Genomic DNA, 72,089 nt, shown 5'->3' with positions numbered 1-72,089 from the left:
ATGATTGCAAAGCAACATTCCAGAATCCTTGGACTATGGTTACCGTATAATTCATCCCTTTGACTCCAAATGCTCATGACGACTTCAGAGTTCACTGTCAACCCTGTAATAAGTACATCCTCTATGTGATCAACTTTAGAAATTCTGTGACTCCTCACAAGGATTATCCTGGCCAAGGTTTTGCTAAATTGAATATAAAGCATTATCTCCTGTTTTCAGGAGGGGTCAATTCCATCTTGACTCATGCACTGATTTTGCAAGTACTTGACTGCACCCAGTAACCTTCCGTCCTAGAATTAGAAATTCTGCTAGTCCAGTACCAAAGTACAGTGAGGTGCTTTTTAATCACTATGGTGATCTCAGGTCTGAGGGATACTTATACCCATATCCACTCAAAATATTTTTTGACAGTAGAGCATTCTAAAATTGGTCACGTTCAGTAAAATATACCCCTACACTTCACCTGTGTGGCATACTAGTGTCTCCACACTCCTTGGTTATAAGGACAACCAACGTATATGTCACACATCGAACTAATTTCGATAATGCTGTCGTCCTAGTAACAACATATCATTTGGTCGCGAACAAGTTTAAGGACTCAAAGATAAATCCTCCTTTATCATAACATAATTTCTAAGAACTTCATCATATAAGAGTTCATTTGAAGATGAAATGATGAATAATACTAAATAACACTTTATTAATTTGTCAATTCATTTACAAAATTCAATCATCAATATGCTGACGATTGACAGTTAGCATACAAATCCCAACACAATATTAGTCAAGCAAAGGTTTACAAATGATGGTCCAAATGAAACAGTGTATACAAAAAAAACAAATTTAGAAACATATATTGGATTTCTAGAAAATTTAGGTACATAAAAGATATTTTCTAGGTATAAATTGTGACCAGTTTTCAAGGTTAATTTGAATGTTCCAACAGCTTCAACATGTGAACGCATCTTATTTTTTACAATGGTGATCCGTTCACTTTTTGTTGGAATTCTTTTGTTCAACAATTTCTGCAAAGTTTTACATATATGGATAGTAGCACCGGAGTCAATCCACGATATGTTATGAGGTACATCAACAAAATTTGATTCATAACACACCAAGAAAAGAAAAGCACCTTTTTTCTTCAGCCATGTCTTGTACTTGGTGCAGTCGTTTTTTAAATGTCTCTATTTTCTATAGAAGAAGCACTTTATTTGCCTTTTGTCAGTTACTTTGGCTGAGACTTTCATTTTCTTCTTCTTGACAGAAATATGATAACCGGTACCACCAGCTTTCTTATATCCTTTTTCCTTATGAAAGGTGAGATGAATGCCTTCTTGCCTCTCTTGCTTTATTCTCTATTCCTCATTAGCACACATGACTAGAAGTTGATTCGTAGTCCATTTATCTATATGTGTGTTGAATGAGATCTTAAATGGTGCATTTCCATAGGTTGAGAATTGAGAACAAAGTATATAAGAAAAGTCTCAGACATGTCTACTTCCAATGATTTTTGGGCAGCGATGTCACATAATTTCATAATATGCTCGTGTATGCCACCATTATCATTATACTTTAAGGAAGCAAATCTTGAAATTAGAGTGCTGGCAAGGGCTTTCTTTGAATGCACAAATTGCTCCTCTACTGCTGTTAAGGATTCATTTGTAGTTTTGCAATCAGAAATTGAGCTCCTAATCTTTCTAAAGATAAAATTTTGTATGACTTAAGCGGTTTGACTGCTCCCACCTCTTATACAAATTTTTCTCTTCTAGCATAGCTTCTTCTATAGGGATAGGTGGCATGTCCTCATGAAGTGCCAAATCAATATCCATGCACCGTAAAATAAATGTCAGTTTTTCTTTCCATTCTGAGAAGTTTGAACCACTAAGTATTGGGATACTTGATGTGGATTGAGAAAAAATTGTCGAAAATAAAGCTACAAAATATTTGCTTACGATCAATATGTATGCTACAATCATGCTAAAACCTTATCTAAATTACTAACCCATATTTGTAATTTAGTGAGCAAATCAAAATTAACCTTACATGATTTACCCTTTTATGATAAAACAAATGCATTAAGTATGATAATAAATAGAGAATTCAAGGCCTTTGAGCAATAAGATTTCAACTTAAATATCATACTAATAATATTATTTCATTCCATCATCAACCTTATATAATGACTTTCCTTTGGGGCCGGGTCATCATGTATGATGCAAGTATTTAATTTCATGAGATGGGGATAAAAGACTCCTTATTGACTAAATTAAAGCGTTCTAAAATTTATGGGATGCTTTGGCTCGTCACCATAAATATACAAAAATTCTATCATCTCTATGTCTTTTCCTACACAAGATGCTTTAGCTCGTCTTATGCATGTATCACCCTTTTATTTTGAAAATATGAACAATTTAAGTAATCATGATTCACCATAAGATAGCCTCTAAATTCATCATTTATGTAATAAAATTCATTACAAGGAGCAATACATAATTATCAAAGTACTGTTCCATAAAGAAACTTCAGTGAAGGAACGAAAATAAACTTCCTAGACAATCATTGCTTGATTTGTAAGGCCTTATTCCCCATAAGCTGGAGTCTATCTTTGTATCAGTGTTTGTAAATTCAGTAATTGATGGCTCTTGTGCGGCAAAGTCATGCCTGTTTCTTTCATTCCATTGCGGAAAATGCAATCTTTCATTTGTATTTCTTGTTATCATTCTACATTTACAAGCTCAACCACTAAGTTTAGCATTAACATATGTTGATCACCAACAAAATAATTTATGTAGCAATGGACATCAGAATTTGAAGTGTTAGGATTGTTGCAAGCTTCTACTATCCTTGTTCTCCCTAGATTTAAAACCTTTAGTGCATTGCCAAAATGCAGCAAGTTTTCACTCCAATGATGTATGGTTATCTTATGCTTATAAGAGCCACTTCTTATGATTTGGAAGGCTGCATACACTCAGGCACTCCATAGACAACCTCTCTTGCTACCCTTGTACTAAGATAATCTTGTCACTTGTTTAAAAGAAGGGTAGACATGAGATTAGGGCAATTGTCGTTCAGTCTAACAAGTTTACGCAGAAAATGAAATCGGTGCGTATAAATCTCAAACTAGTGGGCATGAGATTGCAAACAATAATTTCTTTCATTCTATTTGAGAATGATAAAAAGAAGGAATGTAAAATAGATGGTCTCTTATATTCAATCCAAGGCTTGTATCACTATTACTTAAATTAGTGATTGTGTTTGGCAGATGGTTTAGTTTAAGCTTGTATTGCTTAATAAATTTTGATTGCGACGGTGTAATGACCCTTTGAAGTCCACTCTATTAGCATGAGATGTTGTAGGGTAAAGATGGGGTTGAGCCCAATAACTGTTAGGTGAGGGACCCAATGACAGCTTTGCTTCTGTGGTTATACGGTGGATCTGACTTAACTAAGGAATGAGATCAATAACTATTAGGTGAAGCCTTCATGACTTAGAGACTAGATAGCGCTACAACTTGCTTGAGAAGCATTATACAAGAGTTGTACACTCATCGTTTTATGTGTCGCCAATAACTGTTAGGTGAGGTGGCATGTTGTTGATCCCTTACTTGATTTTGATGAGCCCAAAATACTTGAGTATATTTCTTATTATACTAATAAATTTAAGTTAGTGTTTCAGGAGAAATGTTCGTCCGGTTCCTGTCTATCTAAAAATAGGCTAAACAGATCGTTGTTAGAACCGACAAACAAAGTTTAAATTAATTTAACTCTTACCTGTTCTACTCGAAGAATAGCGGTCGTAAGAGGTCGATCCACAGAGAGGCGATTGGAGTTGCATAAAAATTAGAACGTTCACTCCGATTTGAAATCGATTTTTGAATAATGAAAGAAAAATATTACGTTGGAGATGTTGAATATTTTCTAATTGAAATTAACAAAAAGAAAGGTACTTAGATTCAAAAAGCATTTATTTAATTAATCAAAGAAGAATTTTGGCATAAATTAAAATGGATGAAACTAAGAAGATCGAAGCCTGAAACATAGACTGAATGAAAGAAAATTTCATATATTGCAACTAAAACAAAAATTCTAGAATGCATAAAATAAACTGCAGGAATTAAACTAAACCTAAAACATGAATTGCATAAAAGAAAAATTAATGGATTGCATAAAAGAACAATTACAAAAGTAAAATGAAGATTGGAAGCCTAATGCTTCCTCCTTCTACAAAATAAAACATAAAGAAAACAAAGGAAGAAAAACAAATCACTTCTCTTCTCCCTCTCTCTCCCACGGTGGAACTTTAACATAAAACATAATTTTTTTATTTCTTTCTTCTTCCCAAGAATAGAGCAATGCTCTGTTTCTTCTTCTCTTCTCTTTGGGCCAGCCAACTACCACCCAAAACCGAGCTCTCTTCCTCCTCCTCGATGGCCTCTCCACCCCTCCTCTTATAGTCGCGAGGTGCTGAAATTAGGGGAGGAATCACGGGCGGCCGATTGCAGATGCGGAAGAGGGAACGTCCGGGATGCTGTTTGATGGGATTGGGTCTCCGGAATGGAGGCACTGATCCGGATGCGAGGATGTCGTGGCTGGGCGGATCGTGGAGGAGATTGACCACGGACGCGGTGGATGCTGATTCGGGAAGGATGTTGGCTGCGGTTCCTTGATCACAAACGGAAGGAGATGCGGGCTGAGGCGGAGGAGGCTGCTGTGATTCTGAGAAGGAGGCTGATGCCGCGGGATCGACGGGCGGAAGGAAGGAGGCGCAAGCTGAGGCTAGGATTTCGAGAGGACGTGGATCCGTGCGTGTAGAGGCGGGATGGAAGCAACTTGCCGATTTGGGAGGCTTGGAAGAGGGGCTGGCTGGCTGCTGGATCGACGGGATGGAAGAAGAAGGTAGACGCGATCATAGGGGCTTCACGAGCGGCTGGGACGTTGATCATGGGCGCAAGCTTCGTGGACGGCTGCTGGGGTCATGTGCCAGTTTCTGCAATGGAATTGGATTTTGGAAGAAGGTCTGGGACTTTCTTTGCCCTCCTGAGAGGGGAGCTGGGAGACACCAAGTTCCGTCCAATTAGTCATATAGAGAAAAAATAGTGTGATATGAAATTTGGCTTGCAGACGGACAGACTTAGTTCGTCATGGGTCATCTGTTCTGACTGGAGGTCAATTGCAAGTCTTTCAAGTCATGGGTCACCCAGCACCTCATAGTTATGATATGGTCAAATTAGATTTGCCCAAAATTCTTTCCCAAAAGCACAAAGAAATTGGATCCGATTCGGATCCAACCCCGACTCGGACCCGACTCGATCTTCAATCGGGTCGGATCTGGAAAGGGATCCTTCTAAAGTCAAATTTGTACTCAATGTGCATTTTATCTCTAATTTATGATAATCTGTGTCAAACCCAAATATAATATTAATCTAGTGAATTTATTTATTATCGGTTAGCAATAACACTAATTTTAGTGATATGTAGGTCGCACTTTTGTGCTCTCATCACACCCCCCAACTAGCTTATTGCTAGTCTCTAGCAATTAACAAGCAAACGATAAAATGAGGGCACAAAAAGATGTAGTCTAACTTATGATTTTTTTTTTCTCTCTCTCTCTTTTTTTTTAAATTAAATTTAAATACACAAACTAAGATATGTACCCATTTTTGTAGGGAGTCACGATTGCACTTAGCACGTGCAACAAGCCTTTAAACCCCTAGGTTACCGTAGTGGACGAGTGTTGTCTCGTGAGGGTTTGCAGTGAAGTTACCCACAAACTTCATTAGTCAGGGATTTCTAATGTTTAACTCAAAATTTGAACAAGTATTATTATATGAACTTAGAATTGCAAGGATAATAAAGACTTATTGCTATCATATTTAAGCAGACTCTTACCCAAGTTCCATTACTCCCCATCTATCTGCTAACAAGTCAAGGATGTAGTGAGGTGCAAGATAGTATCATATAAATGAGTGGCTTTCACTTACTTCCACATGATCACTCTAATTTTCAAGACTTTCTATAGTTAAATGGTAATGAACATCCCATATTTATTTATTTATTTATTATTTTTTTATCAGACTGAATGCTAAAAAGAATGACTTGTGCAATATCTAGCCTTATTAAGCTTTCTAGCTGACCAATGTAGCGAGTATTAGGCCAATGACTCCCGATCCAGATGGCTCAGGGCACTAGATGTAGAGACACCCTAACAGGCTTAATAACTCAAGTTAACTAGGCTTCAAGGCCAAATTAGTCACTCAGAGTTTAATCTCAATCATTCTCACCTTTTTACGCGAACACTAGCTGCTTGCCAGGCAAGAGACCCGATTACTCAGTGAGAAGACTTAAAATAAACTCATTATTTTTATTTTATTTTATCTTTCTCTTTTTTTTTTCTTTTTTGATTAGGGTGTTCATCACACATATAACTTTAAATTATTCCGAAGATTAAAAGTATTCATATTAGTTGCAAGTATACATACCCCACTATTCATGTACTTACGTGTTGGTGCTAAATCATCTTGTATCATGTTAGCAGAAGATAGGTGGGACGAAAACTCAAGCTAGAACTGCTATCATATTTCTTAACTCAAAGATATTGTCAAAGCAATTCCTAGTTTGTACAGCCAAAAAGATTAGAGTTTGAGTTAAAAATTTGAACTTCTTTTTTTAAAAATTTTAATTTTAATTTTTTTTGGCATAAAAAATCAAAAATATTCTCACCCCCATACCTAAATCTAACATTGTCCTCAATGTTAAAGAAAATTTAAAGCAGTAATAGAACAGAGGAGAAGTTACCTGATATGGGTGAGTAAAGTGATAATTGGGGCCAAAAACCTCCAAACCTGCATGTTAGTAAATTTTTTTTAAAATAATAATTATTATTTTATTATTTTTTTATTATTTTTTATAATATTTATATGTTGGGTTGCCTTCCAGAGCGCTAAGTTTTATGTCTTCAGCCAGACAAAATGTGGATTCATTTTTTTTTTCAATCATTATCTAAGAATGGTTTTGGAAGAGTCCGAGGAAGAATAGTTGGCTGATGACGATCTATGCTCATGAGGGAAACAGAATTAGGGAGCGCATGCTCGACCCCATCGGAATGGGCAAGGTAAGCCTCTAAAGGGTCCTTATTATAAGTTTGTAAGAAAGTCTTCTGAACCAAACTTTCAATCATGTCAACTTTATTGATTTCTTTGTCGTCTGGTGGTTATTTACTTATGTTGAAGACATTAAGCTCGATTTTCATGTTGCCAAAAGATAACTTCAGCATCCCATTTCGATAATTGATCACCGCATTTGCTGTGGCTAAGAAGGGTCTACCTAAAATTATAGGTGTGTGATTGTCTGGATGTATTACAGATTCGGTCTCAAGGATAACGAAGTCCACAGGATAGTAAAACTCATTTACCTTCACTATTACATCCTCTACAATCTCCTTGGGATACTTCACCGTCCTATCTGCTAAGGAAAGGATAATATTTGTGGGCTTTAATTCCTCCGAACCTAACTTTTGGTACACATTGTAGGGAAGTAGGTTCACACTGGCTCCTAAATCTAATAGGGCTCTCTGGATGATCGTCTCTCCTATTTTTATTTCAATGGTGGGGCAACCAGGGTCTTTGAATTTCGAGACAATCTGTTGTTGAATGAGAGATGAGGCTTGTGCAGCTATAACAGCTTGCCTAGGAATGCTGGTTTTTTTTTTGACCGTGGTGAGGTCTTTCAAGAATTTTGTATAGGAGGGAATTTATCGTATGGCATCGAAAAAAGGTACATTTATTTGAACAGTTTTAAAGACTTCCATTATTTCATCAAAGTTAGATTGTTTCTTGGAGTCCTGAAGTCTACTGGGAAAGGAAACCTTAGGTTTGTATGTTTCTATGGGTTCTTCCTTGTTGTCTGATTTATCTTGTTCTTGACCCCTCTTCTGAATAGGGTCCTTATCGGATTCATTTTTATTTTCTTTTTCATGTTCAGGAAGTTGGACTTTATTGTCCACTTGCTTGCCAGATCTTAAAGTGGTAATTGCCTGAACTTCATAGGTCGGATTTTCATTAGAATCGATTTGATACTGACCTCTCTGACCTTGATTTTGCTGTCTACTAGAGTTAGGCACTGGTTGACTAGGTAATTCATATTTCTTTCTATACCCTAGAGAGTTTGCTATTTGGCTTAGACTAATCTCAAGTTTTGCAATCGCTTGCGCATGAAATTGGTTAGTCTGGGCTTGGGCTGTATTGGTCTGTTGTTGTTGCTTGATAAAATCTTGTTGTTGTTTCATCATATTAGCCATCATGGTTTCTAATTGTGAAGGTTGCTGTGGGATTGGGGCATTATAAGGAGGTACAGATGGAACCAATGGTTGGTTCATTTGTGATGGATCTATCCTAGGGAAATTATTCTGAAAACTTGGTGGACCACCTTGATGCTGAATAGGTTCATTCTGTTTGCATGAGAAATTTGGGTGGAACCTATTATCAGGGTGGTAGACTGGGCTGAATGAATTGGGAGTGGGCTTCTTGAAGGCACTATATGAGTTTAGAGCATTTGCCTGCTCAGCCTTAATGTTGGGTAAACTAAGACAACACTCCACTAGATGCTCAGAACTGTTACACAAGATACATAAACTATGTGACTCGTGATCCACTTTTATGATGGGATTTAACTCTTTGTATGAACTCGAGCTAGTGGAAACAGTGAAAGCATCAAATTTTTTGCTTAAGTTGTTCATTCTAGTCACAAGATAGGACATGACATTTTTGAGTTCTGGATCTGCTATCATTTCATAATTACCTGGTTTTCTAGATCCGAACTCATCTCTATTTACTTCTTCACCATAGCTACTCCAATTTTGGGCATTTTCAGCTAAGTCAACAAGAAATTCATAGGCTTGATCTGGGGTTTGGTTCATGAACCTACCCTTGTGCATGGACTCAATCATGTTTCTATGTGCCGGAGTTAGTCCTTTATAAAAGAAATATACTAGATCAGCCTTGTCAAGCTCATGATGCGGGCACTTTACCAAAAGATCATGAAATCTTTTCCAAAGTTGGAAAAATTCCTCCTCAGATTTTTCTCTAAAAGTTCTTATGGCATCCTTAATTTTTTCAGTTTTTACCATGGGATAGAATTTAGCCATGAACTTTCTAGATAGTTGTTCCCATGATGTGATGGAATTAGAAGCAAGAGAATACAGCCATGCAGCGGCACGATCCTCTAAAGTCATGAGAAACAACCTTAATTTAATATCCTCTTCATCTAAGTTTTGATTTCTAAATGTTTGACAAATTGTCAAAAATTTGTTTAGATGAATGTAGGATTGTTCACTCTCGAACCCATGAAACTTGGGTAACATGTTTATTGTCGCAGCCCGAATCTCGAATTGGGCTACATTATTAATTAGTAATACTATGCAAGTAGGGGGACTAGCGGATGCGGGTGCGAACAACTCATTCAAAGTTCTAATATGTTCACCTATTGTAGAGATTGACGGTTGGTTTATAGTTCGCAGGTTGTGATAAAAAGTTCTGTCAATCTCAGGATCAAATGGGGTTAACTTATCCCTTAATGACCTTCTACCATGCATACATTATCAACAATTCATTAGATTTGACTCCTATAATGAACGAAATCCTAAGAGAAGAGAAGGGCTAGACACAGATGACCACAACCAACACCACACAACAATTTGATCCTATTAGTCTTAGAATTAAGTGAGGTTTAGTAGCTTCTTAAATCTAGTTGCGCAGAGATTTATCAGGTTAAAAAAAATTCTGAAGTTCTCTCTAGATTAGACAGCTCCTAATCCTCCTTTCAGATTAAGCTTGAGCTTACCAGTTAAGCAATCCAGTAACCAGTGACCAGAAAAGTCCCGGGGTGTGTGGTGGTGCCAGAAGGGATACACCGATACCACAATACCCGTAACAGTTCTCACTGTTGTAACTTTCCTAGACATCACCAATTACTAAATCCTCACTGGAGTGGCTTTCAGCCGCTTCTTTCCAAGAGCCTAATTGAGCTCGAAAATCCTAAGGCCAACGTCTAATTGATTTTAATTTAATTTGGCTTAGGATATGTATGCAAGGTGGTGATTTTTAGGCTAAGGACAGGTAATGACTTTCCGACCTTATCTTTTTAATGGGTTTTGCCCTTAAAATATTTTATGCAATGCTTGATGCAGCAAATAATCAATAATTTTTTAAAGTTTATGCAATGTCATTAGGTTGTACTGATTAAATGAGCAAGCAATTTTTTTTACTATTTTTTTATTTTTTATTTTAATTATATTTTTTTTAATTTTTATATAACAATAACTTGAATGTAAACTAAACACAATCTTTATGCGTCAGTCAATCTCCGAATGCCCGTTAAATAAGCTCTGGAGATTACTCCGTGAGGAGCCCCAATAGAGGTATGATAACCTCGGAGGATTGCACCCTATCAATTACTAGCAAAAATAATAATTTTTTTTGATTTAATTAATTAATTTTTAATTTAAATTTCAAATTTCGAATCTCAGAATTCAAATTTTGAATTTAAATTTTTTTTGAATTTTTAAATTTTGGAATTGTTTTATTTTTTTCAATTTTATTTTTTTTGAATTTTAAATTTCGAATTTCAAATTTTAGAATTTAATAACTACGAAATTGTTAACTAGAAATTATCAAAATAAAAAAAACTAATAAAAATAAAAATAAAAACTTACTACCGAAGTGCGTTCACTCCGGGCATCCAAAATCTGATTTGATCTTCGTGATCGTTCTTGCTTCTCGATTTGCCTCCCCGGCAACGGCACCAAAATTTTGTTCGTCCGGTTCCTGTCTACCTAAAAATAGGCTAAACAGATCGTTGTTAGAACCGACAGACAAATTTTAAATTAATTTAACTCTTACCTGTTCTACTCGAAGAATAGCGATCGTAAGAGATCGATCCACAGAGAGGCGATTGGAGTTGTATAAAAATTAGAACATTCACTTCGATTTGAAATCAATTTTTGAATAACGAAAGAAAAATATTACGTTGGAGATGTTGAATATTTTCTAATTGAAATTAACAGAAAGAAAGGTACTTAGATTCGAAAAGCATTTATTTAATTAATCAAATAAGAGTTTTGGCATAAATTAAAATGGATGAAACTAAGAAGATCGAAGCCTAGAACATAGACTGAATGAAAGAAAATTTCATATGTTGCAACTAAAACAAGAATTCTAGAATGCATAAAATAAACTGCAGGAATTAAACTTAACCTAAAACATGAATTGCATAAAAGAAAAATTAATGGATTGCATAAAAGAACAATTACAAAAGTAAAATGAAGATTGGAAGCCTAATGCTTCCTCCTTCTACAAAATAAAACATAAAGAAAACAAAGAAAGAAAAACAAATCACTTCTCTTCTCCCTGTCTCTCCCACGGTGGAACTTCAACATAAAACATAATTTTTTTTATTTCTTTCTTCTTCCCAAGAACAGAGCAATGCTCTGTTTCTTCTTCTCTCCTCTTTGGGCCAGCCGACTACCACCCAAAACCGAGCTCTCTTCCTCCTCCTTGATGGCCTCTCCACCCCTCCTCTTATAGTCGCGAGGTGCTGAAATTAGGGGAGGAATCACGGGCGGCCGATTGCAGATGCGGAAGAGGGAACTTCTGGGGTGCTGATTGATGGGATTGGGTCTCCGGAATGGAGGCGCTGATCCGGATGCGAGGATGCCGTGGCTGGGCAGATCGTGGAGGAGATTGACCACGGACACGGTGGATGCTGATTCAGGAAGGACGTTGGCTGCGGTTCCTTGATCACAAACAGAAGGAGATGCGGGCTGAGGCGGAGGAGGCTGCTGTGATTCCGAGAAGGAGGCTGATGCCGCAGGATCGACGGGCGGAAGGAAGGAGGCGCAGGCTGAGGCTGGGATTCCGAGAGGACGTGGATCCGTGCGTGTAGAGGTGGGATGGAAGCAACTTGCCGATTTGGGAGGCTTGGAAGAGGGGCTGGCTGGCTGCTGGATCGACGGGATGGAAGAAGAAGGCAGACGCGATCACAGGGGCTTCACGAGCGGCTGGGACGTTGATCACGGGCACAAGCTTCGTGGACGGCTGCTGAGGTCATGTGCCAGTTTCTGCAATGGAATTGGATTTTGGAAGAAGGTCTGGGACTTTCTTTGCCCTCCTGAGAGGGAAGCTGGGAGACACCAAGTTCCGTCCAATTAGTCATATAGAGAAAAAATAGTGTGATATGAAATTTGGCTTGCAGACGGACGGACTTAGTTCGTCATGGGTCATCTGTTCTGACTGGAGGTCAATTGCAAGTCTTTCAAGTCATGGGTCACCCAGCACCTCATAGTTATGATATGGTCAAATTAGATTTGCCCAAAATTCTTTCCCAAAAGCACAAATAAATTGGACCCGATTCGGACCCGACCCCGACTCGGACCCGACTCGATCTTCAACCGGGTCAGATCTGGGAAGGGATCCTTCTGAAGTCAAATTTGTACTCAATATACATTTCATCTCTAATTTATGATAATCTGTGTCAAACCCAAATATAATATTAATCTAGTGAATTTATTATTATCGGTTAGCAATAACACTAATTTTAGTGATATGTAGGTCGCACTTTTGTGCTCTCATCACAAAATATAATGATAAATTTATTAGAAAAGATTTTAGAGGTTTTGAGTTAAGTAGGGAGAAGTGTTGAACTATATTTTACAAATGGATAGTCCACGAGACGTCTCCCACAAGTCACGAGACGTTTCTAGTACAAAGAGGTTCAATTGGCATGCTCCCGAGTCGACTCCTTGCTGAGACGAGACATCTCCAGCCGAAAGACTGAAATAAGGTTGAAAGTGCCAGAGTGCGAGTCGACTCCTCGAAGCATGAGTCGTCTCCTACAGAAGAAAGGCAGAAAGCAGTTTTCTCTTAGCAGAACGTGAGACGTCTCCACTGATGCGCAACGATGAGTCCGAGCAGCGAGAGGTCGGCCAAGCATTCATGCTTGACATCTGCGACAAGACCAATGATGCTATTGCAATGAAGAATTTTTTTTCCTTCATTTTTTTCCGTCTTCATATTTCACCATGTTTGTTTATAGTTGGATAGGATCACTAGCTCAGTGTTGGCCCTGGTTTAACCAATAATTTTTTCTTCAGCTTCTGTTTTTTTCTTCCTCTTTCTTCTTTGTCCATGATTATGCATCTTGCTTTCTGGTTAGACTGGTCCATCGCTCAGCTGGTGGACATGGTCTAACCGATAATTTCTCATGCAAACAGAGTCTCGAGAAGATTCGTTGGGTCATTAAAAACCATGCATTAAGGTCTTAAATTTGAGGTTCAGGAGATTGAGGCCAAAATTATCATTAAAAGCCATGTTATGCTTGTATTAAAAAAAGGCCATGTGATGCCACCTGTATTTGGCAAGTTTGATGGGTTAACTCGAAACCTTTTTTTCCCTTTGGCTTTCTTTTTCAGAGGGATGGATGTGGATAAGGGGTTGGAGGGAATTTAGGGTAAGGTGCATTAGCAACCTCTTCATTCTTTATTTTGACCATTTTTATGCCATGTTACCATGCTGGTAATATCTGATTGGGAAATGTTTTGGAGGGGAATGCTTCTTGAAGCTTGCATTAGATGATTGTGTTGGAAGAAATTGGATGAATAATTTGTGGTTTTTGGAAAAAGTGCAGGCAGGGAACTGCTTTGGAGAAGTTCCATGTTAGACGAATTGGATTATCTTCTAGGATGAACAGTGTAAATATGTTTCTTTTTCTTTTTTTTTGCTTTTGTCGTATTGCAATTTCATGGACAACGTTACAAAAGTCACATGAGATAGAAGCTGGAATATTAAGAAGGAAAGAGGGAGAAACAAGATAGTGACATGGATGAAAAATTGTTTGATTCAAATCCTTTGGCAGCTAAACATGCATAAAAAAGTTGCCATCCAACCAAATACATCCAAAAAATCTAGTTCCAAGTCAAGTTTCTTCTAACCCGCAAAGTTATTTCCCCAAAATTATTGGGCCAACAACTGATCTCAATGAAGACGGGTTGAGTTTGCCTTCCTACTTGTTCGAGTCTGTGCGGGTGGAGATCTAGTCAGCAAACCAATAATCTACACACAGAGACATAAACATACCCAATTCATCCTGCATTACTTATCTATATATATGTATGTGTCTATATATATATATATATATATATATATAATATATATATATATATATATATATATATATATATATATATATATATATGTGTGTGTGTGTGTGTGTGTGTGTATGTCGCTAATTTTTTTTATTTTTTTGTCCTTTCGACTTCTCATAATCTTTTGATATTGACTCCTTTTTGCAATATCGTATCCACATTATGTGGTTTGCGGTAATTGTCTCAACATGTCCAAGCAAATCATTTTGTTTCCTTTTATGGGATTAACCTTTTGGTACATTCGATGCAAGAGCTTTTGTCTCTATACTACTATAATTTGATACCATGCACCACGTTGCTTCTTATTTGTTCTCTAACTTTAGCTAACTCTTGAAATTTTTTCACTATTATTCGGTTAACATGTAGTACATGGCTAAAGAATGCACACCCTAGTTAACCATTGCCAATGTCTTACATTATCAGTCCTAGGATTCAAATGGTGACCTATATCGGCTGTACTGCCTTGTATCGTACAAGCCAAGAATAAGGTTTGAATTCATGGGTGAAACCTAGATTTTACTCTAGGGAAGGGGGAGGGGAGGCAAGACTGTTCTCAATAAAAATTTTTGATCATATCCATCTACGAAAAGTTGTTATCTTTCTCATAGAAATTACATGTTTAATACCATTTTAAAGGATGAAATGTCTCTACTAGCTGTAATTCAGCGCGTACACGAATTTTGTTGTGATAGAACATTGATAACAACGACTTCTTTACATCCTGATGAACTGAACTTGATCTTACTTGCAGCCAGATTGAGCTACAGGCTCGAAGAGAACCTTGGAGATGTGATGGTTGAGAGCAGCAGATGGGCAGTGGGCAGCATAGTAGAAACTTTTTGCGACGGTAAGGAACGTCTGCTTGGTTTGGCTGCTGAGGCTAGGAGATCTCTGAAGCACGCATTGTGCTAACTCTTGCATTTCTGCTTCTATTGTCTTGTCCTCCTCGGATGTAGCTAAGTTCTTTGGGGTGCCCTGGTCAGATGGGTATAAAATCCTTGTCAACTCACAACTTACTGAAAGAATCATGCAAAACAACGAACAACACTGTTTCCAAATGACACCTCAAACTTAAAGCCCTTGTAAGTATTCCAAATGCATACACTGATTACCAGATACCAAAAGATTGAGGGCTAATCTCCTTCGTAAAAAAGATTTGTGTGGGCTAACCACACCATGGGAGAAACCAAGAATGTTGAGCAACTGAAGTTAATCTAATGAAGGATCAATCATCCCAAAGGGAAATCAAAGGAGTTCAAGTGAAGGCTTAGCCTGTTGACATTGGTCCCACCTCAAACATCTCTAGTTTGAAAGAGTAGGTGGGTAAGGAGTATGAGCTTATTTACGATGGATGATTAAATAGACGTGCACCCACTTGCATTATATGTATCGTCTTGCTTGATCATCTTCATTAAACAGTGCACAGATGATGTACAATTGAACTATAATCCCTCCCTAGTTTGCATCACGAGATAGATAAAGCCCTGTATTGCATTATGTCTCACCTTATTTGGTCATCCATCATCAATTAAAGCATAAACAATTTAAGTTGAACTAAACCTTTTAATTTGTAGCATGAGATGATAAAGAAGGGAGAAAAAAAGCAGACAACATATAGGATGGGCAGCTTACGGAAGGCATAATGATGAAGCCTACCTGCTGAAGTAGCATGCGGTGTTGGAGCCGGCGACAGACGGAGGAGGTGAGCCTGGCCAGCCAGTCGAACTCCGAGCCAGCCATCGCTGGCTCGACCGAACTGGACTGGCTAGCGCAGATCTCCACAGTGCGGACCAACAGCAACCCGGTCTCCTCCCGCACGTGTGTTCCCTCGTTCTTGTGCTTCCACGTCAGCAGCCACTCAGCCCACTGCCAGAAGACAACAGACAGCCAAAAAAAAAAGAGAAGCGATCCGAAGTCAGATCCTCCATTGTTGGCTTTGATGGCACGTATGAAGGTTTTTATTTTAAGAAAGAAAAAGGAATGCTCACGGCTTCTCTCAAGTGGTGAACGACGTGGTTTCCTTGGTTAGCCGATAGCGCGTCAGACGCGATGCGGTCGTGCAACTGCAAGAGTATTGGGCCCACCACCTCTTCTTGGCTTTCTAGTCCGCTCCTCTTCCATCCCAACCTGCATCCATTATAATTGTAATTATACTGGTGTTTGGCATGTGCCATGCACCTAGCTATTAAGAAAAAATAATATACATAGTTTCACTCCCCCATTTTATTTTTCTTGATTTTGTTAGAAACCAAATGTGAAATAGTGCAAGTGAGGGATGTGAGAACATGCCTGTTTTTATCTTGATTGTCACTAGAGAAATCCAAAAAAAATGTCACTTCAAACGGGAAATACAAGGGAAACACAACTTCATACACAAGTCGGCTTTGCATGAATTGACTATTAAAGTCCCATTTGGCATAGCTTTTGGAGGGCCAGAAAGCACTTTTAGATGGAATAAGGGTGTTTGGTAAAATAATCGGAAAGCTGTTTTAGCTTTGTGAGAAAGCTAAAATAGATTTTTGGAGAAACTTTAATAATAAAATATAATAATTATAGAAAATAGTAATATTAATATATAATAATAATAATTATAGTATTTTGTATCTTTATTATTGTATTATACTATAAATATAATATTATATTACATTATATCATAATACATTAATATATTATGTTATATAATATTAAATTATGTTATATTATCATGGTATAGTATACAATATTATATTACTATATTATAATAATATTATATTATATTATAATAATATTATACTATATTATATATTTATGTATTAATATATATATATATATATATTATATTATATTATATATATATTATCGCCGGTAGCTTGCCAAACGGGGCTAGGTATTTTTTTTCATCTCCAGTGACGCATGTAAATTATAAGTAGAGCTCCCAAGAGTGCCAAAGACGATTTGTACCGAATGGATCTTTGTTCTCTCTCTCTCAAAGCAACGCTGCTCTTTTTCCCACGGCACTATGGTACTGCATCATACCTGGTAGTGCTTTGGTCGTTGCGTCCTCCATCGAGGAAGTCGTGGATGAAGGCCTGCCTCATTTCAACTGAACACGACTCGTTGCGGAAGTACGAAGAGATGGCGTCGGCGACGATGGCGGTCCGAGCCCATGCCAGCCTCTCCGCCGCCCGGTCCGGTTCGAATATGCACGCTGCTGCCAGAAAATAGGCCGTGAGCGCGCCGCCCGCTCGCACCCCATGCTTCGCCAGGCCGCTCTCCTCGCACCACCTGAACCCATTCATACATTATCTCCCCGCATGAGACATGACTAATAGTATTCTCGTCCTGTAATTAAAAGGAAAATAAAATTTTACTCACTTCTGAAGGCCTTCCCACTCCACCTGATGGAGTGCCTGGCATCGGTTGAAGTCGGACTTGGCAAGCTCCAGATACACATCGTTGTTCACGCGTGGCATCCTGCAACCACCATCACCCGTATGAGCCATCAGGTTTCAAGCAGTGATAAGTAGCCAATTCTGTAAGTCGCTTTTTTTTCCTTACCTGTAGAGGGTCTTGCCAATCCAAACGACATCTGCACCTCCGTAATGCTCGATGTACAACCTCGTCTCTATGCGTGGTAGGCTGGCGTACCAGGGAAAGTCCAGTGCATACCCCACCTGCGCGAGTTAATGGATTCTGACACCAGTAAGCAACTACACCCATCTCTTAATTAATGACACAAATATGGAGTAGTCAACTATTCTCCTGAAAGATCCGGTCCCAATCTAGGAATTTCCAAGGATAAAATGGGGAGACTGGCCGACTATTCTACTGAAAGACCGGCTCCTATGATCCGGTACTTCTAAAAAGAAAAAAAAAAAAAAAAAAAAAAAAAAAAAAAAGGATAAAATCACTACAGCAAAGAACCGAGAAAAGAATTTTTCAACTCTGCAAACGAAAAAAAGAGGTCACCCACTTTTTACAGCGGAATAAAAAAAAAAATTACATCAGCTAATAGAGATTAGGTTAGAACAGGACAATGTAACAAAAATAAAAATAGTTATAAAAATAGAAATGTGGAGACAAACTCTGTTAGAATTATTATAGGACCATTGATTGATTTGTGATTGATCGTGCCAAACTTAATCGGTCTTACCAAACTTCATCTTAATTGATTTGCGATTGATTGTGCCAAACTTAATAAATCTTACTAAACTTCGTCTGCCTTCTAGTATTATATAAAGGTTCCTCTTGTACATTGTAATATATATATAAAAATATAACTTTTTTTCTTTTTTTTTTTTTTCAGCATGGTATCAGAGTTTAAAGCCTCAAATCGGCTATCTTTAAAAATTTTGTGGTCAAGCGAAGTCTCCGTCTCCGAGCGCCTGCGCTCCCGCACGTCAGCCCCACATGTGTGTCGTGGCCGTCAACTTCTCCTAACACTTCACATGCGTCGAGGGGTTTTATTTGGGTGTGTTTTCTCTCTCAAGCCGAGGAAAAAAAAAAGAAAAAAAAAGAAAAATCAGTGAGAGGCTTTTGCGCGGAGAAATTAGGGGTTTGGGTTGTGTGTCCTCTCTTCTAAGGCACTATTCCTAAGCCGAAAACAAAAGAAAAAAAAAAAAAGGTGGTGTCCTGTTCTTCCCGCGGTTGCTCACGTGGTTGTCTTCTCTTCCCGCGGCCCTCCTGTTCCCATGGGGGTTTTCTCTGTTTCCGGTGGCTCCCGAGACGAGGGAAAAGCCCGGTCTCGCAACGCCTCGTGCCCCTCTGTCTTCCGTTTGCGGTCCGCCTCTGCGAGCAGCTCTCATACCATGAGTCTTCCCCATCTGGATCGGAAGGCTTGCGCTCTCTTCTTCCTCTCTGCGCTTCGGCTACAGGCGGCGGAGGCTTCAGGAGCACAGCCAGGGGCGGCCCAATACATTTGGAGGCCTAAGGCGAATCCAATGAATGAGGTCTCTTTTTTTTTAATAATAAATTTTTTTAATAAGTATAAAATATTTAAAAAAATGATATTATTTTTGAATGGAAGTACAGAAAAGTAATTATCCTAAAAGAAAGGCCATGAAACTGATTAAATAACTGAGATAATGCTTGGCAATATTGTTTATCATGCCAAGCAAGAGCACAAAAGGTCATCCCATGGCACTTCATGGTCAAGGTAAAGAAAAGAATTTGTCCAGGAAGGAACCTCTCTATAAGAGAAAGTAGAGGCATTATGGGAAATTGACTCCATCTAATTAATAAAAGTCCCATCCCACCATCTCCCCTTCAAGTGAGTACCCAAGCAGCAACCGCAACATCACAGCACAGCAGCGATTCAACCCCCTCCCTCCCTCTCTCTCTACCACCCAAGAGGGGAGAAGAAACCGAGAGGAGAAAATTAAAAGAATCTCCACCCTCCAAGAAGTCCATTTCCAATCCCTCTTTCTTCCTGATGGCCCAGCTGGATCAGGAGTAATGTGAGGGAAGGAAAACCAAGACCAAAACCAAAAAAGAGAAGGGATGAAAGATAAGAGAGGCTTCAGGCGTGTATCAAGCCAACCAAATCCCTCCTCTCTCTCTCTCTCTCTCTCTCCATCCAAAACAAAACTACCATCCCCAACTTCCTAAATTTCCCCTCTGCAGGCCAGGAAACTCTCCACCTCCCTTCCATCAAGGGGGAAGACTCGTAGCCAGCTCCTATTCTTGTTTTATATGGGGCCTTTGCCTCCTTTTGGTCAGACCCAAGAAACTTCCCTTCCTCCCTCCCTCCCTCCCTCTCTCTCTCTCTCTCTCTTCACCTCCCGGGGCCTTCTATTGGCCCGGGGCCTTCCACGCCAAGCATGGAGTGGACGTCATGTCATTATTGGCATGTTTTTTTCGACATAAGTAACCACCTTTTTCAGCGATCTTTTCGACGTTAACTTTTCCAAATCATGATCCAAAATCTTTCCAACACCAAAGAAGTGACTCAACCCATCTCTCTCATTCTTGATAGCTCGAACTACAATGCATGGTTCAATGCTATGCACATGTAGCTTCGCGGATATCGTCTTTGAGGATTTGTTACTAGCGCCGCGCACAAACCCGAGAAAGAAGAGAAAGAGCTACAAGATATTTTTGACAACCATCTCGCTAACTGGAAAAGCGCACACTTTAGAATCATTTCCTGGTTTTCTAACACAAGTGTTGTCTCCATTAGCAATACTCTTAACAAGATTGAGAATGCCAAAGATGCATGGGATCTACTGGCACATTAGTATAACAAAGCCGACCTCTCTCAACCGTATCAACATTTCACCAAACTTCATCGCATGTGACAGGAGCCAGGTAAGTCTATTACTGATTTCTATTTTTAGATGAATTATGTTTGGGATCAACTCTTTTTGTGTGAGCCCGAACTGACTGATCCTGAAGATGTCAAGAAGTTTATGGCATATCGAGAAGGTATGCGTTTGGTTCAGTTTTTGATTGCTATCAGGAATGACTTTGAAAGCACTCGTGCTGCTTTATTGCATCGTTCTCCCTTGTCGACTCTAGAGAGTGTGCTGAGTGAGCTCATTTTTGAAGAGACCAGGTTTTCCACTATGAGGTTGCCTATCTCAGAGCCAGTTCTGGCCACTCCTTCTGCACCTCCTACTCGGCCCACATCTTCTACCCTTACTATTCAATGCAACTACTGTAAGAAGTGGTGTCATAAGATCAACGAGTGTAGGAAACGTCCGAAATATTCTGGCTAGAGAGTTTCTTTTCCAAAGACTATTGTTGCTGCTCCTTCAGAATCTTTGGATGATTCATCTGTAGACCGTTCTACCTGAACTATATCTTTCTCTACTGTAGAGGTTGAAATCCTTATCCATCAGGTTCTATTTAAGGCCAATCTCTCTTCAGCTCTAACTACCACCTTAGGTAACCAATTTTGGTATCTTGACTCTATTTGTTGTAACCATGTGACCTCTGATTCCTCTCTTCTTACTTCCACAACTAAATTATCGCACCCAGGCCAAGTATGCCTTTGATCTCCTTTCTTGTGCTGGTCTTACTGATTGCAAGATAGCTGACAGTCCCTTAGAGTCCAACATGAAGCCCCGTGCTATAGATGGGAAGCTCCTTTCAGACGCTACCCTTTACCAACAACTTGTTGGGAGCCTCATTTATCTTACTGTTACTAGACCAGATATTACCTATGTTGTACATCTTGTTAGCCAATTTATGATGGCTCCACGTTCTGTTCACTATGCAACTGTTCTTCGCATCTTACGTTATGTAAAGGGTACCTTGTTTCATGGACTTCATTTTTCTTCTCGCTTGTCCCTGATATTACAGGTTTATTTTGACACTAATTGGGCCGGTGACCCTATTGATCGCTACTCTACCATTGGTTTTCTTTTTCTATTAGGTGATTCTCTCATCTCTTGGTGAAGCAAGAAGCAGATGGTTGTTGTTTGCTCTAGCACTGAGGCTGAGCATCGAGCCCTTATTGATACTACTTCCGAACTTCTTTGGCTTCGTTGGCTTCTATAGGATATGGGTGTACCTCAGTAGTCGAGCACTCATATTTATTGCAACAGTCATAGTGCCATTCAGATTGCTCACAATGATGTCTTCCATGAGCGCACCAAACATATTGAGATTGATTGTCATTTTGTGCGTCATCATTTACAAGAGGGCACTCTTCGTCTTTGTCCTGTTGCTTCGACTAATCAGCTTGTAGATGTCTTCACCAAAGCTCATCCTCCTAGCATCTTTCGATCTTTCGTTTCCAAACTCAAGTTGGTGTCCACTTTATCACCTTGAGTTTGAGGGGAGATGTTAGAATAATTATAAGACCATTGATTGATTTGTTATTGATTGTGTCAAACTTAGTCGACCTTACCAAACTTCGTTAGCCTCCTAATACAATATATTATATCAATATTATATATAATACTATATTAACATATTATATTTATGATATATATTATATTATAATATATTATTAATCTATTAATCATATTATTATTGAATAACAATTTTAAGTTATTGTAGAAACATATTATTGTGCTTTATATTTATACAATGGAACTATTTAATATCTTACTTCTATTTATCTTATTTTCCTAATCAAAATATTTATTACTATTAAAAATAATATATTATAAGTATAAATAAAAACATTAATTATATAATAATAATTAATATATCTTTATAGGATTATAGGACTAATAAATATATTTTATAGAATATATTAATAATTAATATATTAGTAAATATAGTGATTGTTGGGTGAATCTAGGTGAATTGGATGACCAATTCACACTAAAAGAGGTCAATACTCCAGTCTTTTCATTTAATGGGTTGAAAGCCCCTAGGCTAGATGGATTCTCTTTCTCATTCTTTCAGAAATGCTAGGATCTTATAAAAAATAACATTATGGTATTAATAGTGGGGTTTCATAGAGGTGCAGTTGACAAGACCAGACTGAACTTTGTTGTCATTTCACTCATATCAAAAAAGGAAGGTGCACTCGCTGCACGTGATCTCAAACCAATCAGCCTCCTCAATGGTCTTTACAAAATTATTTCTAAGATGCTTGCAGGGCTCTTGGCAAAGTTTCGCCCCTCTTTAATTGATCAATGCCAATATGCTTTGTTAAAGGCCAATACATTTTAGAGAATTTTCTTAGCGTCCATGAAATGATCTTCTATTGTAAGAAAAAGAAGCAAAAATGTGTTCTATGTAAATTGGACTTCTAGAAGGCATTTGATAAGATAAATTGGAGTTTTATTTTTGTAGATCTCCAAGCTGGACGTTTTCCTAGCAAGTGGATTACTTGGGTGCGCAGTATTTTATCTTCAGCTTCAGTTGCTCTTCTTATAAACGGTAGACCTAGAAGATGGATCAAGTATAGGTAGGGGCTACGGGCAAGGTGACCCGCTCTCTCCTGCTCTTTTCATTATTGTTGTGGATGTGTTAGCTACACTTCTCAAGCAAGCTGGTGCACTCAGTCTAATTGGAGGAATGGAAAATAAGCAAAAATTTAGTGGAAGCAAAAGTTTGCAATTTGTTGATGATATACTGCCATTTTGTGCTCGGAAGAAGGAGAGTGTAGTGGCTGCTAAAGCAATCCTCTTATCTTTTTAAGAAGTATTTGGTCTAAAAATCAACTTTTATAAGAGCTCTATTCTATGTATAAATATCGAAGATAGGGTGGCTTTGATGTATGCGTATTGGATGAATTGTAAACAAAAAGTTATTTTTTTTTCTAACTTGGGTCTGCCCCTCTGTGACAAAAAGTTGCCTAAGCAGTGGTGGTTGCCACTCATTGACAAGATCAATTCGAGATTGGCTTCTTAGAAAGGTAGACTCTTATCTTGGGGTGGCAGACTAATATTAATTAATTCTATTTTGATTGCATTACCTTTATACTACATGTCTATTTTCAAGTTGCCTAAATGAGGCATCAATAGAATTGATAAAATAAGAAGGGCCTTTCCATGGAGAGGAGAAGAAAGCGTTAGTGGCTTTCTGTAAGAACCAGTAAATTGGGCCCACTCCACTTGACCGGCCCAATTAGTTTGGCCCAATGAAGGAAAAAAATTGACATGTGTTGCGCACGTAACTAGAAAAAAGAAGACTCCCGATGGGAGTCTTCTTCCTCCTAGGATGGTCGGACGGAATCCGACTCTAAGATGGATTCTAGTTACGACCATGCCTATTTAGAGGCCCTCCATGGCTCCTCTCTTACCCTCATTGAAGAACCGACCTCTATCAAAGTTCATCACCGGCTTTTTTTTTTTGATTTTTCTCTTTGAGCATCGATCACCCTCGCACCGTGGCTATGGCCAATCGTCGCCAAAAAATTGCTAAGAATCCTGCCACCTTTAAGCTACTCCTCTCCTCTTTCTTCCGAACCCCTTAGAGGCTTGTTTTCGGCCAAAGATCGCTGGATTTTTGGCAAAAAAAGGGCGATGCCCTATTTCCTCTATTTTCGGAAACCAACCCCTTTTTTTCCAATTTCAGCAGGTTCTGCCACCGGTTCTCATCGTTGAGGCCTCCTTCTGTTCCTACGCAGTGGCCTGCAGCCTTGCTCAGAGTTCGTACCACCACGATATCTTGATTTCTTGAGATAAAGGAGCGGAATCCCTATTTTAGGAGGATTTTTCCTTGCCACCAGTCGTCGGTTACCATCGGCTGCCGTCCATAGTGGATGACCGTGGGTCCTTGACCTCGGGCACCACCCACAGCCACCCTCTTTCTTGGTTAGAGAGAGAGAAGCTTCCTTTCTCTTTTATTTTTCTTCTTTTTTTTTCATTTTTCTCTTATTTCTCTCTACTCATCTTTTACTTTGTACTCTCTCTCTAGAGATGTTGGATCCAGTATGGTACCTCTCTCCATAATTTTTGAACAATCTTATGAAGGGCCCTGATCCATGGTCGGCGGGCGGCACGCCAACTCCACCTTAGCCCTTTCTAGATACTGTTAGAATTGGTCAATCGACCTCTACTAAACGACCTTTATCCTAATTTGAGCATGGTCAGATGAATTCCATTTTGATCAGACTGACTGGAGTGTCAGGCACTTCCCCTTAGTCAATCCTGTGGGGGTATCAGGATTTGAATTTTTTATTCTTAAATTAATCGTGATTAAATTTTAATAAAATAATAATATAATTTTGGATATTAGGTTCTAAAGGAGAATTTTAGAATTAGCTAAATTGTCTGCTCGTTATTCGTATAAGGTAAGTAATGATTCGCCTTTCCTAGGTTTTTTATTTTTACATCCAATAAATTGTTAATCGATTTATATTTGATTTATGAATGTTATGATATGGGGTTTTAAATTAAAAAATAGATATGTAATTCAGAATAATATTATCTACTATTGTTTACTGATCTTACATTGTATATGCATATTTTGATTGAATTATAATATATATGTTATTTTATAAAAATAACCTTGATATGTATCAGATTTGAACTCTCAGCTTGACTATATTTTGAACCTTGCTAATTGGAAGTTAGACATTGGCACTCTAACTATTATTGAGCTCATTGATTCTGCTTGTGCCCCCACTATAGAATATAAATGCGGTATTCTGGCCTACTCGGCAAGGTATAAGTGCGATATTTTGGCCTACTCCATAGGATTTAAGTATAGTTTTTTAGCCCACTATGCAGGGTATAAGTACATTTCTATTTTTAGCCTAGCTACAGGCTATAAGTGTGGCCATAGTTTAATACTGTTGAGTTGAATATGATTTGTTTCAAATCGGATTCATGATTACGTATACAAATATTTGAATGATATGGATTTTAATGAATTTGTGTTTTAAAATAAAATTGATTATGTCTTTATACGAATTTATTGTAATTTATATTTTTTTGTTATTACACGAATTATCTAGTTAAGGTATTCATTACTTACTGGGGTGTCTAGCTCATTATATGATTTTTTTACCATTTTTTCAGATCCAAAAAATTAGCTTGACTTGGAGATTTATCATGGAAGAGCGATTAGAGACAAAATGCATCGGTAGGAGAGCGTTCCACCTTAGAGGGAAGCACCCCGCACAAGCAGGTGTGGATGAAGCGGAAGCGAGAATGTCGGCTTGAGTAATGCAAACATTGGTGAGAATCCAATACCCCAAAAACCTAAGGGTTCCTCCGCAAGGTTCGTCCATGGATGGTGAGTCAGGACTTAAGATCATGCCAAAAGGCGTAGTCGATGGACAACAGGTGAATATTCTTGTACTACCCCTTGTTGGTCCCGAGGGACGGAGGAGGCTAGGTTAGCCAAAAGATGGTTATCGGTTCAAGGATGCAAGGTGACCCTGCTTTTTCAGGGTAAGAAGGGGTAGAGAAAATGCCTTGAGCCAATGCCTGAATACCAGGCGCTACGGTACTAAAGTAACCCATGCCATACTCCCAGAAAAAGCTCGAACGATCTTCAACAAAAGGGTACTTGTACCCAAAATAGACACAGGTGGGTAGGTAGAGAACACCTAAGGGTGTGAGACAACTCTCTCTAGGAACTTGGCAAAATAGCCCCATAACTTTGGAAGAAGGGGTACCTCCTCACAAAGGGGGTCGCAGTGACCAGGCCCGGGCGATTGTTTACCAAAAACATAGATCTCCGCAATGTCGTAAGACCATGTATGGGGGTTGATGCCTGCACAATGCTAAAATGTCAAGAAAGTTGGTGACCTGATAATAGGGGAGCTGGCGACCGAAGCCCCGTTGAACGGCGGCTGTAACTATAACAGTCCTAAGATAGGAAAATTTCTTGTCAGGTAAGTTCCGATCCACACGAAAAGCGTAACGATCTGGGCATGACACCCCTGTTGGGAATTGTATATCCTAAATGTCAATCGCCAGCATGTTGATTGAATTTTGTAAATAAATTGACAAATTAATAAAGTGTTATTTGGCATTATTCATCATTTCATCTTTAAATGAACTCTTATATGATGAAGTCCTTAGAAATTATGTTATGATAAAGGAGGATATATCTATAAGTCCTTAAAAACTATTCGCGATCAAATGATATGCTGTTACTAGGACGACAACATTATCGTGATTAGGTCGTTGTGTGATATATACGTTGGTTGTCCTCTTAACCAAGGAGTGTGGAGACACTGATATGTCACATAGGTGAAGTGTAGGAGTACATTTCACTGAACGTGACCAATTCTAGAATGCTCTACTGTCAAGAGATGTTCCGAGTGAATATGGGTATAAGTTTGGCCCTCTGACTTGAGACCGCAACCTGTGACTAGCAAGCAACTCATTGTACTTTGGTACCGGACTACCTGAATTTTTAATTCAGTGACGGAAGGTCACTGGGTGCAGTCAAGTACTTGCATAGTCAGTTGTGAGTCGAGATAGAATTGATCCCTTCTAGAAATAGGAGATAATGTCTTGTGATTAATTTAGCAAAATTTTGGCCAGGATAATCCTAGTGAGGAGTCATAGGATTGAAAGTGAATCCTAGGTTCTTCGGTGTTAAGCATGCTGTTTTTTTTAAAAAAAAACCATGGCTGAACCTGATCGGGTTGCCTACGTACCCCTTCATAAGGGGGATCAAGCCATACGTAGTACTTTTTAAATTTTAAAATGCAGCGGAAAAAATCGAATCAAACAATTTAATTCATGCATGCTTACAAGATCAAATCTAGAAATCAGCACCTTAAGAACACATAGGATTATGCCGGAATCGTTTAAACAATTATGCTAAAACTTTCATGCATGATTAACTATCAGATCTGAAACTTAAAAACTCTATTCCGATTAATCTCCGAATATCCATCGAATGGATTCTGGAGATAACTCCGTGAGGAGCCCCAAAGGAGGGTAAAACCTCAGGAAATCAGACCTAGACCCTGACTCCAAAATAAAATATTGATGTGGGATTAATACCTTTTATGATGGAAGAAACTTATGGATCTGATCCTTGACTTCGCAGCCACGCACACGAATGGCCTCTATGAGAAGTACACGCAAAGCCCTAGGTAGATCGTCTTCCGCAGGAGTGCTAGCTCGCGCAGGAACGCAGCAATGGCTGAAGCTTTCTCCTTCTAAACACTCAACCTTTGATTTTTCTTCAAGGAGATGGAGGATGGACGTGAGGAAGAAGGAGAAGAAGGGATGGAGGCCCTCAGAGAATTTTTTCAGAATTTTTTGAAACCTCTAAATATGGTATATCTTGAACCCAAGGCATGGGGGTCTTTTATAGCCAAAAGACCACCCCACGCCTCACACCTAATTTAGCTAACTAATTTGGCTGATAAAATTCCCAAAAAATTCTGGTGATTTGGACGCTAAGAGGAGATAAATATATCCAAATTTCGTGCATTTTGAATCCCTAAAAGATAAGAATTCATGCGTCCAAAGTTCAGCCGCAGACCACCCTATTTCATGCACCATGCAATCCCTACAAATTAGGAAATTCATCTAAATCTTTCTAGAAATATTCAAGGCGCCATTTTTATAGAAAATATAGCCCCACACCTCCTCTCTTATCACACCAATTTTTGGCTGAAAATAAAGAGGATAGACGTAGAAAATATTGGGGATAAATTAAGGTGTCATTCTTCTCCAAGAAGATAAGGATGTGTTCCTAAAATTTAGGGATTCTTCTCCTTATCCAATTCTGATTATTTGGACTCATAATCCTCATCAAATAAGGTCTTCTAATTGATTTGGATCAAGCCCAATCCAATTGGGTCAAGTCCCATTAATTGGGTCAAGCTCAATCTACTTGGGTTGAACCCAATCCAATTAGGTCAAACCCTGATGCAGCCCAAATTGAATCCTATTCAATTTGGCTCAACCTAAGCCCAATTACTCAATCAAATTGAGTTCATTAGCAATCTAATTGCTAATTAATCCTCCAATAATTCAATAATTATTTTAATGCAACTTTTGCTTAGGATAATTTGTCAATCGAATTGACCAAATTACCCCTGAATGATTCTTAATCATCAATCAGCCATTTGATCAACCTAGAAACTTCTATGCGTGTGACCTCATAGGTTCGAACCTAAGCCGGTAGTATAGGAACGTCTTCCTATACTAATCGATGTAACCATCTAGCAATAGTATCCGACGTTCGGATAGGCCGAATATATGCGAAGCAAATATTCTGGAATCCTGGACTATGGTTACTGTATAATTCAATCCCTTTGACTCCTAATACCAGGATGACTTAGAGCTCACTGTCAACCCTATAATTAGTACATCCATTATGTGATTAACTTTAGATATTTCGTGACTCCTCACTGGGATTACCCTGGTCAAGGTTTTGCTAAATTAATCACAAGACATTATCTTCTATTTCCAGGAGGCGTCAATTCCATCTCGACTCACAACTGACTACGCAGTACTTGACTGCACCCAGTGACCTTCCGTCACTGAATTAGAAATTCAGGTAGTTCGGTACCAAAGTACAGTGAGTTGCTTGCTAGTCACAGGTTGCGATCTCAGGTCAGAGGGCCAAACTTATACCCATATCCACTCGGAACATCTCTCGACAGTAGAGCATTCCGGAATTGGTCACGTTCAATGAAATGTACTCCTACACTTCACCTGTATGGCATACCAGTGTCTCCACACTCCTTGGTTAAGAGGACAACCAACGTATATGTCACAGAACGACTTAATCTTGATAATGTTGTCGTCCTAGTAACAACATATCATTTGGTCGCGAACAAGTTTAAGGACTCAAAGATAAATCCTCCTTTATCATAACATAAATCCTAAGGACTTCATCATATAAGAGTTCATTTGAAGATGAAATGATGAATAATGCCAAATAATACTTTATTAATTTGTCAATTCATTTAATCATCAACATGCTGACGATTGACATTTAGGATACAATTCCCAACAACTCCCACTTAGCCTAAAGCCAATCGGCACAGTATCTAATACCCATCTTCGACTTGTGTTCGTTGAACTCTTTAATGCCGAGGACTTTGGTAAATGGGTCAGCCAGATTTTCTTTTGTGTCAATCTTCTGAAGATCAATATCACCTCGTTCTATAATCTCTCGAACCAGGTGATAGCGTCACAGAATATGCTTGGTCCGCTGATGTGCTTTAGGTTCCTTTGCCTAAGCTATGGCTCCAGTGTTATCACAAAATATAGGAACTGGACCATCAATGGAAGGTGCCACTCCCAGCTCGGTGATGAACCTGCGCAACCATACGGCTTCCTTGGCTGTATCAGATGCTGCGATGTATTCTGCTTTACATGTAGAATCTGCCACTGTATACTGCTTGGAACTCTTCCAGCAGATGGCCCCACCCTTAAGAGTGAAGATATATCCCGACACGCTCTTGCTATCATCTTGATCTGACTGAAAACTTGAATCGGTATATCCCTCAAGTTTTAAGTCAGAATCACCATAGACAAGCCACTGATCTTTAGTATTTCTCAAATACTTAAGGATGGTTTTTACAACCTTCCAGTAGTTGCTACCTAGATCAGACTGGTATCTGCTCACTACTCCTAGTGAGTATGCCACGTCTGGTCTAGTACATGTCATGGCATACATTACAGATCCCACTGCCGAAGCATATGGAATTCTATCCATACTCTCTCTTTCTTGAGAGGTTGTCGGACAATCCCTTTTAGAGAGGTTAATTCCATGGCCCATTGGAAGATAGCCTTTCTTGGAATTAATCATACTGAACCTCTTCAGTATAGTATCAATGTATATGGATTGGGATAATTCAAGCAATCTTTTAGATCTATCTCTATAGATCTTCATCCCTAGGATGTAAGATGCTTCTCCCAAATCCTTTATGGCAAATTGAGATGATAGCCAAACCTTTATTCCTTGTAATGCAGGAATGTCATTCCCGATTAAAAGAATGTCATCCACATACAAAATAAGAAATATGATAACTGAACCATTTGCCCATTTATAAATGCAAGGTTCCTCTTCATTCTTAATGAAGCCATATGATTTGATCACCTTATCAAATCGTATGTTCCAACTCCGTGAAGCTTGCTTTAATCCATAAATGGACCTTTGTAGCTTGCACACCTTAGACTCATCTGTAGATGTAAAACTTTCAGGTTGTATCATATATACCTCCTCTTCTAAATCTCCATTTAGAAATGCGGTCTTTACATCCATTTGCCAGATTTCATAATCTAAATATGCTGCTATCGCAAGCACAATCCGAATGGACTTGAGCATTGCCACAGGAGAAAATATCTCGTCATAGTCAATACCATAACGTTGACGATATCCCTTGGCAACCAGACGGACTTTATAGGTCTCTACCTTTCCGTCTGCACCCCGTTTTCTTTTGAATATCCACTTACATCCTATGGGTTTAATCCCTTCGGGTGGGTCAACTAATGTCCATACATCATTGACCTTCATGGATTCCATTTTGGATTGCATGGCTCCAAGCCATTTATCAGAGTCATACCTCTGCATTGCATCCATATATGTGATCGGATCCTCATCGTTTTCATCAAGTTCGATAGGATCCCTGTCCCGAACCAAGAAACCGTAGTATTTGTCCGGCTGACGTGGTACTCTACCCGATCGCCTTAATGGTGCATCTAATATGGGTTCTGGATCTGATCTAATCAAATCCGACTCAACTAGTTCAGTAGATGGTGTCGAATCTTCTACATGTTGAACTTCCTTAAGCTCAACATTAGAGCTTTTAGTTCCTTCACTAAGAAATTTTTTCTCTAAGAAAACAGCTCTATTACTTACGAACAACTTTTGTTCTTTAGCAAAGTAGAAGTAATATCCTTTAGTTTCTTTAGGATAACCAACAAAGAAACATTTGTCAGACTTAGGTTCAAGTTTGTCTGTCTTCAAACGTTTGACGTACGCTGGACACCCCCAAACCCTAAGGTGAGAGAGCATCGGCTTACGTCCAGTCCACATCTCATGTGGTGTTTTATTTACAGACTTACTTGGAACCTTATTTAGAATGTAGCAGGCTGACTCAAGAGCATATCCCCAAAAGGATATGGGCAGATCAGCAAACTCCATCATGGATCGAACCATGTCTAACAGAGTTCGATTTCTCCTTTCTGATACACCGTTATACTATGGTGTACCAGGAGGAGTCCATTGAGAGAGAATCTCATTTTCTCCTACATATATCAAAAACTCACTGGTAAGGTATTCACCTCCTCGATCTGATCGAAGAGTTTTAATACTCTTTCTAGTTTGTTTTTCTACTTCATTACGATATAATTTGAACATTTCAAATGATTCAGATTTATGTCTCATTAAATAGACATAACCATACCTAGAAAGGTCGTTTGTAAACGTAATGAAATATGAATACCCACCTCTAGCATTTGTGCTCATTGGCCCACATACATCAGAATGTACAAGGGTCAATAAGTCACTGGCTCGTTCACCTTTTTCGGTAAAAGGTGATTTGGTCATTTTACCAAGAAGGCATGATTCACAGGTTGTCAATGATTCATAATCATTAACATCGAGGATTCCCTCTTTACTTAACCTATTCATCCTGTTCTTGTTAATATGTCCTAGCCTATGATGCCAAAGGTAGACATCCGTGACATTATCTATTCTAGGACGCTTATTGGACTTGTACATTACATGAACAGGCTGTGACAAAATGTAAATGCCATTACTCAGAGTTTCATTCATTACAGCAGCACCATTCCAAATGATATTGCAATAATCCTTTTTATTGATATTTCATAATCATTTTTGGCCAAAAGGCTTACAGAAATGACATTCAATAAAAAACTTGGATAATAGTGACAATCACTAAGGACATTTACATGAGAGCTAAATTCAAGTTTAAGAATTCCTAAAGCTAGAACTGGAACTGATCTTCCATCTCCAACATTCAGGAACCTTTCTCCTTCTTCAAACCTCTCACTGACTTGTAGCCTCTGCAACGAATTGCAAATATTAAAGGGACTATCGGTATCCAATACCCAGGTCGAATTATCACAAATAGAAAAATTGCAAGGTGTTATCATATAAGTACCTTGATTGGCAACTAATTGCCCACTTTTCTTAAGCCGGTTCGGATCAAGAGATGCAATGTAAAGAGGACAGTTCCTCTTCCAATGTCCTTGCTTCTTGCAGAAGAAGCACTCCGCCTTTCTCTGATCAGCCTTTTTATTCTTTTTCTGACTAGGCTGAGCATGGTGCACTTGTTTCTTTTGGATTTTATTTTTCTTTTTTCCTTTCTTAAATGGGCGACCCTTGGATGAACCTCCCACAAAGTTCACCATCTTCTTAAGAAGTTGGTGATCATTCTCAAACGTCTGTAGTAACCCCAACAATTGGTGATAATTCACTACAGGTTTCGTCATACGAAAATGAGTGAGAAAATGACGGTATGATCCAGGCAATGAGTTTAGTATGGCATCCTTCCCCAATTGATCATGAAGGGGAAAACCAAGAGAGCTTAGACGCTCGATCAACTCAATCATGTACAGTACATGATCAGTTACCGAGGTCCCATCTTTCATTCGGGCGCTGAAGATGGCACAACTAGTTTTGTGCCTCTCAACGTCATCAGGAACACCGAATGATTCATTCAACACTTGAATAATATCTTCCGGCTGCGTATTCTCAAAACGCCTACTAAACTCATCACTCATTGCTGCCAACATGATGCATCGAACAGTGATCCGGTCACTAAGCCACTTCTGATAAGTGTCTCTGGCCGATCTTGATGCATTAGCAGCGGGCTGCTCAGGTGCTGGATCCGTTATCACATAAAGGATCCTTTCATGCTCTAGCACTATTTTCAGTTTTCTATGCCAATTATTAAAATTTGGACCAGTCAACTTGTCATTGTCCAACAGTGAGCGAAGTGACAAATTAGTGGCCATTTCTGCATAAATTTTTTTTTTGGCTATTAGTATATGAATTGACTAAACTCAATAGACTTGGACTTTAGTCTAAAAGTACTCTCACTATTTTATACAAATTGGTAGCCTCTACCTTCAATTCGAAAAATTACTCTTAATTCTTTAGTGAGCACTAGAACCCAATAGATCGCATATAGGCCCGAGTGTGGCTCGGCTAACCCATATGCACCTATTGGTAGGTTCTTAACCAATTGCTTCACCAAGCAACTTCTAGTGATAATTTTGCCCTAGGTTCTTCGGCAGGCGTGTGGCGCCTCCACCGAATACCCTAGTCAGGTCCAACCATTAAATGATAGGGTTAAGTCTAATCAACTAATAGACGACCAAGCCCGAGTGTGGCTCGGCTCACCTGACCGCCTATTGAAGGTATACTTAACTCATCATATATTGAATGACAATTTCAATGCTTGATAAGTACCAGGTGTGTCGTGCCTCCAATAATTATCAAAACATTGGACCCATTATCACCCAACTTAATGGGAGGCTATGACCTAGTTATCCCCATAACCATTTCATTTTAAGGACCTAATAATTTTAGAGGATTTCTTAATTAGGATAGATAAGAAGATCCGGTTAGTCTAATTTCTCCCACTAACTTTACCAAATCAGATTAGACTCAAACCGGTTAAGGAGGCACCTAAATCAGTCAAACTGATTTTCCTTATAGGCATGGGCTAACTCGAATCATTAAGTGATCCAATCAAAATGTGATTGACCATGTCGGCCAGGTAAGTGAGATCGGTGGAAGGGATATGCCATTAACTCGACAAAGACGAATCAGTGCGAGTAGCTCCCAATTAAAAACCACCGGTCAAAACTGCCAAACTTACCTTAGACACCGACTTGTTAATCAATTTCAATTTGATTACTCAAATGACTCGGGCTACACCTCTGAGCCTAAATCAAGTTCCATCTTGGTCTAATCAAAGATATGGACTTGATCCATCTACAACTATTGTAAATTGACCTAGAATTTTCTTGACCTAATCTAGTTACTACTTAATTAGATTTGATCAATTAATTCTATTTGTCCATGTATGATTCTAACCTTAGGTCTAACCCAATCCTAGGAACTTGATTCAAGCTAACCCATATGCCCAAATAATTATGCAATATCAATTAATTGAGTTACAATTCTATTTCATAACACTTAATTCTCAATTAAGTTTAGACTTATGAAAGTTTTGATCATTGTATATTTCTTTTTAATTACATATTAATTACAATCTTTCAGTTCTTAAAACATATTTTCAGATCTGAGTTTTTGTAATTAATCACATGTAATCAGATTTAATTCATATTTAAGTCATATGTTTTATGTTCATGCATCACATATACACAACAACATGAATTAATTCAAACAACATACATCTTATGTATTTATTTTTTCACTTTTTTTTCAGATCTGATTTGTTCATTAAAATCAGAGATCATATAAATCATAAACTTTATTTAGATCTAATCTAAATAATATTATAATTTCAGATTTATTCATGTTACTAATCCTAACACAAACATGCATCATATGCATCCAAAATTTCAGATCTACTTAATCATGCATAATCAGCAATTAAATCAATCATAAAAAATATTTTAGATCTAATCTAAATATGTTAATGATTTCAGATTTAATTATAAGAATTAAAACATAAAAGTTTAAACATGAACCTGGCTGTGATACCATTGAAAGTGAATCCTAGGTTCTTCGGTGTTAAACATGCTGTTTTTTTTTTTTTTAAAACCATGGCTGAACCTGATCGGGTTGCCTACGTACCCCTTCATAAGGGAGATCAAGCCATACGTAGTTCTTTTTAAGTTTTAAAATACAGCGAAAAAATCGAATCAAACAATTTAATTCATGCATGCTTACAAGATCAAATCTAGAAATCAGCACCTTAAGAACATATAGGATTATGCCGGAATCGTTTAAACAATTATGCTAAAACTTTCATGCATGATTAACTATTAGATCTGAAACTTAAGAACTCTATTCCGATTAATCTCCGAATATTCATCGAATGGATTCTGGAGATAACTCCGTGAGGAGCCCCAAAGGAGGGTAAAACCTCGGGGAATCAGACCTAGACCCTGACTCCAAAATAAAATATTGATGTGGGATTAATACCTTTTATGATGGAAGAAACTTATGGATCTGATCCTTGACTTCGCAGCCACGCACACGAATGGCCTCTATGAGAAGTACACGCAAAGCCCTAGGTAGATCGTCTTCCGCGGGAGTGCTAGCTCGCGCAGGAACGCAGCAATGGCTGAAGCTTTCTCCTTCTAAGCACTCAACCTTTGATTGTTCTTCAAGGAGATGGAGGATGGACATGAGTAAGAAGGAGAAGAAGGGATGGAGGCCCTCAGAGAATTTTTTCAGAATTTTTTGAAACCTCTAAATATGGTATATCTTGAACCCAAGGCATGGGGGTCTTTTATAGCCAAAAGACCACCCCACGCCTCACACCTAATTTAGCCAACTAATTTGGCTGATAAAATTCCCAAAAAATTCTGGTGGTTTGGCAGCTAAGAGGAGATAAACATATCCAAATTTCGTGCATTTTGAATCCCTAAAAGATAGGAATTCATGCATCCAAAGTTCAGCCGCAGACCACCCTATTTCATGGACCATGCAATCCCTACAAATTAGGAAATTCATCTAAATCTTTCTAGAAAGATTCAAGGCGCCATTTTTATAGAAAATATAGCCCCACACCTCCTCTCTTCTCATGCCAATTGTTGGCCGAAAATAAAGAGGATAGGCGTAGAAAATATTGGGGATAAATTAAGGTGTCATTCTTCTCCAAGAAGATAAGGATGTGTTCCTAAAATTTAGGGATTCTTCTCCTTATCCAATTCTGATTATTTGGACTCATAATCCTCATCAAATAAGGTCTTCTAATTGATTTGGATCAAGCCCAATCCAATTGGGTCAAGTCCCATCAATTGGGTCAAGCTCAATCTACTTGGGTTGAACCCAATCCAATTAGGTCAAACCCTGATGCAGCCCAAATTGAATCCTATTCAATTTGGCTCAACCTAAGCCCAATTACTCAATCAAATTGAGTTCATTAGCAATCTAATTGCTAATTAATCCTTCAGTAATTCAATAATTATTTTAATACAACTTTTGCTTAGGATAATTTGTCAATCGAATTGACCAAATTACCCCTGAATGATTCTTAATCATCAATCAGCCATTTGATCAACCTAGAAACTTCTATGCGTGTGACCTCATAGGTTCGAATCTAAGCCGGTAGTATTGGAACGTCTTCCTATACTAATCGATATGACCATCTAGCAATGGTACCCGACGTCCGGATAGGCCGAATATATGCGAAGCAAATATTCTGGAACCCTGGACTATGGTTACTGTATAATTCAATCCCTTTGACTCCTAATGCCAGGATGACTTAGAGCTCACTGTCAACCCTATAATTAGTACATCCATTATGTGATTAACTTTAGATATCCCGTGACTCCTCACTGGGATTACCCTGGCCAAGGTTTTGCTAAATTAATCACAAGACATTATCTTCTGTTTTCAGGAGGCGTCAATTCCATCTCGACTCACAACTGACTATGCAAGAACTTGACTGCACCCAGTGACCTTCCGTCACTGAATTAGAAATTCAGGGAGTTCGATACCAAAGTACAGTGAGTTGCCTGCTAGTCACAGGTTGCGATCTCAGGTCAGAGGGCCAAACTTATACCCATATCCATTCGGAACATCTCTCGACAGTAGAGCATTCTGGAATTGATCACGTTCAGTGAAATGTACTCCTACACTTCACCTGTATGGCATACCAGTGTCTCCACACTCCTTGGTTAAGAGGACAACCAACGTATATGTCACACAACGACCTAATCTCGATAATGTTGTCATCCTAGTAACAACATATCATTTGGTCGCGAACAAGTTTAAGGACTCAAAGATAAATCCTCCTTTATCATAACATAAGTCCTAAGGACTTCATCATATAAGAGTTCATTTGAAGATGAAATGATGAATAATGCCAAATAATACTTTATTAATTTATCAATTCATTTAATCATCAACATGCTGACGATTGACATTTAGGATACAATTTCCAACAAGGATATCTAAAGTTAATCACATAATGGATGTACTAATTATAGGATTGACAGTAAGCTCTAAGTCATCCGGGCATTAGGAGTCAATGTTGGGAATTATATCCTAAAAGTCAATCGTCAGTGCGCTGATGATTAAATTTTGTAAATGAATTGACAAATTAATAAAATATTATTTGGCATTGTTCATCATTTCATTGTACATCTTCAAATGAACTCTTATATGATGAAGTCCATAGGACTTGTTTTATGATAAAGGAGGATTTATCTTCAAGTCCTTAAAACTGTTCGCGATCAAATGATATGCTGTTACTAGGACGACAGCATTATCGAGATTAGGTCGTTGTGCGACATGTACGTTGGTTGTCCTCTTAACAAAGGAGTGTGTAGACACTGATATGTCATACAGATGAAGTGTAGAAGTATATTTTACTGAACGTGACCAATTCCGAAACGCTCTACTGTCAAAAGATGTTCCGAGTGGATATGGGTATAAGTTTGGCCCTCTGACCTGAAACTGCAACCTGTGACTAGCAAGCAACTCACTGTACTTTAGTACCAGACTACTTGAATTTCTAATTCAGTGACGGAAGGTCACTGGGTATAGTCAAGTACTTGCGTAGTCAGGTGTGGTCAAGATGGAATTGACCCTCCTAAAAATAGGAGATAATGCCTTGTGTTCAATTTAGCAAAATCATGGCCAGAATAATCCTTGTGAGAAGTCACAGGATTTCTAAAGTTGAATCACATCATGGATGCACTTATTACAGAGTTGACAGAACTCTGAAGTCATCCTGGCATTTAGGAGTCATAGGGATAAATTATATGGTACCTGTTGGGGGAATAAGATTTTTCCCCCCAAGTGACACGAATGCCCTCAAGAAGCCGCACAATCGCCGACCCTGAACAGCCAAAGTCGGCGTCCGACCTCGGAACGCCCGACCTCAAGACATCCGACCTCGAGACCTCCGACCTAGAAAAATCCTGATGCTCAAGGTCTACCCTTGTCAGTCACCTACTACGACCGTACTCCTCCGAGGTCCAACTGAGGACCATATCCTGCCGCTGCTTCAGCATTTATTGCGCATGGCTACCGTAAACCTCCAGTTCACTCAACAATCAATGCGGGTCTCCGACTTACTCCACAATTAATGCGGATCTCCGGCTTACTCCACATTTAATGCGTATGGCTCCTGTCATCTACGGACTCTCAGCTCTCCACGGCAAGTTGGCCCAGCAGAGTCTGGTCAACCATGATAAGTCTCTGATCTTGGCCATACCTCCGACACCAATGCAATGATTCGCCTGGTAGCGTACTGGTTCGGGTCGTACGACGCCCTCACCGCCGACATCAGCACAATGATTCGCCTGACCGTGCGCCGACCTGAGCCACATGTCGAGCCGTACTATGGCCTCGCCCTGTTACATCACAGGTAAACCGACCCCCACCTATAAAAGGGAGCCTTGGCTTCTCAGGTTGGGGTTGGGAAATTCCGTGCCCTACAAACACTGTTTATCTCCTCTCTACACACTTTGCCCCCTCCCTAACTTGAGCGTCGGAGGGCCGGCGCCGGAAAACCCGGCCACCGGCTTGCCTGCAGGCACCCCAGACGGTGGACGCCGCCCGCTGACGGATCGCCTCCCCGCCGTGAGGACCCCCTGCTCCCTCTCTCCGGCCACCCCAAACGGAGGACGCCGCCCGCCGACTGGTCGCCGCCCCGCCGTGGTGACCCGCAGCTCCCTCTCCCTCGACTGAAGATTGCCCCCGGGTCCAATTTCCAGCAACAGTTGGCGCTAGAACGAGGGCCCGAGTAGCAGTCATGAAGTTGAGAAGTAAGGGAGCCTCCAACGTCTCCCGGCGTCCCCCGCAAAGTCCTGGACGCTCCGTCCAGAATTTTCCAACTCCGGCTGACCCAGTTCCTCAGGTCCAGCCGGAACAGTTTAATGCCTTGGTACAGCAAGTCCAGGCCCTGGCCGCCGCCGTTCAGGGCCTACGACGCGAGGAAGCTTTACCAACGCTCCCCCCGCGGACTCACGTCCCGCCGGAGTGTCCCCCCAACGGCCCGGTCTTCTCAAGCCAAAATCTGCGTGGCTCCTCCAGAGCCAACAACGAAGAACGGACTTCTCCCCGGAGGGAGCCACTGGGGGAAGATTTCGATAGGAGACCCCAACTTTCTGAGGCTGAGTCAGCCCCAGACCACCGCGAACCAGCGCGGATCACGGCAACGATACCGCGGGCGGGGGAGCTCGACCGAAAAGTGGAGCATCTCGAGCGCCAGATTGCGGCGCTCCACAGCAAGAATGCGAGGCAAGAGGGAGACTTTGAGTTCACTACCAAGTCCCCCTTCTCCTGTCAGATCGAGGACGAGCCGGTTCCCGCGAGGTTCAAAATGCCTCAGGTGGAGCCCTACAGCGGAATCACCGACCCTCTCGACCACTTGGAGAGCTATCGGGCCCTCATGGTCCTACAAGGGTCCTCGGAGGCTGTACTTTGCAAGGCCTTCCCAGCAACCCTCCGAGGGACCGCTCGGCTTTGGTTCTCTGGACTGAAGCCGAACACGGTATCCTCTTTTGAGCAACTCGGCAGGCAGTTCGCCACTAATTTTGCTGCCAGCCGACGCCAACGACGGACGTCAGATTCCCTCTTGGACATCAAACAGAAGGAGGGGGAATCCCTTAAGGAGTACCTGGGCCGCTTTACCGCCGCCACCTGGGAAGTTCGCGAGCTAGACCAGTCAGTAGCCATGTCGGCTTTGAAGACTGGGGTTCGCTCCTACCGATTCCTCTTCTCCATCGAGAAGAGCTTCCCGGCCGACTTCACCGAGATGCTGGCCCGAGCCCGGAAGTACGCCAAGGCCGAGGAGGCGGTCGCCTCCAGGCGGGGAGCAATTGAGCCCGCCTCAAAGAAGCAGAAGAAACACCGCGAGGAACGAGGCCGACAAAGGAGTCGATCTCCCCGTCGAGAGAAGAATCTCCCCCGGCTGAGGAGCCCGCCCCGGCAGCAGGGACGACCTCAGCAGAGGACCCCTCCTCGACCGAGGTCTCCACCACGGCCTCGGACGTACACGGGGAGGTACGAGAACTACACGCCTGTCAATGCTCCCCGGGCCGAGATCCTGATGGAAATCGAGGGTCGGGACTTCTTCCGACCCCCGCCTCCTATGCGAGACACGGGAGTTCCCCGTAATCCCAGGAAGTACTGTCGCTTCCATCGAGACCGTGGGCACGACACGGAGGACTGCTTCCAGCTCCGGGATGAGATAGAAGCACTCATCCGTCGGGGAGTACTCAACCGGTTCGTGAGGAACCGACATGAGGAAAGGAGGCCGGCAGAGAATACCATACCGTCCGAGAATCCGGACGACAACAGGCCCATTGCCGGCACTATCAACATGATTGGGAGGGGACTCTGATCCCGCGAAGCTGAAATTCTGAGAATCTACGAGTGTACTACCAATGAAACCCCATGGGGTTTAAGACGATCGGGACCATAGATTCAATCTCTTTTCTGCGAATGAATCGCCTATTTCAATGATTACAATTCTCTTCTAATGTAGGGTCGTTTTGTGATCCTCAGATTCCTCGACTAAGATCGGGATGCCCCGAGGCTCGACCGTAGAGTCCCAAACTCCCTCGACCTCGGAAATATCGCAGGACGATGAGACATCGGCTTGGCGCAAGATTCCCTCGACTAAGGTCGGGATGCCCCGAGGGTCGACCGTAGAGAACCAGACTCCCTCGACCTCGGAAAGCGTCGCAGGTCGGTAGAGCGTGCCCAGACCCGCCGACCTGACGAACGATCCCTCGACTAAGGTCGGGATGCCCCGAGGGTCGACCGTAGAGAACCAGACTCCCTCGACCTCGGGAAGCGTCGCAGGTCGGTAGAGCGTGCCCAGACCCGCCGACCTGACGAACGATCCCTCGACTAAGGTCGGGATGCCCCGAGGGTCGACCGTAGAGAACCAGACTCCCTCGACCTCGGGAAGCGTCGCAGGTCGGTAGAGCGTGCCCAGACCCGCCGGCCTGACGAACGATCCCTCGACTAAGGTCGGGATGCCCCGAGGGTCGACCGTAGAGAACCAGACTCTCTCGACCTCGGGAAGCGTCGCAGGTCGGTAGAGCGTGCCCAGACCCGCCGGCCTGACGAACGATCCCTCGACTAAGGTCGGGATGCCCCGAGGGTCGACCGTAGAGAACCAGACTCCCTCGACCTCGGGAGGCGTCGCAGGTCGGTAGAGCGTGCCCAGACCCGCCGACCTGACGAACGATCCCTCGACTAAGGTCGGGATGCCCCGAGGGTCGACCGTAGAGAACCAGACTCCCTCGACCTCGGGAAGCGTCGCAGGTCGGTAGAGCGTGCTCAGACCCGCCGGCCTGACGAACGATCCCTCGACTAAGGTCGGGATGCCCCGAGGGTCGACCGTAGAGAACCAGACTCCCTCGACCTCGGGAAGCGTCGCAGGTCGGTAGAGCGTGCCCAGACCCGCCGACCTGACGAACGATCCCTCGACTAAGGTCGGAATGCCCCGAGGGTCGACCGTAGAGAACCAGACTCCCTCGACCTCGGGAAGCGTCGCAGGTCGGTAGAGCGTGCACAGACCCGCCGACCTGACGAACGATCCCTCGACTAAGGTCGGGATGCCTCGAGGGTCGACCGTAGAGAACCAGACTCCCTCGACCTCGGGAAGCGTCGCAGGTCGGTAGAGCGTGCCCAGACCCGCCGGCCTGACGAACGATCCCTCGACTAAGGTCGGGATGCCCCGAGGGTCGACCGTAGAGAACCAGACTCCCTCGACCTCGGGAAACGTCGCAGGTCGGTAGAGCGTGCCCATACCCGCCGACCTGACGAACGATCCCTCGACTAAGGTCGGGATGCCCCGAGGGTCGACCGTAGAGAACCAGACTCCCTCGACCTCGGGAAGCGTCACAGGACGGTAGAGCGTGCCCAGACCCGCCAACCTGACGAACGATCCCTCGACTAAGGTCGGGATGCCCCGAGGGTCGACCGTAGAGTCCCAAACTCCCTCGACCTCGGGAGGCACCACAGGTCAGCAAAGCGTCCACAGACCCGCCGACCTGACGCGAGATCCCTCGACCAAGGTTGGGGCGCCCCGAGGTCCGACCATAGGGTCTCAATCTCCCTCGACCTCGCAAAAAGCTACAAATCAATAAAGTCTCCCCAAATCCTCTCAACCTCGGCGGGTGCCGTCGGGTCCGTGAGAAGCCCGAGCCCCCTTAAAGTCAAAAATGACTCCGGAGGTCGACGAGGAAGGGAGGCAACCTACTCCGCCATGTGAAGCACAACTCTGAGAAGGCAAGAGGTACATCTAACTCGACGCCCTCCTTGTCAAATTTTATCTACATACTGCTAAGCGGAATCTCATCCGACGTTGGAGTCTTATCCCGCCCCAAAGCCGGGCTTCTCCAATGGGTCGGCTTAAGACCGATCTCCTAACCACATTATACATGCTCCGCTCATCAAGTCTCCACAATTTGTACAAAGTCTTCATAAATTAGGGCCCAACACGGCCCCCATGCGTAAACTCCGATGTTTAGCTGAGAAAGTGGTCCCGGCCGCGAGTGTACCAGCCAAACACAGATACCAAGGCAATCTTTGAAAATCCCAGCCTTGCTCACCGAAATCTCGGCAGAGTCCGAGAACGATAACTATGAAATCCTTCGGCAATAACTTGATTATTAGCCCACATTTCCCGCGAAGGATCCGGGGTTGAGTTCGGGAACCCGACTAGGCCCCCCGAATAACGGCACGCACAGACCTAGCCCGGTCTTACTTGAAGGGCTAAGGCCCGACTCTGATGCCTTAGCAGCCTAAAGGCCAGGCATGGCAGATTCTGCGATTCTAAGATTCGAGTTATAGGACTTAGAGAAATTTTCTAGAAACCTAAGCCCGGAGCTCCCTTTGGTCAGAATAACTAAAATCCGAGAAGGCCAAGATATAACTCAGGAAAAAGGGCAACTTCGTTAAGCAGCCCGAAAACTAAAATACAAAGTTAGAGGTCGTCGAGGCGGTTAGCTAAGGCTCTAGCCTCATTCACGACAAGAAAGGGAAAGACGAGCACAGAATGACAAAAGTATTTTTTCATTGACAAAGGGCCGGAAGGCCAATTACAAAATTGGAGGTCGGCCATCCAAGAGCCGACCTCGGATACAATGAAAAAGAAAAAATACGCCAAGTCTTAAGCGGCGGCAGCAACATCCGCGGGGTCGTCCACGGTGATGACCTCGGGACCTTCAGCCAGCACAGGCTCGGGGTCTTCTCCAACTGGCTTAGCACTTCCCAGATCATGCCATCCCCCATCCCGTTTCAAGTCAGCACCTTTCTTTCTCCCTAACTTGTCTTGCCCACGCTTCTTTAGCATCTCTATCAGGGAGAGGAACCCGATGATGGTTCTCCACGAGTTCGGAGCGAGCTGTGCTGGGACGAGTTGGTACTCGACCAGCAAGTTGCTCACGAACTCGTGAACAAGGAACCGTAGGCCGGCCCAAAGCGTCTCGCGGTAAACCGCGATTCGACCTGGGGGCGGCTGCGTCACCCTGTCTTCCGGCCCCGCAGTTTCGAGACGAAACCCAGGCTGGAAGAAAAACCGGGAGCGGATTAACTCCAACTCCTCCCCTGATAGACTTGACCCTACCTCCTCCGGACCAAGACCCATTTCACAGGAGAGCGAAATAAAATTAAAAGCAGAGGATGAAAACTGGGAGGAAAAGAGAAGAGGAACCCTAGCAATCACAGGGTAGGGACCTACTGGACATCGCCGAAAATCGCTCCGGGCACCGATGGCGAGGTTCGGTTGAGGAAGGAAGCGAGGGAGAAAGACAACAAAAATAAGAGGCAGCCAAATAAAACCTTTAGGGCAAACTCGAGGGGCTTATATAGACCCCCTTGACGGCCCAAATCGGCAGGGTCGGTTCCCATCCCCCGACCGGATTGCGCCACGTGTCGACCTCGGAGGCCGAGGCACCGTATTCACTCCGGATCAATAAATCGGGTACGAAATCGAAGCCCTGTCCCATCAGACCTCGAGGCCTCATTATGGGTCCGCAGAATCGAATCGCCTTGAAGAATGAGCGGACGGCACCTCCGCTCCCCTCATTTAATAAGGCCCTGGGGCACGTGGAGCCCCGATGTAGCCTCCACTTCGCCGGATCCATGATCCAGTAATACGAGATCGGAAGCGTCCGACCCTAGGTCATGCCGCGTGTCCGTTTTGAACCCCGTAACGGCACACTCATTGATAAGCGGGGAGTCTCGATTACGGGATCGAGGCGCCGCCTCGTTGAGCCCGAGGACCCTCATCATGGGTCCGCCGCACGAAGCGATCTTGGCGATCCAAGAGACGCCACCCCCGTTACATCCGCTCCGAGAAACGTAAGGATACGAGCTCCACCATAAGTTCGCTGAATAAAACAACCTCGAAACGCCCAAGGGCACAGGTCTCGCCATAAAAACTCCAAGAAACACGAGGGCGCGGACGAGATTCGCCCCCCAACTTTAATGATAGACTTTACTTCCCACGTCCGAGCCCGCAAGTCGCTCGAACTCGGAAGTCGGGGGGTAGTGTTGGGGGAATAAGATTTTTCCCCCCAAGTGACACGAATGCCCCCAAGAAGCCGCACAATCGCCGAACCTGAACAGCCAAAGTCGGCGTCCGACCTCGGAACGCCCGACCTCAAGACATCCGACCTCGAGACCTCCGACCTAGGAAAATTCTGATGCTCAAGGTCTACCCTTGTCAGCCACCTACTACGACCGTACTCCTCCGAGGTCCAACTGAGGACCATATCCTGCCGCTGCTTCAGCATTTATTGCGCATGGCTACTGTAAACCTCCAGTTCACTCAACAATCAATGCGGGTCTCCGGCTTACTCCACAATTAATGCGGATCTCCGGCCTACTCTGAAATTAATGCGGATCTCCGGCTTACTCCACATTTAATGCGTATGGCTCCTGTCATCTACGGACTCTCAGCTCTCCACGGCAAGTTGGCCCAGCAGAGTCTGGTCAACCATGATAAGTCTCTGATCTTGGCCATACCTCCGACACCAATGCAATGATTCGCCTGGTAGCGTACTGGTTCGGGTCGTACGACGCCCTCACCGCCGACATCAGCACAATGATTCGCCTGACCGTGCGCCGACCTGAGCCATATGTCGAGCCGTACTATGGCCTCGCCCTGTTACATCACAGGTAAACCGACCCCTACCTATAAAAGGGAGCCTTGGCTTCTCAGGAGGGGGTTGGGAAATTCCGTGCCCTACAAACACTGTTTATCTCCTCTCTACACACTTTGCCCCCTCCCTGACTTGAGCGTCGGAGGGCCGGCGCCGGAAAACCCGGCCACCGGCTTGCCTGCAGGCACCCCAGACGGTGGACGCCGCCCGCTGACGGATCGCCGCCCCGCCGTGAGGACCCCCTGCTCCCTCTCTCCGGCCACCCCAAACGGAGGACGCCGCCCGCCGACTGGTCGCCGCCCCGCCGTGGTGACCCGCAGCTCCCTCTCCCTCGACCGAAGATTGCCCCCGGGTCCAATTTCCAGCAACAGTACCCATAGTCCAAGGGTTTTTGAATGTTGCTTTGCGATCATTCGGCCTATCTGGACGTCGAGTACCATTGCTAGATGGTCATTTCGATTAGTACATGAAGTTGTTCTTGTACTACTGGCTTAGGTTCGAACCTATGGGGTCACACACATAGAAGTTTCTAAGTTGATCAAATGGCTGATTAATGATTAAGAACCATTGAGGGATAATTTGGTCAATTCGATTGACAAATTATCCTAAGCAAAATTTGTATTAAAATAATTATTGAATTATTGGAGGGTTAATTAGTAATTGGATTACTAATAAATTCAATTTGATTGAATTATTGGACTTTAATTAAGCCAAATTGAATTAGATTCAATTTGGGCTAAATTAGGGTTTGACTTAATTCGATCGGGTTCAACCCAAGCCGATTGGGCATAACCTAATTGATCGGACTTGACCCAATTGGATTGGGATTGGCTCTAGTCAATTAAGAGTCATTATTATGAAGAATTAAGTGGAATTAATTGCAATTGGATTGCAATTGGGCTGATTTAATGAGCCAAATCAAATTGGGTTCGATCCAAATTAATTTGGGTTCATGATTGGGTCAATTTGATTAAACTAAGGTTTGTGCGGATTTTAAAGACCACATGTCGTCGTAGGATGAATATGACTTAAGTCATGTTCACACTATGCGGATACATGCACTCAAATCAATTAATTCTCCTAATGAGATTAGGAATCCTAATATGATTAGGAAATTAATCAATTGATTAAGTGGAGACATGTCATGCATCTATGCGCACAAGGATTGGACACTTGGCATTAATCCAAGGATGGGTTATAGTCCCATACTCCTAATAAGATTAGGAGAAGCTCTAAACCCAATCTATAAAAGGGTAGCAAAAGAGACATTATGAATGAATTATCTCCTCTTCCTCTCCACGCCAAGGGTTTAGTGATTATGATTTTTTTAAAGAACTTAGAGTTCTGAAAAATTCAGAAAAGGGTCACTTCATTACTTCTCCTCTTCTCCTTCTTCATCTTCTTCCTTCATCTCATAAGATCAATCAAAGGTTGATTGATTTTAGGAAGAACAAAATCAGCCACAGCAGGGTTCCGCGCAAGCTAGCACTTCCGCGGGATCAGATCAACCCGGAGCTTCGCATGGATCATCCGTAGAGGCCAGACACGTGTGTGGCTATGAGGTTTGACTTTTAGATCTTCAAATCCGACCTCTTCATCATAACGTATTAGATTTATTTTATCTTAGTTAGGTTTAGAACTTAACAAGGATTGCTGATTTTCTAATTCTATGATTAATCATCCTTATAGTTATTTTTACATAAATAGTTTAAATATTCCTGCAATTTATTTTTGAGATATGATCTCCCTTGCATGCTTGGAATTAAAGAGTTTAATTCTATCTTTTCGCTGCATTTTTCTGAAAATTTTTAAAATTACATGCATGCAAAAATCGGCTTTTTCCTTCAGTCAAAGGGATTGAATTATACAGTTACCATAGTCCAGGGTTCCAGAATATTTGCTTCGCATATATTCGGCCTATCTGGACATCAGGTACCATTGCTAGATGGTCACATCGATTAGTATAGGAAGACGTTCCTATACTACCGGCTTAGGTTCGAACCTATGAGGTCACACGCATGAAGTTTCTACATTGATCAAATGGCTGATTGATGATTAAAAATCATTCAGGGATAATTTGGTCAATTCGATTGACAAATTATTCTAAGCAAAAGTTGTATTAAAATAATTATTGAATTATTGAAGGATTAATTAGCAATTAGATTGCGAATGAACTCAATTTGATTGAGTAATTGGACTTAGGTTGAGCCAAATTGAATAGGATTCAATTTGGGCTGCATCAGGGTTTGATCTAATTGGATTGGGTTCAACCCAAGTAGATTGAGCTTGACCCAATTGATGGAACTTGACCCAATTGGATTGAGCTTGATCCAAATCAATTAGAAGACCTTATTTGATGAGTATTATGAGTCCAAATAATCAGAATTGGATAAGGAGAAGAATCCCTAAATTTTAGGAACCCATCCTTATCTTCTTGGAGGAGAATGATACCTTAATTTATCCCCAATATTTTTCATGCCTATCCTCTTTATTTTTGGCCAAAAATTAGTGTGAGAAGAGAGAAGGCGTGGGGCTATATTTTCTATAAAAATGACGCCTCAAATCTTCCTAAAAAGATTTAGATGAATTTCGATTGCATGGTGCATGAAATAGGGTGGTCTGCGGCTGAACTTTGGATGCATGAATTTCTATCTTTTAGAAATCCAAAATGCACAAAATTTGGATATGTTTATCTCCTCTTAGCTGCCAAACCACCAAAATTTTTTGGGAATTTTATCAGCCAAATTAATTGGCTAAAGTAGGTGTGAGGCGTGGGGGGATCTTTTGGCTATAAAAGACCCCCATGCCTTGGGTTCAACATATTCAATATTTAGAGATTTCAAAAAATTCTGAAAAATTCCCTGAGGGCCTCCATCCCTTCTTCTCCTTCTTCCTCACATCCATCCTCCATATCCTTGAAGAACAATCAAAGGTTGAGTGTTTAGAAGGAGAAAGCTTCAGCCATTGCAACGTTCCTGCACGAGCTAGCACTCCCGCGGAAGACGATCTACCTAGGGCTTCGCGTGTACTTCTTATAGAGGCCATTCGTGTGCGTGGCTGCGAAGTCAAGGATCAGATCCACAAGTTTCTTATATCATAAAAGGTATTAATCCAACATCAATATTTTATTTTGAAGTCGGGGTCTAGGTCTGATTTTCCGAGGTTTTACCCTCCTTTGGGGCTCCTCACGGAGTTATCTCCAGAATCCATTCGATGGATATTCGGAGATTAATCGGAGTAGAGTGTTTACCTTTCAAATCTGATAGTTAATCATGCATGAAAGTTTTAGCATAATTGTTTAAACGATTCCGGCATAATCCTATGTGTTCTTAAGGTGCTGATTTCTAGATTTGATCTTGTAAGCATGCATGAATTAAATTATTTGATTTGATTTTTTCGCTGCATTTTAAAACTTAAAAAAAACTACGTATGGCTTGATGCCCCTTATGAAGGGGTACGTAGCCAACCCGATCAGGTTCAACTATGGTTTTCAAAAAAAAAAAAAATTCAGCATGCTTAACATGAAGAACCTAGGATTCACTTTCAACCCCAGCCCGAGCTCGGGGTGCCCTGCAGTGTCGACCGCGAGCTGAAGAGGCTCCCTCGATTGCAGGAACATGCAATGACACCCTAGCCCGAGCTCGGGGCGCGCTGCTGCGTCGACAAATTAGTAATGGTAACCTTGTCATTAGGTCAGTGACGGGATTAATGACAAATTTAATGACAAAATTTATGACCATGTCTGTGACGATTAAATCTGTCACTGAAGGTTGTAACCAATTATCTTCGTCACTAACTCAGGGACTGGTTAGTAACGGAAAATACGTAATTTCTTAAATATTTAATTTTTGGATTTGTAACGGCTTAGTGACGGCGGTTCTGTCATGGAGTTTAGTGACGGAAATCACTGCCGTCACTGAGAATTTAGTGACGCGTGTTTTTGTAACCAATTTAGTGACGGAAGCTCCGGTCACAAATTTCGTATTAGTAACCGGAAACACGGTATAGTGATGGGAATCTCCGTTACTATACGCGTGTTTTCTAGTAGTGATATCTCTCGAATCCTCTGCCCGTGGGATTGATCTCCGTGATTCACGCCGTCTCCAGTTAATGGCCAACTGATCACAACTCGGTCCGAGATTTCAGGCAATGGCCGAGACCCTCACCCTATAAAAAGGAGGTAAGGAAATGCCCTAAAGGAGGCCATAAAAAGCAATACAAAGCAATTCAAAACACTGAGAAACCTCTCTAAAAACTCTGCTAATTTAACCATTGGAGGGCCCTCGTCAGAATCCTCGGCCAAGGCTTTGTGCAGGTATGTCGGAGCATAGGATGTGGCTCCCTTTCTCCGTCCCAACCGATGACTTCTCGAATTTCTCCGGCGTGGCCACCCTCAGGCCAAATTTCAACCACAACAATAACAATCTTCCAAATAATTACATCCTTGGCAGATGTTAAAAAATAATAGCCATCCGAACCATTTCGCCCCTCAATAATAATTTTAAGGTGGGCTTATAATGAGATCATGATATTATCAAAACCCTCATACGTACCAAGAATGTCTAATTAGAAGTCCCTTCAATCCATTTCATGAGGGCTGAAATGAATATTAGAAGGCACAAATAAATGCAGGAATAGAAATTTCTAGCAAAAAATTCAGCAAGCGAGATTTGTCGGCTACTTACCTCACCGGGCAAGTCCTTTGTTATGATCCACTTGTCCCGGAGCTGGTTGGCGGCTTGCTTTTCTCGGAGAAATTTATATGAGAAATCCTTGGCTTGCTCCAATATTCTGTCCCCAGGGAAGGCCACCTGAGATGCCCTGTTGAGGCTGTACATCCCAGTGACTGCTTGGCTCGACTGCCCAGCGCAGCAAAAGAAGCCACCTTCCTTCTCAAAATGCTTGAAAACATCTTCAACGATGACAAGTAGGAAAGAGTAGTCTTAGATAATTAATAATTATAATCATAGTTCATATCCATTAATTAACATCTTCAACGATGGCCTCAACAATTTTAATTTGCTACTCACCAGGAGACACATGGTATCCATGTAAACGGAGGAGACGGAATCCCATGGCCGTGCAATCCACATCAGGTACTGTAGAATTCCTCGTCCAACCAATCCCTTCCTCGGTCCAGTATCTGCAATTTAATCAAATGTTTAAAACTCGAAAGATAAGTAAATTCTAATGCTGATCATAACTCGTGCACAAAAAACTTTTACCTATAGACAAAATCCAGGCATTGTTTGATCTCGGGTTCGAAATACCGGGAGATCCCAAGGCGCTCCAACCGATCGACAGCCCACATACGGTCGAAAAGATCCACAGGGTATACATTGGGTACTGCAGAGCATAATATCACAAGAATTAATTTAGACAAAAACAAAATCAAAAACTGTATACATCATTTATGAATCAAATAGTTTTACCTCCTCCGTCAAATCTTTCAACGATCTTCTGAAGGTATTTGAGGCACTTCTCGTCCTTCGTCTGCATGAGAGCATAGGCCGTCGAAGCAGGAGAAGTTAGGAAGGACCCATCAACACATTGGAGCCCAAAAAGCTTCTCCCAGTCCAGACCAGGCATTCCTTCTAGGGAATAGAGCAGTGATGTTGGTAATTTGTGCAACACATCGTTTGGGATCCTGCGGTAAAATGTTGGTTTTTTTTATTTATTTTGAGAATATAATGTAGGAATGGCAAGTGCACAAGATATACAAGTGGAGTGAGAGAACTTTCTATTCCACTACCTCTTCAGCTTTAGGTTTCTGCTGGCATATATATCCTGCAACGCAGGATCATCATAAGGGAGTTCCAACCCCAAGGCCTTGGCTATCTCTAGGAGAGAAGGGAAGGCGATCTCAAAGCCAATGGGCATCAGCTCTGCTTCTTCCTGAGCCAACCTCCACATATTGTCGCGAAGAAAAGAAATTCCTATCAAAACAATTTCTTTCATCAACACTTTACTCATTCAAAGACAGACTAGAATGCAGTGGACTAGTTCTAGAAAGGGATATTGGTATCTGAACCTCTCTCACAGATATCAGCGTGAATACTCCAAGATTTTAGCGTGACTACGCAAGCCAAAGTATTGATTATTCGATCGTGAGCCAAGAAAATTGAGTACTCCCCCCATGAGCCATCAGGCAGCTGGTTTTGGACAATCCATTGCAGGCTAGATGGGAATTGAGGGTCTCCACTTCCATTTTGGTGCTTCACCAAGGCCACCCATGCTGTGTCATATGCGGAAATGCTTATTTCTCCATCATCATCCGTCGAGCTAAGCATCGACTTCACTCCATTAATCATCCCCCGCATGTCCTACAGGCAAGAGACCAAACACCATCTGATCATGAATAAACTCAAATAATCTCAGTCCTATAACACATTTGACAACTAGATATGCTATTAGTTTCATTTCTCCTGCATTGGTGGGAGCTGTTGAGTAGAGCAAGGAAAGGAAGAGAGTAGTGCGAGGAATCAATGGCACATCCACCATAAAAGATGGATGGATTATAATGGATAGAAAATATTGAAGTCGTTCGTAGCAATCAACAGATCCTGCCCACAATTCCTCGCACTTGATTCCCCTTCGAAATATTTTCTGCTTTGTTTAACTGCTCAAAAATGGTCCGTCTGTTCAAGCCACCCTATATGCATGGGATATCATGTCACAGGGATGAGTTAATTGGGCAAGGAAACAGGCCCTTAATTTTTTCTCTAATGCCTGTGCTTTAGGTTTATAGGCATTTACCTCCGGCACTTGGTCCTCATCATTCGATTCAGGAACTTTCTCTCGCCGTCTGATGACAGGAACCCCATCTTGGACTAAATTTGCACCATTTTCTGTAAACAGATTTCATCGAAATGAGGAATACCTTTCCATAAAAAAAAATCAAAATGTGTTGTCAAATTTTCTTTGGTGTTATACTAGCTAGTAGCTAAAGGGCTATTCGGATGTCCGGGAATTTGATCATGATGCAAGGCCCTCCGGTGTCGGTTTCTCATTTGCAGATAATGCAATAAAAAAAAGGAGTTGGAGAGTTGGGGAAAACCACCCGATTATAGTTCATTTATGATGTTTAAGAACAAGATAGATCACCTCAACAATAGTTTATATTATCTTTGAAAAATGGAATTAATTATAATTAGCTCCTTTTGATTCATCATTCTGCTGTAAGGAATCCAGCATATATCAAAATAAAATCTCCTTTCCGAAGAGCTCAATGGCTGATAAGTTCTCCCATCATCCTAACTTGTCTTTATATTCAGGACTCATTTGGTTTACACGAAATATTTTTCCTCACTGGAATGTTGTTTCTAGAAAGATGATTCCTGAAAATATAATGCCTGCAAAAATAATTTTGGCATATTTTATTGATAATGAAAAAGTGGCACATTTTAAAGTGGCTTATGTTTGATTGAACATTTATATTTATGAAAAAAGTAGTATGAAATACTTATTATACCCTTAATAAAGAAAAAGATCTTATCCATAGATTTTGATGACTTGAGGATACTTTTGGAAAAAAAGACTTTAATTCTCAACCGGTGGAAAAGTAGCTTTTCCATGTCCTCCATAGTTTTTTTTTCCTATGAAATAAGAAATTTTTTTCTCATGTGAATGGTACTTTTTTATCTCTCTCCTTTGAAAACTTGAACCAAATAAGAGGCATTTCTTTGTTTTCCCACTGACCATACTTTCCTCCTTCTTTTTCCGCAAACTAAATGAGTCTTTAAATATTACATTTTCACTCGTAAAAATTAAAAATTACAGTTTTTTTTATTTTAGATAAATATTGCATTTTATCCTCGGGAACTTATAAATGAGATTACTATTCAAAATTTTAGGAGAATATATTAAGATAGCATATCTTTACCATGGTTTTAAATGACATATTGTAATCTTCATAACGATCATAATAGTTATGGCCACCTCGCATTCAATTATTATGATAAATAATATAAAAAAATTATATTTATTATTCTTCACTATTTTATGTTATAATAAACCACTATAAATATAAATAATGGCTATCATTTTCACTTTACCATCACCTGAATAAAAATAATTATTTTTTTATAAAATCAATGTTTTTCCTAATATAGTGATTATAAGGTCCAAAAATAAATATTATTTATCTATTAAAAAAATAAAAAAAGATATGACACCATTATTGTTTTTTTGTCCTAACAGAGTTATAATAACTATTATTTTAATAATTTTTTAATATTATAAAATTTTAAAAGTCGTGTTTTTAACTGCTATAGCGATTTTTTTGGGCCGTTACGCTTTACACACCGAAGCGTACAACTAACTTTGTATGGATGCTGTTGCCTGACGAATAGTCAACGTGCCAATCAACCTTGTGGGCCCTCCTTCACATCACTGGAGGCCGCACCGGCGGATCGGGTAAAGCTTGGCTGTTCGCTCTCCCGAACGGAACAGCAAATCTCGTTCTTTGTTCAACTTGGAAATAAAACAAAACAAAATAAAATATAACTTTTTGTTTCTTGGAATAAGGAACCAGAGATATTTTTTCTTTTCAGTTTTTTCTTTTTTTATTTTTTTTTCGATGGAAGAGGTTCGGAGGAGCTTTAAAGAGCATCAATACCTTGAGCGCTTCGTTTGGATATTGCATGGCATCTCCAGCGGGCAAGACCTAGGTTACCATCTGGCCTCCGTACGACAGCTAGGTTAGGCGGACCTGGTACACGAGCACAAACAGCAAATCATCATTCCATCCATTCCTCTTTGACTAGGACCGCCAATGTCCCATGTAGAAAGAAGACAACGAGAAAAGGCTGCACGAGGCCCGGGTACCGCCTCGTAGAACTATTTCCTCCAAAAATAATAAAGATAAATTATGGAGTAGCAGGATGGATGGCCCTGATCTTATCTGATTAAAACCTTAATATTATGTGTATAAATAAATATTATTTATAATATTTTTTCTGTTACACTTCTTTTGTTTCAGCAGAGAAAGGACTAACCTTCTAATAAAGGCTAGGTGGCTTTGCCTCCTGCTTCCTCAAAAAAATAGAGAGAAAGGACTGACCAAAGTTTACAACAACAGGCTTATATATGAGGGCAGAAAGAAGATAAAGAGCTAAAGTTCCCTTGATCAAATTTTCCTTACTAAATAACTGCGTTATTTATAATATTTTCTCTGTTACACTTATTTCGTTTCCATAGAGCGGGGTGGTTTTGCCTCCCTCTTCATTTAAAAATCACAGAGAAAGGACTGACCAAAGTTTACAACAACAGCTTATGTACAAGAGCAGGAAGAAGATAAATAGCTAAAGTTTCTTTGATCAAATTTCCCTCACTAAATAACTGCATTATTTAGGGAGGATATCAATTACCCTTGCTTGGCACATGATCAGAATATGAAACAACTTGCATCATTTGCCAGAATCTCAAAGCCTACTTTCTTTTGAAAGGAAAAAGAAAATAATAATAATAATAATAATAATAATAATAATAATAATAATAATAATAATAATATTTATTATTATTATTATTATTATTATTATTATTATTATTATTATTATTATTATTATTATTATTATAGAAAAGAGAGAAAAAAAATCCATCTAAAACCACTTATTGTTACACCACTGCCGTTGTTCATTAGAAGGGATATAAAAATCTAAAACACTGATAGAAATAGGCGGAGGAAAATCTCAAGCACAGTTTGCATGGAGCAAAGCGAGAGATTTAGATCATTTGGATGAAATGATGCACCATTGCTTCATGGGTCATTGCTATCCTCTAGACCCAAACCTAGCTAATTGAGGGGTCAAAGAGCATTCCGGCGGTCTCGTAGTCCTCCTGCACTGCTCTTCGAACATCAAAAAATTGAACAAAAAGCGGACGAAACCGAACCAAACTCTAGTTTGATACCTCGACGGACGAATGAAGAAAGAACAGGAAACCAGGAACAAATAAATCGAGATCCTTTAAGTGCCTGATGGATGGAAGGAAAGGGGGCGCACCGGGAAGAGAAACGGGTAGACGAGGCCGCAGCAGCGCCGACGAGGAGGGTGGTATCAGGGCAGCGGCCGAGAAGAGCATGGCTACGTGGGTGGCGGAGAGGTGGCGTTGAGGGAGTGACGGTTAGCAATAACTTTATGAGGATGGATAGGAGGGGGATCGATACGCTTCTCGGTATAAGATGGATGGGATTTAAAGGGATAGATGGAAGGCGAAAGAAGTAACGGGAGAAAACTGTTCAACAGTGACCAAATGCTGTGCATATTTAATGCGTTTGAAGGGAATGTTGTCTTTAGAGGAGGAGTGTTCTGATTTTCTCGTCGAACAGGTGGCTCAGGACACAAACGTTAGCATGTATGGCATAGTACAAAGTTCTTCAGTGACACACCTTCGATCCGGTCATTCTTCAGCACTGCCGGAATCCTCCGTTTTTGGACCTGGAAATTTTCTTGGTTCACTGCGTCACGCATCCTCTGGGATTGCTTTACCGTCCAAGGGCAGTGTTGACTCTGAAATGATGAGACTTTTCTTTTACTATTTTTAGCGTGCACGGGGAGTGCTGACTCTGAATGATGAGACATTGAAACCTATTTTTTTTACATCTTTTGGTTTACAAAATTTGTACGTTCACTGCGCTATGCATCCTTGGTATTGACACCGAATGATGTAGGCTTTTCTTAATACTAAGATATCTGCAATTCCGTGATTTCGCTCGCATTATTATTATTATTTTTTTTTTATTGGGGGGGGGGGGGGGGGGGGGGGTGATGGAACCCCAAATTTGACTTCACTTACCCAAATAACCATATTTTTTGTTATTTGAATCAGACATCTTACTAACTTCATGAATTTAATCTAGGTATTCATGCCGCTCACGATATTTTCGATTGTCAGATTTCCCTCTTTTCTAAGATATCTACAATTCCCTGAATTGTTTTGAACCTTTCTTTTCAATTGATGTATTAAAAAGGTTGATGTAATATTTGGACCCAAACCCTGTTTGTGATATTGCTGAGATTGCTGCTTGTGCCATCACTTGTGCATGGATTCTTTTTTTTTTCTTTTTCTTTTTATTTATTTATTTACTTTGATTGAGTGTATGGACTCTGTTGACCAACACCAACTGCTCAATTAAAGTGACAATGCGCAATGTTCTATCATACCAAACGCTTAATTTGTCTTCATCTTCAATTAGCTAGAATATGATAGAAATATAAATTTTACTAAAAATAGATCTAAGATCATACCTTGAGTCATGGAATCCATGATGAGCTTTAAGATCTGTGAAGTCTGATCTGCAACAGCAATTATCTCTAATAATTAGAGATTAGTAGATGATCTATCTGGAGAGAGCTCTATATGCGTGTATTTAGAGAAGGGATCCCCAAAGGCTTTTACAGACTTTCTCCAGAGACCAACTGCCACGGGTGGTTACACCCGTGAAAAGTCACCCCCCATCAAGGTGATTCTTCATCACTGTGAAATTTCCTTAATACCCTCATGATAATCATAATTTATAAAATTCAAGAGACTTGTCAATGTGGGTTTTAAGTAAACGGGATCCAACAATCTTCCACTTGGACCATATTGACGCCATTTGTCAATGTGGGCCACAACTTGACAGGATTCCAATATTTTTCCACTTGGATCATATTGACAAGTGAAACATTTTTAGCACTTGAATTTTATAAATTCTTATGCATAATTTTTATATTATGATATCAATTTGGGCAAACTTTATGTTTGACTATTTTGAGAATAATAATACGAACCATGGCGGAAACAATACTTACTTGATTGGCGTATAACCTTCCATGATTACTATATCACTAAACTCACCCTTATGAGTGAACTTCTTATGAAATCCTTTATCTGGTCAACAATTTTTGCTATCATAGTATGCATACGCCATATGAATTCATTAAAGCAGAAAATACAATAAATGTGATTTACAGCCATCCGAAATGTGAACAATGGTACATCAATCAATGTATATAGATAGACCAATTTGACAGACATGCTCCTTATGCAATCCTAGGGTATTGCTTTGGTCAAAGAATCTGCCAACATAAGCACAATATTGATATATTGAACTAAAATTTTATGGTCATCATATTTGTTCTCTATAACAAGATATTTCACCTCCATGTACTTATTTCTATTAGATATCTTGTTATTCTTTATTGAGAAAACTGCTGCTAAATTATCAGAAAATAAACTTATAGGCCCTGAAATAGTATCCACGACCTGTAGGCCCGTGATAAAGTTTCTCAGCCAAATAGCCTGTGTAACAGCATCATAACATGCCAATAACTCAGCCTCCATTGTTGAAGCAGCTGTCATACTTTATTTTGAACTTTTTTACGAGACTGCACCACCAGCTAATAGAAAGATTAGGGTTGGAAGTGGGCCGGGCCGGGCCACACCCCGACCCAAGCCTGGCCTGAAATGATTTTCCGGGCTTCGGGCCGGGCCTAGGCCTGAACAGTTTTACAGAAACTCGGCCCGAGCCCGATTGGATCACGAGCCCGGCTCGATCACGAGCCCGGCCCGAGCCCATTTTGTTTCATTTAGTGAGATATGCTTAGTTTGTTGCTACCTTTATTGTTTCAATACTAAAGTCAAAATAAACCATGCAGCTAATTGGTGTCTGGATAAAACCTTTATGGGTTTAATATAGAGGGAATGCCAAGATAGACCATTCAATCAATTTGAAGAAATAAGAGGCATCTTGAGAAAGGTGAACAAATATACATAAATGGGTAATAAGGTCAACTGGGAAAGCAAAAATGTCACTTTTCAGCTCAGGTATGGCTTGAGCTATATTACTGATGGTCTTTCTAAAGAAGAAAATGGAAAGGAAGGCACTGACAATTAAAAAAGTATCTATCCAATTTGAACAACATAATCTGAAAGACCATCAAATATCACGTGGAGCGGTCTTTAAAACACAATAAATTAATTCATTTAAATTCATCTAAACATGAGAGGTTTTAGTTTTCGAAGCAAAAGCTATTCACAATCAGCTATTTTTTTGGTAATTAAGAGCAAAGATACGTCACTCTTGGAATTGAATGCCCACTTCTGTCAGCAAAGACAATCTCACCTGATTCCCTTGGTCGGCTGCTATTTATATGATATTTAAATATGTTTAGCCAATGTCTTTGATAACTCAGCTGCAGAAATGTGATGGGTTATGCCTGTGTTCTTTATCAGGGGAAAAAACTCAGCTGCAGGCCTGCAGTTCAAAAATATACAAGTCTCATAAATTTTGCAACAAATAACCATAATCCACATGAAAATACTCCATCAACAAACATACTTGATACTTGCACAACTATTAAATTTTTCATTATAGGCTAACAACAGCATTAAGCTATTATACTTGCATTACACTCTCATTAAATTTTTCTTTATAGGCTAACAACTTGCATTATACTTGATACTTGATACTCCATCAACTTGCATAACATACTTGATACTTGCATAACTATGAAAATACTCCATCAACAAACATACTTGTTGCCCAAGAAGACAACCCAAGAGGGAGGGTGAATTGGGTTTGGATTAATTCTCGACCAATTAAAAACTATGATTAGTAATTAACTAAATCTATTGCAAGTAAATTAGTTAAGTTACTAGATGAAGTGAATGAAGAGAGAGAGAGAGGACAGCAGCCAATACAAACACAAACCAGTTTATAGTGGTTCGGAGCTAACCGTTGCTCCTACGTCCACTTCCCAAGCTTTACTTGGGAGTTCACTATAATCCCTTGGATTACAGCCGGTTGTTTTACAAGTTCACAACCCAACTTGTTGTTTTCGCGAGATCACAACGAACTCGGTCGGTTTTCACAGGCTCACCGACTAGAACCATCCAATTGATAAAATTAATTAATTAATGTTTTATTTGTGTTTAAGTGCAAGTAATTCAAAAGACCCAATGACGCTGGGTTTGAGCCCAAAGCCTGGCGTTCCGAGCTCAACAAATCCTTAGCGTCTCATCTGAGCTTCACGTCGCCCGTCATTCGCATGCAATCCATATCACTGTAACCACATGTTTCAGCTAGCACAAATGCCCGCATCATGGAGCTTCCTAGCATCATCAAAACCGTCCATGTGGCTCTCCAAGCATCATGGCATCTCCTCCATGGGACCTAAATCAAACCCAAGGGACCTAAGCCAAACCGGCTCTTCAATTCAAGCCACATTTCATTCATGGTTTCGGATTCCCCTGTTTCAAGAACATTCAGCTGCTATACTCAAACATCAAAACAAATTCCCAACGGTAGCAAAGGGAAGAAGCCAAACCGTTTGCATCCCATTTCAGCAACCCCCCATCCGCTCGAGCACGCATCCGTGACCGACCGTGGACCTCCATGCACATGCAACCGGATTGAGAAGATCTTCCAGCGCCCTTTCCGTCTCCCCTGTTTCAAGAACAAAATCCAACGGTTTCGGTAACATTTCAAGCAACCGAGACGTCTCCCAACCGGATCATTCCAAGCTGCATTCAAATCCATGCGTTTCAGCTGCGTTCCACGCTTCCCATCCAAGCATCGTGGCATCTCATCCGCCAAGGAACGAAACCAAACCGTCCGCAAGCCATCTGCCTGTGTCGCTTCCATGTTCAACGCTCCCCATCCATTCGGGTGGTCCCAGCAGCGTTCCAGCTTCTCCAATCCGGTGAAGGTGTCTATAAAAGGGGATTGAGCTTGCATCAGCGAGGAGGAGCCATCCGGTGGAGGTAGAACCAGCCGACGGGAGAAGAAGAGGAGGATCTATCGGCATTTTTCCCAGCCGGACGGAATAAAACAGTAAGGGAGAAGGCCGGATCCATCCAAGTTCGGGCGATAGAGGGAGAGAGGAAGAGGCCAAGGGAACCAGGAAGCTCCCTCTTCCGATCTATCTTCTTAGCTGAACAAGAGAAGGAGGAGAAGCAACGGGAGGAGAAAAGCCAAAGAAAGAAAACAGAGCACCCTGTTTTCTTAAGAGGAGAAAGAAAAAAAGGGGATTTATGTTTATTTTATTTACTCTATGCTAATCCCTTTTATAAAATTGCTTGCATCTCATATGGATAGCTAAATATCTTTTAGCTAAGGCTAAGGAAAAGCCTAGCATTTTCTTCATGTATTTCATTTAATCATCAATGGGATTTTAATGTTTTTGATTTAATTTATGGTGCAGTAAATTTATAGAAATTATTTCAAACTTAAATATTTTCTTTGATTTGTTATTTCCTCCGGGTATAACAGATGCTTAGAAATCCCTATAGTTTAAAATAGAATTATTGTAATGCTGCCCATAAAACTAAATCTATTTTATTATGATTAATAGATGATTTTAAGAAAAGCATGATTAAGTGCTAGGCTGAATCCTAATGCCTTAGTTATATTTTTAAATCTGAATATTATTTAGCCTTAAGTTTTTTTGTTCACTGTCAAATTCCTGTAGATTCGATCTCGGACTCATCGAGAATATTACTTTGCTACACCCTATACTTGGGGTATTCTACATTTAATTTTTCTTTTTAAAAGAGCAAGATTAAAATTGTAGCAAGTTTTTGGCGCCGTTGCCGGAGATTTGCAACGTGTGAACGAGAACAAGGCTGAAAATTTCAATTCTTTATTTCTAGTTCTTCAATTTTTCTTTATTTTTAACACAGCTGAAATTTCAAATCTTTTCAGATTCAAGGACGATACAAGCAGGACCAATAACGAGGAAGATCATGATCACATTTTTGGATTCCCGGAGTGAATGAACTCCGGCCGTGAGTATTTAAATTAATTTTCCTGTTTTGTTCATAATAGTCCTATTTTTCCTAGATTAGAATTTTATTTTTGTTTAAAAAAAATTTAGCTAGTTTGCTTGATCAACTATTCAAATGCAATTTAATGTCATGACATAAAATGTTAAAAATCTTCTTGATTGTTGCATATAGTATAAAGCATTTGCATAAAATAATCTAAGGGCTGAACCCATTAAAAAGATAAGGTCGGGATTTCATCACTCGTCCTTAGTCCAAAAATCATCCAAGTGCATAAATATCCTAAGCCTAATTAAAATCAACTAGACGTTGGCCCCTAAGGATATTCGAGCTCAATAGGACGAAGACCACCGAAAGTTGCACCAATTTCGCTCTGTTATCTAGTCGATGTCTAGGCAAGCTTTGTCCCTTTAAGTGATTAAAGGAAGATAGTTTCTGTTCGAGGAAAGTGGGTTTTAAGTGGGACCTTTGCTACATGCATCGTGACCCCTCCACTTACCTGGGAGCTTACCTGGTCGACTAAGGTTAATAGACCGGATTGGAGGCTTAGGTGTCCTCTTCAACCCAGTTAGGAGCTGTTTAGAATTTTTAGGAAAACCTTAGAAATTGTTGGGTGATGTTTTAATGCATGTTCTAATTAAACTTTTGTTTTACTGTATTAGGGTGTTTGTGTTAAAAAAAAATAAAAAATAAAAAATAAAAAATAAAAAATAAAAAAATAAAAATAATAATAATAATAAAATAAAAAAAACTTAGTATATGCTGTTGTGGGAGAGAGATAAAACGAATAGATTATTTCGAGTTGAATCAAAAGATAAAAATTTAATTGTTCAAAATTCAAATAATCAAATGGAAGATAATGGTAGTAATCAGGGAGATAATGAATTTCAAGATGACTTACCTATTAGAATGCTTCGTGATTATTTACAACCCACTAGGACCAGTACCCCATCCTGTATGGTTATTCCTACTGCTGCGGGAGCTTTTGACATGAAACCAGGAATAATCCAATTACTCCCAAAGTTTCACGGACTTGATTCTGAAAGTCCCTATTTGCATCTGAAAGAATTTGATAAAGTATGTTCAACACTTCATTTCAATGATGTCACTAAAGAGGTAGTTAAGCTTAAGTTATTTCCTTTTCTTTAAAGGAAAAAGCTAAGTCATGGTTACACTCCTTAAGGCCTAGGACCATAGCTACCTGGCAAGAAATGACAAGAGAATTTTTAAAGAAATTCTTCCCAACACATAAAACGAACACACTTAGAAGAAATATCATGAACTTTGCACAAAAAGATGGAGAAACATTTTTTCATTGTTGGGAAAGATTTAAGGACCTTCTACTTGCTTGCCCACATTATGGATATGAAATTTGGAGGGTCATTAGTTTCTTTTATGATGGTTTGTCCTCCAATATGAGACAATTTGTAGAAATGATGTGTAATGGTGAATTCATGAGTAAGGAACCAAATGAAGCCTGGGATTATTTTGATCTTTTAGCAGAAAATGCACAAGCTTGGGATACAACAGATAAAAATGAAAAATCAAAAATAACACCTAATGCAAAAGGAGGAATTTATCTTATTAAAGATGATAATGATGTCAATGTAAAAATTGCTAATCTGACTAGGAAGGTTGAAGCCATGGAATTAAGCAAAGCCAATATAGGAAAAGCACAAACTATTGTTGAAAGTATATGTGGAATTTGCGAGAGTAATGCACATGTAACCAAGGATTGTCCTACAATCCCTGCTTTTCAAGAAGTGTTGCATGATCAAGCAAATTTCACCAATACTTATAAAAGACCATTTCCAGAAACATATAATCCTAGTTGGCGAAACCATCCTAACTTTAACTGGAGACATGGACCCACTGCCAATGAATCTCAAGGAAATTCTGTTCCTACTCTTTATGTGCCACCACATAGGAAATCCCTTGAAGATACTTTGCAAACCTTCATGCAAGGACAAACTCAAATAAATCAGAATACAATGCAATCACTCCAAGAACTTAAAAATTCTGTAGGTAGAATTGAGGCTCAACTTAATGTTAGGAAAAGAGGGACATTTCCAGCCCAACCTCAATCTAACCCAAAGGGTCAACATGAGGTCCATGTAGCAAGTTCATCCCAACCTAAATTTGAGCAAGTTAAGTCTGTCACAACCCTTCGGAGTGGAAAAATAATTAATAAAGAAATTCCGACAAAAGATGACAAACCTGAAAAATCTATTGAAAAGAATGATGAAGATGATAATGAACAAAATGATCCAATACTGCATCACAAGATAGTTGCTCCATTTCCTCAGCGCTTGTTTGCAGCTAAAAAGGGAATACCTGACCAAGAAATTCTGGAAATCTTTAAACAAGTAAAGATTAACATTCCTTTATTAGATGCCATTAAGCAGATCCCATCTTATGCCAAATTTTTAAAAGATCTTTGTACCATAAAGCGAAAACTTTACGTACAAAAGAAAGCTTTTCTAACTGAACAGGTGAGTGCTATTCTCAAACACAACACCCCACCTAAGTATAAAGATCCTGGTTGTCCTACTATATCTTGCATCATAGGAAACTTCAGGATACAACGAGCCCTTCTTGATTTAGGTGCAAGTGTTAACTTATTGCCCTATTCAGTTTATGAACAGTTAGGACTTGGTGAATTAAAACCCACCAAGGTTACTCTCCAACTTGTCGATCGATCTATAAAGATACCAAGAGGAATAGTCGAGGATGTACTTGTCCAAATTGATAAATTCTATTTTCCAGTCGACTTCATAGTATTAGATACCCAGCCTGTCATGAATTGTACCACTCCAATACCTGTCATTCTAGGCCGCCCATTTCTAGCTACTTCCAATGCTTTGATCAACTGTCGAAATGGAATAATGAAAATGTCATTCGGAAATATGACTATAGATTTTAATATATTTAACATTTGTAAACAATCCGATAATGATAACGAAAATGATGAAATTCATGGAGTTAATTTGATCGACTCCATTGTAGAGGATGCTCTTGTCCCATCTCTTTCTTCTGATCCTTTAGAAACATGCCTAACTCATTTCGGAAATACAGATATCAACCAAAACTTTAGAGAAATCAGTGTTATATTAGATTCAGCTCCTTTGTTGGATACAGATAGGAGGAAATCTCGTTTTGAAGAATTGCCCATACGCAACAATAGTCCTCTACCATCTAGTGTTCAAGCACCTAAACTTGAGCTAAAGCCTTTGCCATCTGAGCTCAAGTACGCATACCTTGGTCAAGAAGAGACTTTTCCTGTGATCATATCATCCCAACTCGAACAAAGTCAAGAACTAAAATTATTAGAAATTCTCAAAGAGCATAAGGGAGCAATAGGGTGGACAATTGCTGATATCAAGGGAATTAGTCCCTCAATTTTCACTCATAAAATCCACTTAGAAGCTGATGCCAAACCTTCTCGTCAAGCTCAACGTCGATTAAACCCAAACATGAAGGATGTGGTTAGAGCAGAAGTTCTGAAACTTCTGGATGCGGGTATGATCTACCCAATTTCAGATAGTAAATGGGTAAGTCCAACCCAAGTGGTCCCAAAAAAATCTGGTGTTACTGTAGTCAAAAATGCCAACAATGAATTAGTTCCAACTAGGGTCCCCACTAGTTGGCGTGTATGCATTGACTATAGGAAACTTAATTCTGTCACTAGGAAGGATCATTTTCCTCTACCTTTTATTGATCAAATTTTAGAAAGGTTAGCAGGTCATAAATATTATTGCTTCCTAGATGGCTATTCAGGTTACAACCAAATTGCAATTGATCCTGAAGATCAGGAAAAGACCACTTTTACATGTCCTTTTGGCACATTTGCTTACAAGAGAATGCCTTTTGGATTATGTAATGCTCCTGCAACCTTCCAAAGATGCATGCTCAGTATTTTCTCCGACATGGTTGAACGCTTTTTGGAAGTTTTCATGGATGATTTTTCGATTTTTGGCTCCTCTTTTGAAAACTGTGTGGACCATTTAAGACTAGTCTTAATTCGGTGTGAGGAGAAGAATCTAATCTTAAACTGGGAAAAGTGCCATTTCATGGTAACTAGGGGAATTGTTCTCGGGCATGTCATTTCATCTGAAGGAATTGAAGTAGACAAGGCTAAAATTGACTTAATTGCTAACTTACCCAACCCAAAAACTATCAAAGATATACGCTCATTTTTGGGTCATGCAGGATTTTATAGGAGATTCATTAAAGATTTTAGCTCAATATCTAAACCCTTATGTAATCTCCTTCAAAAGAAAATCATATTTGTGTGGTCTGAAGAATGTCAAAAAGCTTTTGATAAACTTAAAAGTTTGCTGACCTCTGCTCCCATCATGCAACCACCTGACTGGTCGCTTTCTTTTGAAATTATGTGTGATGCTAGTGAATATGCAGTTGGGGTAGTTCTAGGGCAAAGAAAAGAAAGAAAGCCTTATGTTATCTACTATGCAAGTAAGACTTTAAATAGTGCACAAAAGAATTACACCACTACGGAAAAGGAACTACTTGCCGTAGTATTTGCACTAGACAAATTTAGGTCTTACTTGATTGGATCCAAAATCATTATCTACACTGACCATGCTGCCCTTAAGTACCTTCTTTCAAAAAAGGATGCTAAGGCGCGTTTGCTTAGGTGGATCCTTCTGCTCCAAGAATTTTTTCTAGAAATAAGAGATAAAAAGGGGGTAGAGAACGTAGTAGCTGATCACTTGTCCTGTCTGACTCTTCCAGATTCCTTAGACAATTCACCCATAAAAGACACTTTCCCTGATGAGCAACTGTTTGAGATCACATCTTCACCCTGGTTTGCAGACATTGCAAATTTTCTAGTCACAGGTGAACTACCAAGTCATTGGAATAAACAAGACAAAAGAAAATTTTTGACTGAAATAAAAAATTTTTTCTGGGATGATCCTTATCTTTTCAAATACTGCCCAGACCAAATTATTAGAAGATGTGTACCTAATGACGAATTTATTAGTGTCATTTTCTTTTGTCATTCTGAAGCTTGCGGTAGTCATTTCTCTGCTAAGAAAACGGCTGCAAAAATTTTACAGTGCGGTTTCTATTGGCCCACCTTGTTTAAAGATTCCCATAACTTTTGCAAAGCTTGCGAGCGTTGTCAAAAGTTAGGTGGGATAACTCGTAGGAATATGATTGATCGGTTATTTCAATTTCAAAAATAAACCACGCAATAGCACGTATCCTATAGGATAGTGATTACGGGTGTCGGTCCACAGGGATTGAAGAATAAGTTATTTTTCTTTTAAAAATAAATCAAAAAGAAGGATTTGCTAACTTGATTTAACTAAATTAAACTATGAGTACGGATTGGAATTTATCAGAGTAAATAGATCTAGGGTTTGGAATCCACCACATAGCATTGCATCAAGGATTGTGTTCTTAATTTTTATCTTTTGGAGAGGCATGCAATTTTGGCTACAAGCCTTTTAAAATAAAAACATAAAGAGTGTTAGGAAAATCCATCTTTGGTATAGCATGAAGTGTCTACCTAAGTATGCTAATCTAGGATGCAGCACACCTCATCTTCCTAGGCATGGATCATCTTAGACTACTTTAGCAAACATGAATAGTAAATGGCATGCTCAAAATCTAAACATCATAAAAAGATATTTCATTGAAGATAAGAATTTAAACAAGCTCCAAAATAATAAAGAAAATAAGAACTACAATGCCCTGATACATTGCTAGGGCTTCATCCAGCCCTAGATTAGATGTTTAGCCGAGCATGGCTTCCGGATGACCTCCCATCTTCAAATGAAATTGAGCACCTCTCATTCTTCCCAAAATATCACAAACTCTTCTCTTTCCTCCCCTCTCTCTTTTCTTTTTTTTTTTTAATTTCTTTCTCTCGGCTTTCTTCCTCTTCTTCTTCACCGAAACAGAGTCTCTCCCCTGTTTCTTTCTTCTCAACCGAGCTCCCCCTTTCTTCCCTCTCTTCCTCTCTCTTATAGATCGCCTGAGCTTGCGTGGATGGCTGGATTATGGGCGGAAGGAGAGGGCGGACGCGGTAGAGGGGGAGGGCAGCCGCTGAGTATGCCTCGAATCCGGACGGCTTGGATCACTGGAGGAGCCGGGGTATGTGGTCGCGGGATGTCCGGACGCGGAGGCTGCATTGGTGGGATCGCTGGAGCTCCGGGATCGATCGCGGAATGAAGGAGGCGCGGGCTGAGAGGAGGCATTTTCGGACTGCATTGTGGGAGGTGGATCCGGATTTGGACAGCTGAGGACGCTCCTTGAATCGGCTAGGCGGATCGCGGGATGGTGCGATGGATGACAATGAAGGCTACCGCGGGCTGAGGCGGAGGAGGCTGCTGTGAGCGTTGATCACGGAGGAGTGACTTCCGGCTGCTGGGAGGTGGAACGGGCGGCGGATGGCACGCGGTTGATGCGGCTGGGAGGATCGCTCTGAATGGTGGGTGGCTGCGGGATCAACGGGGAGACGCCGGAATTTCAATGCGGCTTGATGGCGGAGCTGGATCTCGGCTGCGGGCTGCGTCACAGGTGGAGGACGAGGCGGAGTCGACAGGAAGAAGGGGAACGGCCCGGATGCACTGCGGGGGAGGGGGGGAAGAAGATAAACAGTGGCCAAGCCCCTTTTATTATTATTATTATTATTTTTTATTGTTATTTATTTATTTATTATGTATTATTTATTTTTTCTCTAACACTGTTCACATGAACAGTGTTTTTACGGAACACTGTTCATATGAACAGTGTTTTTACGGAACACTGTTCATATGAACAGTGTTCTCGGCATTTTAATTTATTTTTTTTTTTATAACACTGTTCATATGAACAGTGTTTTAACGGGACACTGTTTATATGAACAGTGAATCGTGAATTTTTAGTTATTATTATTATAAATTTTATATGAAGGCAGATAACGAATTGGTTGGAAATTGACTTTGGGTTTGAGGTGGGTCATGATGGTTGACTTGTCCTTGAGCCCATTGTCATTTAATTCTTGCTAAGCTGCTTCAGATCGAACTCGACGAGACAAGACTAAAAACCGGACCGTGACCTAATAAAAAGGGTTAATCAAACCTTTGCCCCATACATAATTAATTATAACTTTCGATCGAATCAGGACCAAAAACCCATTTAATTATAGCCTTAGCTTGATTACAACTCCATTAGGTTACCAAATCGGGTCAACACAATCTCCTCCTTATATGTTTTCATGAAAGATTATAACCAAAAGAGAGACAAATTCAGAGTCTGTTTTAAGTAGGGGTGGCAAAATATGACCCGACCCGCCAACCCGACCCGTGTTCGACCCGCCATAAACAGGTTTGGGTTTGGCTTAAACAGGTTCGGGTCGTAAACAGGTTGACCCGTTTAACCTGTTTATTAATTGGGTCGGATACAGATTTTAAATTTCTGACCCGTTTAACCCGTATAACCTGTTTAATTGTTGGGCTGATAAATAAGGGCCAGCCCAACTCCCTGTCTCGGCCCGTTTTCACTGCCTCGGCCCAACTCCCCGCTTCGGCCTGCATTCACCGCGAGGTCCACGGTCCACCGTCTGCTTTCAGCCTTTCACCGCGAGGTTGATTGGATCGTAAAGGCGTCGCTAAGGCCGTAAGGCGTTGCTTCTCCTTAGGTTTAGCCATTTAGGGTTTGTCTTTGTGAGCGCCGCCCGAGCTCTATTCCCTCAGTCCCTCTCCCCTCTCCTAGTCTCCTCTCCTCCGGACCTCCGCCTCCGCCCTCTCCTCCCCCTTGCCGACTCCTTCCGCCTCCCCGTCGACGGCGACCGCGGCGGCTCGACGAGTTCCTGGGACGTCGCTTCCGCGGCTCCGCCTTCTTGGGGCTTTTCGTCGTCTCGCGACTTGCCGGCGGATGGTGACTGCTTTGTCTTCTCCACGACGACGGCCTCCGCCTCCCGCTCTATCCGTGCATTCTCTCCCCTTCTCCGCTAGTAGGATAGTCATGCTATCTTTGATTTCCTTCCGCCATCTCTTTCTGTCTCTGTTTCTTTGTCTTGAGGATCTTGGATCTCAAAGCGGCGGAGGACGTGAGCGTGCTCTATCTTTTCCTCAAAGCGGCGACTACTGCGGAGCAGCAGGTATGCCGGTGGAGGGAAATGGTTTGGTTTTTACTTCTTATGGTTTGATTCATGGCGAAAGCTAGGGCTTCCAGATTTTTCCCCCCATCCGAATCGAAGCCGTCGATGATTTTCGGAGAGAAAAATTTAGGGATGGCGCCTAGAATCCTAGATCAGAGATTTTGAGGGCTCCCGTTTCCATTTTCTTTTATTTTTTTCAATAAGAAAATTGTAATCAGTTAATTTCTCTCCTCCCCTTGTTCCTCTCCGTGTTTTCTTTTTTTTAATTTTTGGTTAAATTTTTTTTAAAAAAAAAATTTGCTCGACCGTGTTAATATTGGTGGATTTATCATAAATTATGTTGGCACTGTTCAGGCTTATACGCTAACTATCTAATTTAAGTCCAATAGTTAAATGGGTCAGGTTGGGTTAAACGAGTCGGGTTGGGTTAAACGGGTTACCTGTTTATTAAACGGGTTAAACGGGTCGGGTCGGGTTACCCATTTAATAAACAGGTCAGGTTCAGGTTGGAATTTTCTGACCTGTTTAATAAACAGGTCGGGTTCAGGTTTATGATTTTTTGACCCGACTTACATCTGACCCGACCCGTTTATGTCCGACCCGACCCGATTGCCACCCCTAGTTTTAAGAAAAGTATTATTTACCTCTTACCATAATTTAAATTTATTTCATTGTTTATTCAATTTCATGGTAAAACAAGTAGTTATCCGTTTAAGAACATTGATAAGTGCTGGAAAAAGAATATTAAATTATAGATTAATCAGCACTTATCACACCCCCAAACCTATGTTTTGCTAGTCCTCGAGCAAAATAAAATTAGAAAAGAACAACTCTAACTCACTTTCGCAGGCATCGCGATTGCATTTACCATATGCAACATGGCTTTAAACCCCTAGGTTACCCTAGTGGACGAGTTATAGTCTCGTGAGAGTTTTCAGTGAAGATACCCACAAACTTCAATAAATCATTTTTTTATTATTATTTATTATTATTATTTGTTTATTTTTTATTTTTTTATTATTTTTTTATTAGATCGATTGATCTATGAAGTGAAAATCGAATTCCAAATGCATACTAGCTAAGATTTTCAAAAACTCTCTTTTATTATTATTATTATTATCTAAGATACATAAATGATAAGAATTTTAAAGCACACACGATTTTATTTACTAAGTCAGCCCAAATTCTAGGTTAGTATGCAATCTAAGTTAAAGTCATTAAGTTTCCTTTTAGGGAGTTGTAAGACTTATTTATACTGGAGTGCTCGGTGAAATCTGGACCGTACCCAAGCTAAGAGTTCGGATCTCCAAAATATTGCTAATACCAGTAGTTTCCAAGGATTGGTCGAAGGAACCTACTCACTGATTCAAAATCATCTTATCTGCAGAATTTCGAGAGTTGTGGATGTTTACTTTAGTACCTCACGGGCTTTATCTATAATATTCCAGTTTACTCGAATTTTTACAACGACGGCTTTCACACTATTGTCTTTTCGGTCAATACAGCATTTTTTTTTTCTCTTTTTTTTTCTTTTTCTTTTAAGAAAGATATATAAATTGTGCACTTTTACTCTTGTGGTGATTTCTCCGTGTAACGAGCAATCAGTCGATAACTCTCACACCAGTTGGCATAAGGTGTCGGGCATCAAGACTCCCCTATGGACTTATGCTCGGAGTCCTCATCACAAGCCCACTTGATCTTTGACAATAGGTAGCCCTTTTCGATGTTCCTGACTAAATCCATTTTTATTGATTTTTTTTTTATATTGGATTAGATAAGTATGATTCATCAGGGTCCAAGGTTGCTACTATACTATCAACATAATGTCGAGCCTAGACCTTAGAAGGGTCGGCCAGTGTGTAGTAAAATTCCAAAGTATTAATTAGCTTACAACTCCCTAAGAGAGACTTAATAAAAAGAACTTAAATTTGTATTACTTCCCACTAGTCATTGGGCTTTTAGATTTTATATACCTTGTGTGTTTATCATTCTCGCATAAATGTATATAAATTAGGTTTTTTTTTTAACAAAACTTTTTTTAATAATTTTTTTTTATTATGAAAATAAACACATTTTTTTTAAAAAAAATATTTTTAATTTTTTATATATTTTTTTAAAAGATGATTTTTTTTATTATTTTTTTTTAACTTTTTTTTTGATGAAAATCAAGATGAATACCCCCAAACCTAAACCTAACATTGTCCTCAATGTTAAGAAATAATCTAAGAGAATTGGGTTGCCTCCCAACAAGCGCTAAGTTTATTGTCTTCAGCCAGACACAGTGGGTCCTTAATTATTTTGATAAACAGGATTCGTTAAATTAAGGGATTCGATCAATTGCCCGTCGGCAACACAGTCTACATAAAGTTTTAACCTTTGACCATTGACTTTTAAAACAT

The 72,089-nt window shown here is 40.6% G+C and overlaps 1 protein-coding gene and 1 non-coding gene across 2 annotated transcripts; both read right to left on the bottom strand.

Moving 5' to 3' along the window:
• Positions 1-14,743: 14,743 nt before the first annotated feature.
• On the bottom strand, positions 14,744-56,010 carry LOC103699922 (ent-copalyl diphosphate synthase 1, chloroplastic-like). The gene is made up of 15 exons (XM_039117289.1): positions 55,817-56,010; positions 54,433-54,525; positions 52,572-52,663; positions 51,847-52,138; positions 51,568-51,751; positions 51,248-51,462; positions 51,041-51,161; positions 50,846-50,958; positions 50,501-50,727; positions 17,731-17,846; positions 17,548-17,646; positions 17,209-17,457; positions 16,182-16,320; positions 15,850-16,059; positions 14,744-15,168 (listed from the first exon to the last, which is right to left on the bottom strand). The coding sequence occupies exons 1-15, from the start codon at positions 55,893-55,895 to the stop codon at positions 14,935-14,937; spliced, it is 2,463 nt and encodes an 820-aa protein (XP_038973217.1). The 5' UTR covers positions 55,896-56,010; the 3' UTR covers positions 14,744-14,934.
• A 6,829-nt stretch (positions 56,011-62,839) lies between these two features.
• On the bottom strand, positions 62,840-62,946 carry LOC120105133. The gene has a single exon (XR_005507516.1). It is a non-coding gene; the product is annotated as a small nucleolar RNA R71 (small nucleolar RNA).
• Positions 62,947-72,089: the final 9,143 nt, after the last annotated feature.

The sequence above is a fragment of the Phoenix dactylifera genome, unplaced genomic scaffold, assembly GCF_009389715.1.
Source record: "Phoenix dactylifera cultivar Barhee BC4 unplaced genomic scaffold, palm_55x_up_171113_PBpolish2nd_filt_p 000202F, whole genome shotgun sequence".
Lineage (NCBI taxonomy): Eukaryota > Viridiplantae > Streptophyta > Magnoliopsida > Arecales > Arecaceae > Phoenix > Phoenix dactylifera.
This window is presented reverse-complemented; position numbering and strand designations above follow the sequence as displayed.

Excerpts from the sequence above, each read along its gene's own strand:
- LOC103699922 (XM_039117289.1), bottom strand. The coding sequence starts at position 55,895 with ATGCTCTTCTCGGCCGCTGCCCTGATACCACCCTCCTCGTCGGCGCTG. Across the intron at positions 51,463-51,567 it reads AGAAACCTAAAGCTGAAGAG|GATCCCAAACGATGTGTTGC; the intron begins GTAGTGGAATAG and ends ATTTTACCGCAG. Across the intron at positions 50,959-51,040 it reads TGCCTGGATTTTGTCTATAG|ATACTGGACCGAGGAAGGGA; the intron begins GTAAAAGTTTTT and ends ATTAAATTGCAG.